This window comes from Barbatula barbatula, assembly GCF_947034865.1.
Source record: "Barbatula barbatula genome assembly, chromosome: 3".
NCBI lineage: Eukaryota > Metazoa > Chordata > Actinopteri > Cypriniformes > Nemacheilidae > Barbatula > Barbatula barbatula.
Window position 1 is genome coordinate 20593123 of NC_136764.1, and position 72089 is coordinate 20665211.

Here is a 72089-nt window from a genome sequence, read left to right on the forward strand (position 1 = left end):
AAACAATAGAACACCTTGACTTTCCATAGTAGGAATAAAAATGACTATGTAAAGTCAATGAATTTTCAAGTGAACTACTCCTTTAATGCCACTGATACTGGTAGCTACTCAGTGTATTCAGTAGGTTGCTTCAGAGGCATAAAGTATACGACAATAAAACAATGCATTACTATAAAGGAAATTTACTTTTAATACTTGAGTACTTTTAAAAGCAGATACTTCTGTATTTTTACTTAAGTAACAATATGTCTTTACAACTTTTACTTGTAGTGGAGTCATATTTGACCAGTAGTATCTATACTTTCGCTCAAGTAAGGAAGTTGTGTACTTCGTCCGCCTCTGCTGTGCTCTTGTGGAGCAGGTTTAAAAGGCTGAGTCTATACAAGCTTCAGGGCATCTTAAATGACTGAGAATCTTGCTCAAACATAATGTAGGTGGAGCAGTGTAAAGGATGTTTTTTAATGCAAGTGTAAATTTTTTCCAGGATCTTTTGAGTAATCTGAAGTACACATTCATTTGTCGGCTGTAGGATTCTCAGAATTCCATTGTCAGTTATTAGGCATAGTTCGTGTTTTACAAGTCATCTACAAGATATAACTAAATATCTATTATATTGGTATATCTTTTACATAATGTTTGTAATAGTAAAAAGGGAGTTGGGGTTATCAGTCATATTCTCCTAATGTTTCTGTAGTTCAATTGCGAAAAGCATTGCGCTATCAACTCAAAAGTCATGGGTTCTATCCCAGGGAACATACATACTGACAAAAGACATTAATGCACTGTAAGGCGCTTTTGATAAAAACGTCTGGCAAACGCATGTAAATATTCTCAGGGGGCTAAGCTCCCTAACCCCTCCAACCCTAGCAGCGCTACTGGTTATTTCCTAGCAATTATTGATTCTTGAATTTAAGTTGAATTTAAGATGACTAATACAAAATATTCTTCTTTCATAACGTTTTTTCAAGCAACAGGTAGTGGGTAGGAAATTCTTGCATTTCAATTGGGTAAAAATTTCTTTGGTAACTGAAGGTATGATTTAAAAACATAAAAAAATAATCACATACCACTGTCCAAGGATGATATTGCTTTATTTTAAGGAAATATGGCTGAGAGACTATCCTAGCTTAATTACCTTGTCTACTAAATGTAGCTTTGTGTATAAGCGTATTGCTGCCTCTTAAATTTCTCAAAATTCGTCATTCATGTCATTTCAAACCTGTATGACTTTTTTTCTTATCTTTAACACAAAAGAAAAGTCTCAAAATCTTTTACGGTTTTATGTTCGTACAATTCAAGTCAACGGGGTTCAGTGTTTGGTTACCAGCGCTCTTCAAAATATCTTATTTTGTAGAAGAAAGAATGTCATGTAGGGTTGGTAAAATATAAACATAATGAATAACTGTGATGAATAAGAACCTTGGTAGGCTACCAGTATACACAAGTAATTAGAATATAAACTTGATAAGCATGTTATTTAGTTGGAAATCTATTTACAGTTGTTTATAGGGTGTGAAAATGATATCGCACGTTGCCCATCAGGCCCTCAAATGAGAGTTCAGTGGCAGTGCTGCATCATTCTGCAATATCTGAGTGTGGAAGTATAACTTACAACATTAGTTGGATCATTTGTCATTAGAATTCAAATGTTCTCCTTTTTCACTTGGTCACTCTTAACAGAGGGCAGTCAAGACTGCCATACTTCTACAAGAATACATTTTACAATATATTTTATTCAAATGAAAGTAAAAAATGAATGTTTGTACGTGGACGCTAGGTGGCGGTATTACTTCACAGGAACTACATAATTCTGAGGCCATTTCAAGTCTGTGCAGAATAATGCACTTAAATATAATCCATTCTACGTGACTGTTCAAGCTTCTGTTTATAAAGAATAACAAATGATGGAACCCTGAATTATGGATAAGAAGAGTTCATGTGATCAACAAATGTTGCTTCTGTAAAATATGTTGGTGGTCCAGTAGGGGGTGCCCATCCTGTAGGTTTTGTGAGTCAGTCCTAATGCACCACATTATGACATTTATCCATTTGAAGACACTATACTGTTTAAAAGTGACCATTAGTTGTTTTTCTGAGGTCCTCGGTGGTCATCATAAAAAATCCAAGGGTGCTTCTTGAACAAAGCAGACATTGGTGTCTTGACCAAATCTCCACATTGGCTTGAAAACAGTCATTGTAGACATCTAATAATCCCCATTTACAGTAACTGTCTGTACTGCTCTGTCTCCTGTCCACCACCATAGCTAGCTTAGTATGCAGTGAATAAAGATCTGGTGCACTGTGGAGGGTTCTGCACACTGGATGTCCATTGCGATAAGTAAAACATAATGAAATCATCATGGCCTGTTTTATATCAATAATGCTAATAGGTGATTCCTTTGAAATTCTTTGATTATTTCAACAAATATTTTGGTGTGATGAACAAACAACTCGCTACATGTGCTGATTTAACTGGGATAGTGTGGCATAAGGTTTGGCACAAGACAAGACATATTAGTATTAGTCTTTCACTTCATGAAAGGAACAGCCCAAGCTAAGCTTCAGTGCAATGCTAATTAGAGCTGGCTTTTTAACCCTGTGGCGACATATTGATGGACAGGGATGGGAATCTCAGAAATAAAAGTATGTTGTGAAAAATGTGTTTCCTGAAGTGAGAACGTATTGATTCAGGGGATGCACCGCTGAAGAAAGCCTGCAGGGTACCGACACAAACTTAATTAAAGCAGAACACAGATTTGTGCAAACATGTTGTTCCATTGAGCTTTGCGGCAGATTTATTCATTTATTTACCACGAGTAATTGTTTGTCGTTCTTCACGACTGTTTCACTACAGCTGAGTTATCAGAGAAAAAGGATGATGTCTTTATAACCATCAATATCAAGTATAGTGCATATAGTGCATTCACATACATTGGAAGAGAGATGAATGTTCTATTACACTTTTAAAAAAAAATTATTAATGTAAAAATATAACGAATATCAATCATTAATCATTGTTAAATCAGCATGCAAAGTCTTTAGTCCCATTTGAAATTTTCATCTAAAATTCATCAGGATCCTAGATGCTTGGGTTCAGCAATTTTACTTTAATGGCAATAAATATGTCCTCTTTGCAAGTAAAATTGAATAACTTTTCATATAAACTTCAGAGCCTGGAAAAATATTCATTTTTGAATAAAAATTTCTGACAGCACGTCTGCATAGAAAATAATGATTTGGTGTTTTAATTACAGATACAGTATCTATCAATCATCACATAGACTTACCTTTTGGAGCAGCACTGTACCAATACTGTACTTTTATTGTTTTTCATAGTATGTATAGATGGCAACAACATAAACAAATGTCATGTGGCCCAAACTTAACTTTCTCGTAGATTATTTTTATTTAAAATGCATATAAACTAAAATATGACTATAAATTAAATATGATATCAATTGTTGTATTATGTAGGCCGATAAACAAACACAGACTGAAAGTTAACTCCGGGTCAGGTGTGTGCGTCCGATGAAATTGTGTTTATCGTTTCATTTTTATCAAAGAACATAGACAATACATAAAAATACATAAAGATAAAAAGCTGTATTATATTAAATGAAGCTTTTATTTTGCTGCTGGAAGTTCATTATTATTGCAAACCATTATAAATACCTTCTTCTGTCTCTTGGTATTACTATATATATTATATATTTGGTCATTTTGGACAGTGGGAGAATTTATTGATTATGTATGGCTGGATACATTGATTTGAATATTGACAACTGAATCAGTGAGAGTTTTCATGTGAACTTTATAGAGACTAATTGTTTCTGCTTGAGCAGATCTCCTCCCTCTATAGGAGATTTTGTATATTATATAACCAAAACATATACACTTATATTTACTGACAATACAAAGACTTAATCAATCAATGCTTCTACTGCGCTATAAAGTCAAACTGTATTTTTATTGCATATTGTCTACTGATGGCTTTTGGGTGTCTTTTTTCCACTTTCGTTTATTTCAGAAATGCTTTTAGAGTATTGTGTGTTGCCATAAAGTTTTCTTTAAAATACTGTTCTTAAAGTACATCATGGTGCTGTGCTAACACTTACGGTTACTGTATGCTACATTTGTATAACTAAAAAGTGCATTACTAAACAGCCAATATAAAGGGATACCCTACATCCCATTTTACAGAATAGTTTAATAAACATAAAAAATGGTAAATAGATGGTAAACAGATGGATTATGTTTTCTGTCTTCCTAAATTAATAGAAGAAAAAGGAGTTAACCTGAGCTTTCATTCAAGCGCATGAATTCTTGATTTAAAAAGTATTACAAATATTTAAAATTGCACAGCCACACTTTTTAATGCATTTTAAATCTTTCAAGAATGTGCTCTACTTCAATTCAATTCAATTCAATTCAATTCAATTTTATTTATATAGCACGTTTCACAATGTGCATTGTTCCAAAGCAGCTTTACGGGGAAAATAAGAAAAAAACAAAAAACACAAGAGATATAACACATTGCATGGTGTTAATATAACAAGTTAAATTATTCTAGTAAATATTATCTAATGTCAGCAGTCTCCCGGTGGTTTATTTAGCATATTTGCATTAAGTGAAAGACTTGGCTGAGAAGATGTGTCTTTAATCTAGATTTAAATTTAGCGAGTGTGTCTGATCCTCGAATAGCGTCGGGAAGGCAATTCCAGAATTACTTCACATCTCCAGCACTTCAGCTTCAATATCTGTGTGATATGAAAGTGAGGACACTCTAGTAATAGTGGAGGTGCATCACACAGACACTCTGTCTTTGTAAATAATACTTGTGTCATTATTAATGCCAAAGGTTATTGTCATGCTTCACCGCTGGTTTAAATTAACTGCCTCTCTGCCGAGACTTATCTGAAAAGACGAAGAGTGACCAAGTCACACGTTTTCTTTGTGACATTTGGGCCATCTGCTCCCTTGATAGACCATCACCTCCTGGACACTGTTGACATTGCTCTGTTCAGTATCATTTTCAAAGATGGAATTTCACCTGTTTGAGTTTGACAGTAAATTACAAGTACACAGTTTCATGGATTTGCACGGACACCGTGCAAGCTTTATTCACCGTGCAACGCAAATTGGGTAATTTGTGAAGGCATTTTCAGCTATATGAATATTATGAAAAATTATAGATACAAAATGTTCTTGTAATAAGTTGTTTAAAGTCCATTGACAACACTTTACAATAAGGTTTTTGCACAATATATCGACATGTTCAAAGTATCACAAATGTACATATAACAATATAATTATCGCAATAACTCTGTTTTGTTATTATCAAAGTTTCAAAGCGATATTTTACAGGCAAAAAACGTTCCCCATGCTTTACTCACCCTCAAGGCATCCTGACTGAATATGACTTTCTTCTTGAAGAATAATGCTGTCGGAGTCATAATACCACGTATAATTTTTCTTCCAAGCGGTAGAAGTGGAGTGAATGGGAGGCAATTCTTTGAAGCTCCAAAAAGTGCACCCAACGATTAAAGAATTGCTCGACACGGCTCCGTGGTTTTAACACAGGTCTTCTGAACCGAATCAATGCGTTTGTTTAAGAGAAATATATATATATAGAGAGAGTGCTTTTAACGTTACGTCTAGCTTCTGTGATTCCTCTGGTGCATGTGAACCAGAGGCTTGTTTTTCCAGCAAATGACGGTGACGAGGAGATGCTATCCTATTGGAACAAAAACGAAAAAAGCCACGTCACCACAGGCCTGCGTAATTTGTCATTTTCTAGTTTGTAGTTTAAGAGGTACACAAAAAATACATTTTAGACTGAAGTTGTGCCTTCTGAGGGTACCGCTGTAGTGTGCCCTGGAGTGATTTTTTTCTGACAGCGTTCACTGACTGTGTCTTTGGACCAACCCCCCCACATCCTCCTAACCTGGTTTCATCTTGTCTGTGTAGGCTGCAATAAGTGAAATTGTCCATAGCCAACCCAGCGTGTAAATTAGCTCTATCCCCTTGTGTCTGACATAATCGCAATGTCTGGTTAGAAAAGCAAAACATGTTACAGGACTGGTGTATTTTGAGTTGAACTACATGTAATCTGTCTTGAAGTCTAAAATCTACAAAAGGGAGGCTGAAATTACCTGCATGAAATATGTATAAGATACTTTCATATTTTCTGGCTTGTTTTCAAAGGTAAAAAATAACCACTCCAGTCAGGTGGAAGTCAATGTTTTATGAGACTAGCCCGAATGACCTGGCTTCCCTGGTATGTTGTATAACAAGCATATGGCAAGATGAATTCAAACCAAAAAAAAAGAAAGTGAGCGAGCTCTGCCATGATACTTTTCTATTTTAACCCTGATAAAAACCTTGGTTATATCCAACACAATTTATCTCAATCTAAGGGCAGTCACCTTCAACACATTGTCAATTTCTCATGACATGTCTTGCTATTTTATGTGTAATTTTGAGGCCAGATTAAAGCCATTGTTTTGGAGAAATACGGTCAAAACAACAATAGAACGGTTGATGACGTGGTTTCTTCTATGAAAAGTTGCCAAGCCAACATACTGTAGATTTATTAAGTGATATACTACATCCTCAATATCATGAACATGATATTAATATCATGAGCATTGCCGCTGGAAATTAATTCTTGATAGGAACGATAAAGGTCACAGAGTGTTAGTTTTAAACGATGAAAGAATGAGCAAACTGAACTGTGAATTATTCAAATGTAGAGTAAAACCTTTAAATGCTGGATGAAATCATTTACATATTTACATTATGAGTTACGTTGTTTTTTTATACATACTCATCATTACTGTTAACCTCAAACAGATGTCCTCATGAGTGTTGTGGGTCATAAACCTTCTTGTAACTCTTAACAGTTTTAAACCTAAAGCACTGTATAGTAAATGTGACAAAGACCTAGAAAAGGTCTTTAAGTATTACCACCGAATGCCATAACAGCGTTATTGCCCCATGCATAAACACTCACCAAAGTTTTCTCTCTGAATGAGAAGTGTGATTGAGTTGGTATTCCTCAATGCGGATGTTTGCATCTGTCTTTGTGTAAACTAGTTAAATGTGACTGTGGCTGTAGAATTGCGAGAGTGAATGTAAAAAGGTTGTGTTCATTTTACAAGGTTCAAATAGCCATGTACACTCTAAAAAGATTTTGAGTTATTTTAACCCAGAATTGGGTGAAAAATGGTCCAAACCATTTGTTGGGTTTAAATAAGCCAGATACCGTTTGGTTTGTCCATTTTTGACACAACAAGGTGTTGAGATAACTGACTGACCTTTTTTTTAAATGACAAATGCAGTATTCATAGGCCTATAGTTTCCAATGTTGTGTATACATTGCAAAGATATGCCTTATTCAACATTCAAAAGGTTAGACCCTACCTCACAGAGCATCCGGCTCAACTCCTTGTCCAGGCCCTGGTGATCTCAAGGTTGGACTACTGCAATGCTCTCCTTGCTGATCTTCCTGCAAAGGCTATCAAACCACTTCAGCTGTTTCAGAACGCAGCAGCACGCTTTGTCTTCCAACAGCCCAAAAGGGCTCATGTGACACCCTTTTCATCTCTCTCCACTGGCTACCGGTTGAAGCCTGTATCAGATTCAAGTCACTGATGCTTGCTTACAGGATTATCACTGGATAAGGATATCGCGTGTTGCTCCCTGAATTCTTTGTAAGTCGCTTTGGATAAAAGCATCTGCTAAATGACTTCATGTAAATATAAATGTGTAAATTCTTATTTTAGAAATAAGAAATTGATAGAAGTTGGGACATTAACCCATCCTTATCTGTCATTGGGGGGGTCTTCTGGGTCTCCTCCTGTCTTCACTGTGTGATGGCGTGATGTGGTCTTCACTGCATGTAACTAATAGTAGTGTGGCCCACAGCACAGGGCAGCAAGAGTCACGTGACGAAAGTGAAACATATGCTGGAATCACGATGATGGCACTACATCGTCATGTCTATCAGCCATTGGCGATGGATGAATTTAAAACAATGGCTGTATTACTTAAATGCTTGAATAAATCAGGAAAAAAACTCTCTTATTATTTATTACGTACATATACTTGGCATGGGCCGGTATGATATTTTGAAATATGATAACCTTACAAATACCACGATCTCACGGTATTGCAAATACAACACTAAAATATGTTATTTTCAAATGTCTACATATATAAACAACAACTTTACAACTTGACGCAATACATTTTATTTTTAAGCAACATATAGAACATGTAACTGTTTTTGTTATGTATATTAAACGTAAACATCCAAAATGTAATTGAACAAATTAACTCATTTTGTGTAATCTCAAATCCAGTCTGACACTTACCATGAACCCAGATAATCTCCATTTTTGATTTTCTAAAAAACATTTTCTCAGCATAAAAGAGAAGAACCAGATAAATGACACTGGCTCCTGTGATCAAAACAATTTGCTCTTTAAATTGCTTTTAGATTGACATGCAGAGGCAACCTGTCTGTGATGTGAGCAAAATATTTCCAGTATTAGCATCTGAAAAACACTGTAGTTGCCAGCCACCAGCAACCGGGCATTTGAGAAATATAAGAGTTAGATTCAAATACTCAGCAGCAACCTGATGAGATGTCACATCCCAGCATACATATTTATGGGCAGCCTGGGAATACTGGGACGTTTTGCACAAGAGTTGTGTTCTGTGTGACTTAATGGAGCTCTCGTCATATCTAATTCCATTTTCTAACATCTTTTTTCAGCTTCTGGGGATTTTGACTGTTCGTTGTGGGTCCTGGTAAGAAATGCTGAAGGTTCTGTTGCTAACTATATGAGCTTTTCCTCCCAGTATGATAGTTCAAAATCATAGTTCTGCTCATTACCACCTGACATGAACTTTTAAAGGTTGTTCACACTGTTCATGATGACTACAACGATTTACCAATCTAAATTTAAGAGAATAGCGGCATTCACACCTCAACTATATTGATAAGAATGCAGAGGAACGGTTATGTTGTGATCACTTTCAGAGCCATTTTGTTCCAGCTGATGAACTGTATTGTTTTTCTATTGCTGATGTCTACTTTCAAGATGTTCAGAATGATACTTATACCAAAGTAGAAATAAAATTTTTCTTTAAAAGAAGACAAATCTTTCTATTTCTTGTGACTATACATTTCCCTTTATACTATTGTCCCTTTTTTGTGCAAAAGCAGGTCATCCACATCAGTATTTGTGACTGTAACACTTCAGCATGTGAACTTACAAAAAACTTAAAAATAACCTATTGTGAGTTGTTATGACGGAGAGAACAAGAAAACTATACAGATTCCACGTTTCACGTTTGTGATGATTCTGTCTCTCTGACTGCATAAGCGCATGCCTTGGCTTCTGGAAATCATTCTGCATTTGCTCTGCCACTCTACCAAATCTACTGTGTAGTGACATTCGATTCTAAACCAGAGTTAATGCCTAATGGAAAGTTTTGAATCTAAACCTCATGCTTTTTATGAATCTAAACCTCATGCCGATCCCTCCAGCAGGTAGACAGATAGCCAAAGCATTTGCCCATGAAGCAAATAGGCTAAATGTATCTGACACTGGATGCAATTAAATCTTTCAGTTCTCTGGATGTGTTTTCTGATCGATCTGATGAATTAAATGAAAAGTATCATAAAAAAACGTCTTTGAAATACATTATCCCTGCTCTCCCAGAGAGGCTTCAGGTATAGTGCTCCTAATTTTAAACAGTTGTGTCTTCTAAAATGATGGAAAATGTAGCTTTAGCCATTTATTTTTAAGGATATGAACTACTGTATATAAAACAATAACTGAATTTCTATGGTTTAGGAGTTATATAACAGCATCCACATTGAAACGAAATAGTGAATTTGTTTAATAGCTTAGCAGAGATTCTGCTCTGTATGAAAGGCAGGTGAATACACACTTTTGAGATCAAATTCTGAAAGGGCTACTATATATATATATATAGTAGCCCTATATATATATATTGCTGTAAACGAAATGTAGAACGCTTGCAAATGGAGCTTTCGTGATCTATGCAAGACCTCACGGGCATGCGAAAGGTTTGAATGTACATCACAATATTATGATCCCATTTAAAATGCAAAGTAGATCTCGTTCGGCCATTTGCCGTGACTGACAAATCGTATCTTTTACAAATTCATTTGTATGAATATTTTAAGCACGGCAGCAGATGATGATTGGTACAGCTTTAATGTAGTGCAATTGCATTCGGTTTGAAAGCAGCTGCTCTTTGAAATGTGGGGGTAGCATGAGAGGAGTTCCTGACCTTGGTGGATGTGCTTTGTGTCCATCAGTATTCCATTATGTTTGCGCTCCTATTTTTATGGTGATTGGACCACATCAATCACATTTAAAATTCTAACAGTTTTCCCACCACTGTGAGAACAAATGAAATGTCAGAGGAATCTAGCGATCTTCTGCGCAATGCATTGGAGGTAATGTGATATATATGTTTTTTTTTATCTTTTTGGTGTGATGCTGTAATGGTTCGACACCCTTTATGTGCTCTTACTGCCTTTGCATGTCGAATGTGAATACTTCATTCTGTGTATGCCTTCCAGGTATCTTGTCTAAAATAGTCGTTATAGAAAGATTTTATGAGAGGTGTAATAAAATGCATGTAATTGCATAATGAAATTCATTCATTAAATTGCGATTGCAATTGAGAAATACAATGGAAGACAGAACATTTTGTGTTTGTTTATCAATAAATGTTGACAGATCCTTAAGGAAACTTTACTTGTAAACTTTCCAAATCTTTTCGCAGTGGAAATGAGTTTCCATTTACTCCTTTTAATTTAATTTGCTGTCTAGAAGAAAAAAGACACAATCAGAATATTAAAACTACATCATCTTTGATATTTCTTCTGGGGGGGTGGGTTATTATAATGATAAAGCAAATGTTATCTTTTGAATCATCTATGTAATGCACAAATGCAATACCCATCATAGGTTTTATGAAATTGGCATATTTGCAAATGTGACCAAGAGATGTTGATGGATGACATGACCCAATACGATGACATTTCACAATTTACATGCTATAAGGACTTCAAAAAAGGCTTTTTCCGATGTGGATACAATATCAAAGGGGGGTTCAACTGTAATAAGGTCACTGTGTGATTTGTTCATTGATCAGTGCCAGTTTGAGTCTCATATGCCGGTTGAGATGTTGCTCCAAAGGGCAATTATCATTCCTGCAGTGAAGGCTTGAAATCAGCTTTGTGTTCCTGCTCGTTCTGTTTTCAGCTTCATTGTTTAGCGTAGGAGGAAACATCTGCAGTGCTCCAATGACTGGTATGTGTCTTTCTGTCTTATACACCTCCAAGTGCAGATTGCCTAGATCAGGGGTATCAAAGTGCAGAGTTTAACTCCCATTTTGCTTCAACACACCTGACTGAAATTTTCCTTTCATCTGTTCTAGCCTGTTCATTTGTGTTTCATTAGGATGGGAGCTATATTCTGCGGGAAGGTGGCCCTCCAGGACTTCAAATTGATACTTTTGACCTATATCTTGGGCAACGGGGTAAGAGACAGGTGGATATGCAGTGAGAAGATGGGCTACGACTCATACATGACAGGTGAGCTCATGCTTAGCAGCAGGCATTTCCCATCACTGAATGGCTCACAGATCTGCACAAGACTCCTTGAATACAAATGGCTTTTGCATCCTCTTGTGTCACAGTAACCACTTTCTCAACCCACAAATGTTTCCATTACCAGTTATCATTAGGCGTCTGTTATTTCACTATATACTGTCAATTGGGGATTCTTCTGAACTTTTTTAGGAAGCCCCCTTGACCTTCTTAGGGCAAATCTGACTTATTTTGTTTATAAGGGAGCAGCTGCAGCAACTACAAGTACTAACGCTACTAATGTAACTACTATTTTTCATTCATTTCTAAAAGCTCAGTTACTTTTAAAACAGTGTCACATTTCCAATAGATAAAAATAGTTTCTGCGGAAGAAACAATGTCATACAGCTTTTTTTATTTTGGGGGTGAACTATCACTTTAACTACTTCTGAGTAGCTTGTCAAACCACAGTTTTAGATTAGCATCAACAACATGCTATTTTTGATCCTACTCATGCCTTAATACTTCACTCTTCTTTTTATTAGAATCCCCTACAAACATTTAAGGTCTACATAACCTCTGGTATGACCTGAAGAGGGTTTTCCTATCAGGTTTTTCCCTTCCTATTAAAATAGGATAGGAAAAAGGAATTTTTTAATTTTCCAAGATGTAATCTCTTCATCTGACACTCTAGTGTGGCCTGGATCATTACCTACAGTATAGCAGGGAATCAGGTCATTATAATTGGGCCTCCGTGCAACCATCCAGCTGCAATATTTACCCAACTGAATGAGCTGACATCCACTTTGATGACACTATCAGACCAACCATAGTGTAACGATGTCTGCAGCAACCGTAACAGTACTTTTCCACAGCAATACATTTAATTTGGCTATTGAATCACAGCACTAAACGAAAGCATCTCTCAGACCCTCATTCGTTGTTCTGCTGCCCATTTATCTTATTCAGTAGCCGAGATGCCACAAAAAAATGCACAATAAACCCATTTTCAGACCACATGTTGCACAACGTAAGGTTAGTTCAAAATGAAAGATCATTTGATGTGTTAACCACAGGAACAAAATGGTGACGAGAGGGCCAATTTTAATTGCATACTCGCCGCAACGTTCTCCACGGTATGCGGTGTGTTCTTATTTTGTAGCCAGCCAGAGGCAATTATCTATGCTTAGCCGCATGCTTACCATTTTCCCTCTTGGCGTGTGCAGTTCCCATGTTTGCTTTGAACGTTCTTTGACTGTTGCACAACACTTCACATAAATACATTGGCAAAAGATGAGTTCAACACGCTGATGATGCGCGGTAAGTTGTTATGCGCTGTTTCAATTCTTGCATGGCTCGTTGTGATGCATGATGCATCAGCTAAATGCATCGGCTGAAAGAGACTGTTTGTCTTCACTGTTTCTCTGGTCAGCCCGGCGTGCTGTGTGTGTTAGAATCATTGTACCATCATCAACCTGACACCTCAGTGCCGCAGGATACGCCACCGGAATTTAACAACCGCCCACTGTGACTGAATTCTAATAAACCTGTTTTAGATTTGTTTTTTGCAGGTGCCTCATAATTATGTTCAGTGTGTGTGTATAGCTTTGTTTCACTTCTTTAGTATTCATGCTAAGTGTGTGTATAGCTTTGTTTCACTATTCAGTGTTTTTGTAGCTCAACCGGTACATCACTGCGCTAACAATCATTAAGTTGTGCGTTTGATTTGATTCAATGCATATATACTGCAAAAGTTTAGATGTATCATAGACTGTAAGTTTAAAATGTATTTTTTCTGAAGTTAGGAGAGAAAGAAGGAAGGAATGATGAAAGAAAAACAGGCCATGCTTGGTTACTCAACATTTACACCTTCTCCAGCTCTCACTTTTCCTAGAGGCATCATGTTGGGAGAAGGAAAGCATTCACTCAACTGCATCCACCTGGGTATCTGTCACAAGGCTAAGCTGCAAGCAAAGAATAAAAACCTGTGGGGCATTTCGGTCTAGCAATATTGTTTCTGAAACAATTAATGGATTTTAAATCCAGTGCATTTTTTATTATTTTCAAGCACCCCATTTTTAAAAAGGACATTTTTTCAGGCCTCTATTTAGCTTTGTGTCACAAATAGCCAAGCCTCACTGTCCTGCACCATAAACTGTTTAAAGTCTCCGCAATACTCAGCTTTATTGTTTTTCTTGACTGCTGCAGGGGTTTCATATGTTTTGATGAAAGATTATGTCATGATGCTTTGCCTCAAAGTGGTCAGCTTTCTATTCTTAGTATAAATCAAGTCACATCCCAGCAGCCTGACTCACCGGGTCTCCAGTCTACATCCATACATCTATAACCTCTATAGCCTACGTACAACGTCTAGCAATCCATTAGGGAACCTTTTGAAAGCTGAGCTCTTGCTGTGCAGGTTCATTTCACATCTTTATAATGTATTATATTGGTTTCACCTCGAAGTGGAAAGAGAAGTACTTTCACCCATTTCCAAGCACCTCATCACAGTGAATGTCAGATGTCGAACCCATTAATATTTCCGTGCGCTGACTGAACTATAAAAATAGCTTATTCTGACAACTGATGCCTGTGACACACAATTATATGCTCTGACTTATTCCCCGCCTCATAAACACATTTAAGAAATCGTTCAAATATTACAGTTTCCTCTCAGGTGCTTGTCATGTAAAATAGTATCGAATGGAGCTGAAGGGATTTCGGCCTGCCATCTAATCCCATAAACCAAGTGTACGGACAGAAATGAGGTCAGGTGAAATCTCTTCCTCTACAAAGACTACTTTATCTCATATGAGTGGGGAGAACATACCGGATTCTAGCGAATCAGGTTGTGAGACTTAGGAGGTCCCTTACCTCACTAGTTGTGTGTCTAATGAATTGATGCAGCTTGAATGTAAAGCGACGAGGCCCGAAACAAATGAAAGAGCTCTTGACGTAAAGATAAGTAAAAAGAGTTCTCACGTGCATTTCAATGATGGTTCCTCAGTGGTCAAATTATCACATTGGTTGCAGACTTTACCAGTCTGCATGCACAGCTGATGGGGTCTGAAGGTGGTCTCCACCCCTCTTCCTGTGGCTCTCAGATAGCATGCTTGGACTCTTAGCCTGTTCCTCTCTCAAAGGAGCTGAATAACAGCCCGTTCAGTATGTATCTCTGCTCGCCGGAGAAATGAACCAACGTTGTCAGCTACCATCTGATGCATTGAGCACAGGGGAAATATTGAAATGACTGTGTTTTTCCCTCTGCTGTTTGATAAATTACTTGTGGTTTTTCATCACCAATGCAATGGATTGTCTTTCAAATGCCCTCATACAGATGATATCCCAACCCATCTGTCATAACGTCATGCTGAAACCCCCGATGCGAGTGCAGCAAAGCATTTCTGACATTGAAGCCTTTGCTTTACAATAAAGTGTTTAATAATGTGCATTAATAAGTAAATGGATGAAGATGGCAGCCAGAGACTTGTTATTGTGACACAGACACCCCCAAACTTTGCTATAATATATCTGTGTGTGTGCGTGTATTTGAACAAGGTATTTCACATAATAGGTTATCGAGGTTATCACATAAAATCCATCCATCCATCCATTTTCTACCGCTTATCCGGGGCCGGGTCGAGGGGGCAGCAGTCTAAGCAGAGATGCCCAGACATCCCTCACCCTAGACACTTCCTCCAGCTCTTCTGGGGGGACACCGAGGCGTTCCCAGGCCAGCCGGGAGACATAGTCCCACCAGCGTGTCCTAGGTCTTCCCCGGGGTCTCCTCCCGGTCGGACGGGCCCGGAACACCTTCCGGGGAAGGCGTCCAGTAGGCATCCGTAACAGATGCCCAAGCCACCTCAGCTGACCCCTCTCGATGTGGAGGAGCAGCGGCTCTACTCCGAGCTCCTCCCGGGTGACCGAGCTTCTCACCCTATCTCTAAGGGATCGCCCAGCCACCCTGCGGAGGAAGCTCATTTCAGCCGCCTGTATCCGGGATCTTGTCCTTTCGGTCATGACCCAAAGCTCATGACCATAGGTGAGAGTAGGAACGTAGATTGACCGGTAAATTGAGAGCTTCGCCTTGCGGCTCAGCTCTTTTTTCACCACGACAGACCGGTACAACGACCGCATTACTGCAGAAGCTGCACCGATCCGTCTGTCAATCTCCCGTTCCATCCTTCCCTCACTCGTGAACAAGACCCCGAGATACTTAAACTCCTCCACTTGAGGAAGGAACTCTCCACCAACCTGAAGTGGGCAAGCCACCCTTTTCCGACTGAGGACCATGGTCTGGGATTTGGAGGTACTGATTTTCATTCCAGCCGCTTCACACTCTGCTGTAAACCGTCCCAGTGCATGCTGAAGGTCCTGGTTTGAAGGGGCCAACACGACAACATCATCCGCAAATAGCAGAGACGAGATCGTGTGGCCCCTGGCTGTGCCTAAAAAATTCTGTCCATAAAAATTACAAACAGAACCGGCGACAAAGGGCAGCCCTGCTGGCAGTAAGTCGGACTTGTTCCCAGTGCATCACATAAAAAATCACATAAAAAAGTTTTTCTAAATACATGTACAAATTATGTTGTATTGCTTGAAATTGAATATGAACTTGTTTTCTTTGCAGCATGAGATGTCTGAAAAAAACAGAGCATTATTTCTGTTATATTGGCCTGTTTCTCCATTTTTCATTTTCTGCAAATAAATGCAAATATATACAATACTTTTATTTGAAAAAAATACTTGTTCAGTGAAGAAACAAACGTGAGCATTTTATCTAAATACTTATAAAGTTATTTCAGCAAAACGGAAAATTATTTAGAAAGTGTCTCTTAATTTGTACCATGAGAGAGAGAGAGAGAGAGAGAGAGAGAGAGAGAAAGAGACAGAGAGGAAGTTCTTTTTTTATATATTTTCCGGATTCTGCAAGGTACATGTAAACTTTTTGACCATTACTGTACATGTCTATTAATGTTGTTTCAGCTTCCAGATCGCAAAAAGCATTGCACGCTGTTTGAACTTTATTTTTATATTTAGCACTTAACATTTGAGATCTAATGACCAAAGAAGGTTAGGGGATTACAGGCAGTGTCCAGTAAGATTGACTCCCACCTGGACGGCTTTATGAACTCACCTTGATGTATTGAACTCTAGCTTTTAGGACCTTTGCAGCGTTCCACCCCCTCCATTGGACTCCCCCAACTCCATAAATGAGTCTTTCCGTTATAGCCCACCATGTGCTCTGTGGATTATCTCCTAGTCTAACTCAGAATGGAAGCTTGCCATGCCATCTGCTCTGAGGATGATCAGATTTGGGGATTGATGCCAATATCCGACCACCAGTAAATTAAGGTAAAGCCTTTTTAATGAGAAAACCCTGAAACACAAATACCCCACTCCGTATCACCCTTGTGCCTTAACTTGTTTCACTTACACCATTAGTGGTGCTTTACATATGGCCGTAAGTAAATGTAAGGCATGGCCAGGATCAGAGACTTGTTTAATGGTCCAATTCAAAGATAATAGGACCTTATTTTAGTGCTTACTGTGTTGTAGGGAGATGTATTTAGAGCCTGTGCGTGAATGCATGTCCTTTGATTGTGCCGGACCTCAGCCTAAAACTGTCCAGAATCAGTACACTTTTTCTCCATTAGATATAGATTGCATTGAAACTCATTTAGCTGTTGATATACAGTACTGATGACTAATCAGTCTACCTCAAGCACTTCTTATTAAGCCTGTCTGCTCAGGCTGAATGCTGCTTTGGTGCATTGAAATTGTCTTGAAGCATGGTGGTTGTTTCTAAAATCCGAAGTGATGTGAGTTGCTTCAGATGGACCAGTGATTTCAGAATCGCTGCTGGGGAATTGGATGAATGTGCAATACAAAGTGACATGTTGAAAAGATGTGCATATTCACACTGAAATTTGTAATCCATGCCTATCCTGTTCTGGTTGTGCTTTTGGGTGAGTGTTTCCACTAACAACAAGTATGAGAAGTGTTGGTGTATTAGTTTCTATTGAAATGCAAAGTAACCCTTGTATGCTGTTTTTGTTACTCAGCCAATGTTGATGGGTCTTGTGGACCTACAGCAGTATAACTAACAGAGTTCTCCTTCACAACTCCTTCGTGGTTGAACATTCTTCCTGACCCGGTCAACCACATCTCTCACAACCTTCAAAAACGACTTAAAACACTTCGGTTTCGACTTCGGTCAATGACAAATGAAAAAAATGACTAAATGTAAATGCAAACTACAGCCACAAAAATGTTCATTAAAATACAGATATTTTCTTCCCAGTTATAAACATAAGATAGACATCATACAGTCTAACCAAAAATTATTCAGATACCAGATTTAATTTTTGATATATTGGTTTTATCTAACTGTGTACAATGTAACAGCTGACAGCTATTCAACCTAATCACTTACCTTTCTATAAAGTTATCTGACATTATCGAGATGAATTTGATCAAGACAGTTTAGTATATTTTACAACATTTTCTAAACTATAGCGAATAAACTGGTCATGTGAGAAATGTTGAAGGTGTCTGAATAAATTCGGCTTTGACTGTATATGGGAATATTTGTTTTTAGTACAATCACATTTATGACAAAATCCATGATGTGTATAAAAACATCTTGTTTCAGCATCTCGAAAAAATATTATCTGAGGTTGGAAAAAAAACACATTTTTTTTTACATTGAAAATGTTTTCCACATGCCCGAACCCCACAGAAGGGTTAAATTCATAACGATGCTATTTATCATTCCTAAAAGGCATCAGCTGTACCTCTAGAGTATTGACCACACTGCCAAAATACACCATTTAAAGTAAAATAAATAAAAACGTTGATTACCTATTATATAATGTCGGAATGTATTATATTAACACGAAAACATTTTTATTGGTTATCGAGCCAAGTAACACAAAACTACGATGAGACACAAAACCACTCCCCCCCTCTTAAGACTTGAACAGATACAGGTCTCTTTTAAATTAGGTCAATCCACAACCAGGGGATTCATGCATCAAAGTGATTATTGTTCAACAGATGGTGTTTCCATTAAAATAATGCTAACACGGAAGGAAAGGTGAATTAACGACATCATTTTATTGCTTTGCCGAATAACACTTAAGACTTCGAAAAGTAATCTCATTCAAGGCGAGGTGAAAATATCTGCATGTGACATGAATCTCTCGACTCCTCATTGGAAAGCTCGGCATCCCTTGAGGGTAACAATGCAAAGCCGGCTACGTGGACTATGTTTAGCACTGGTGGGACCCGCATTAATCCCGCAATTTAAGAGGAGAGCCAATCTCTGGGAGGGAGGGATGGATGTAAGGCAAGTTCCGAGGGAGCGCGTATACATTAGCCTGCAGCTCCCGACATCATAGAGCCTGATTGAAGCCCCTCTCTCTCTCTCTCTCTGCTCTGTCCCCTTGACACTGCAGGGGTGAATACTGAATTCGGCTGAGCGCTCGGCTCTCCCCCTCATTCTGTTTTCACAGAGCTCTGCACAATGCTCCGACGAGAGAGGGAGAGATAGGGAGAGAGAGGGCGAGCGCATCAGAGTGATTGAAGAGAAGAGAGTTTATAGCGATAGCGGCTGGAGGTCTGGATTAGCCAACGACGCTTTAACTCTCCGGAGACTGTGGGACGTTTGGGTGGTACGTGGCGATTTTTATTTATTGGCAGCAGCGAACGCACATCTGCAATTTGAAGAACCGCAACCCATTAAGTGAAATCGATCGGCGAACTAAAGTGAATATAGTTGAGAAAAGTGACGAAGCTTAAGACAAGTAAGCATTGTTTTACTATTGTTAAAGTGAAGCAACGTGTATTTTTGTTCAGTTATATAACACGAGCGAGACTTGCAAATCGGCACATGGTAAAAATGAGTTTTTCCTTATCGTACCTTTTAAGTTCCTTTCGTTTTGGATGACAAAATATTGCCATAAACCCTATCAACTATTTTACGTGTTATAAGTTAAGAAAAACTGCTTCTTATGGTATGTTCAAATAGAAAATACAATTACGGTGTAGTAAAAATGCATTATTACCTTCTGCAGTTGGTGGATCATCCTTTTTGTGTCTTTAACCCAAATGTCAGTCAAAAAACACTTTTCCTATTAGTTTATGTTGAAATGCATGAAGATCGTAGTCAAACAAATGCCGCAGGCGCTGTTGGAGACATGCAGTGTGTGTGTGTGAGTGTTATTGATGTCTACTGTAACTCTGAAGTATGTGATGGGATGCGTGCGGTCGGTAAGCACCACTGCAGACACTAGGGGTCACTCCTTAATGCACCGGTGATAGGTAAAATATTTATCCCATGCGAGCATCGATGCATAAGAAATGCACTGTAAAAGGGTCAGAATGAATTTCTTCAAGTGATTACATGAATTTGACTACATACTTTATTTAAAAAGTATCATCTTAACAAATGTGCAAAAAGATGGTAGTTCAAATGTGTTTTTTGGTTCTAAATAACACCGACTGTTTATTTCATAGCATGCAACATATTTCAAATATATTGGCAGTGAAACTCACATTCCCTCTGGTACACAGACTAACAAAGCAGGCTGCCACCACATAACCTTGTTGTCAGGTACCAAACAGAGAAGTTCACCAAACAAATAATGACACTGCAAATAGCGAGGAGGAGAAAGCTATGCGTCCTCTGAATAACTAAGCTGAGGGAAAGCTTCAGTCATTCTCAATAAAAATGTTCTGTCTGGGCATAAGTACTTTTCTTTTTTATCAGAATGATAGGTGATTCTGTATGTACAATAATTTATAAAATGTATAATGTTTTTGAATTTTGGTTGCGCGTACAGGTGTAGCCTCTATAGTAAAACCCCAAATCTGCTCCCCACAAGGGAAATTAATAAAAAAAACATATAAAATTGATGCTTATTTGACGATGTTAAAATGCAGAAAGGTTTCTTTGAATGTTAGGTTTAGGGGTGTGGGTAGTGATAGCTGATAGGGAGAACACAAATCAGTATAAGAGAAATAGCATTCTATGACAAGTCCCCACAAAGACACCAAAGTAAACACGTTGGTGTGTATGTAAATAGGTTGTTGTGTGTATTAAACACTGCCCATTTGTAATGGACGCATTCGTAATTTGCAAAGGAATTGATTCCTTATTCATTCCCATCCAAATTAACACACAATAAAATTTGACCGCCAGACTCAGGAGGACAGAGCTACACAATTAAACACATCTCTTTATTTTCCACAGCCTTCATTATTGTGGTGACTAAATATGGAATAACAAAGACAGACAGATGGAGAAAATAGGGATTCAAGATTTGCAAAGAAAATGTAAACCACAAGCACTTCCTGTTTCAGTTTTAAACACTATACAAACGTTAGAACAATAATACAACCAACAGAACATTTAGAAGTTAATCAAAAAAGGTCATAGGTTTGAACCCAGGGGATTGAAACAAATGTATAGTACAATACAGTGTAAGTCGCGTTGAATAAAAACGTCTGCCAAATGCATAAATGTGAAAGTAAATTTTATATATGATTTTAATAAATAAATAAACTGAAACAGGAAGTTTAGATGTGTAACATTTCCAGCTGAACCACTATACCGGTCTGGATTCAAAATTCAATATTGGCCATTAAACTGAAAATATGATAAATCGCACTACTGTCCTAAACACAATAGAAAAAGAAATCATCATGACGCCCTGCAGGGTGTATATGGAGCAAATAGCTGTGAAAAGCCATGGATGTCCAAATATCCTTCACACAAGCCATTATTTTGATAATGGCTTGTGTGAATAGATTTTTTATGTATGTTCTTATTGTTTTTTGGAACATATCTCCTTTATTTAATATAAGCAACATATTTTTTTCATTTTGGAGTAGTGTGTTAAAATAATGATGTAAGATCTTGAATTAGTGATTTTTTGTTCAGGTCTAATATTCACACTTTCATACTGGACTGGAGGGCAGTTTACTAGACACAGAGAATACTACAATCCCTAAAACACTGTATGAAATGTTTTAAAGTAATGAGATACTTTCTCTAAATAATGAGACAAAATCATAATAATCTGTGTTCCAAAATCTATAGTTTTCACAACATGAACAGTATATATACTTGTGTTTTAATAGAAAACCCTACAGGATGTGCCCATTCAAAATAGTTTACATCACATTTTAATGTGAATTCCTTCTTGAGAATTATATAGGCCTACACATTTTTGGTTATCGTAAGAAATGAAAAAGATGCTTTCATCTACTACAAAAAAGCAAAGCTAGGTAATCAAAGAAATCATATTATCCAAATATTGCAGCTCCTAGAAAATATTTCCGTGTGTGGGTGCTGAAAATGTTTCCGCCTTGGGGAGAAAAACATATGCTTTTTTGAGTAGGAAATGATTTTAGAATGAAACATGAGCAGCAGTTAAAAGCATTTTAACTAGTAAGATTTATTAGGTCATCTTCACAAATGATTACTCTCTGGAATACTAAATTCTGGTTGGCCATCCTGTCATCCAGTGGTTTGCCTTTCATCATTAGTTAGGAATATTTACAATCCTTGATGATGATAATTGGTTGATCGCCACGAGTTCCAAATCTGTATAAATGTCTTTGTTCCTAAAAACACAGAAATGTATTTGGAAGAATGCTTGTAACCAAACAGTTCTTGGCCGTCATTGACTACCATAGAAGAGAAAATACAATAGTCAGAAGTGCCCCAGAACGGTTGTCTATCCTACATTCTTCAAAGTATATTTTTGTGTGTTTGACAGAACAAAGATATTTATAAAGAAATTTGCCCTACTATGGTAGTCAATAGTGGCCAAGAACTTCCAAATATAATGTTCAGTAGAAATATATTCAGATTTGCAACAAGAATTTGTTTTGGGGTGAACTTTTCATTTATCCCTCTATTGGACACCAACATTAATAGGAAATTATAATCCCTCAAATGATACAATACTTTAGATAAAGATACTTGTCTTTAATAAATTGCTTCCCACTGCCATAGACAGTTTGACAACCCTCCCAAGAGTGAAGTCCAGAGTTCCATGTTCATTAAATACTGTAAATAAATGTTTTCTCTGAGAATACAGTTACCCCAAGGCCGGTTATGCATGTCCTGTAGAAACTTATCCACTTTAAATGCTCAGGTGTCAGGCCAGGGAGACTAGATAAAAACATAACATAAAAAACAAGTAGACGTGAACAAGATGGTGTAGTGAACAAGTCTTGCATGTGGTCGTCAATGTGAATTACAGAAATGGAAATGAAGTTATCAGCAAAGATACCTTCAGAAGGATAAAGGAATCTCTCAATACATTTTCCAGTTAATACGACACATATAAAGCACCAGTGGGCGTAGATTGCATCTTTAATTTGATACCAATGAAAGTGAGGCTGTGAGGGACAGTTGCAAGGTTGAAGGGTGCTAGAAAAATGGTGCTGGTTGGAAGCATGGGTTAATTAAATGTTTGACTTTTTATTATATCATTAAAGGATCAGCATTAAATCTCCCTCTCTTGCACATGCTTACACATCATTGTAATTAATAACGTCATGTAAAGTGTCTTGAACAGAAGACATTTGACAACTGTTAACATGAATGTGCTGTGGAGGTCGAGCACCAGCGAGCCCAAATACAAGACTGTATAATGGAAATAAGTCCCACAGACCAAAACCTGTGACCTGACATGTTTATAAACCAACAAGTCCAATTGGTTTATAATGAGCAGACATAGCGACACTGACTAGGTCATGCCCGCACCTAGAATTTGACATTTTCGTGCTGATTTTAGGACAAAATCCATGGATTTTTATATCATAAATTGTGTTTAATGGAATAAAACCGTGTATCTGGGGATGATGAGAATTTTGGAAATTACAGGTGTTTCATTTCGGCAGAAATTTGCAATGTATTTGCATTGACAGTTTACTTTTTTAATTCGCGAAGACATGTTTTTAGTGTTTTTCAAGCCAAACTGTTGATGCACCAAAATACAAAAGACATTGAATGGACTGCACTTTTGTCCCTCAAAGCATAATTTGCCTTTGTATTCAATTAAATATGCCTTAATCTACCTAGACTAATGTCCAATGCACCTCAGTTATAAGGTCATTGTTCCTCCATCAAATTCATTTTTAGCATGTGAGCAAAGGGAGTGTTCTTCATGTTACATATGGGCAGCCATTTTCCATCTACAAATAAACGAAATAATCTGAAATAATATTTCCAGGCAAAGTGTTCATTGCCTGGAAAGACCATCTGCTTCAGTATAGAAGTCTTCACGGGTCCACTTAGATCCGAAAACCCAAGGTCGGGCCCAAGACCCGAGCGGGTTCGGGTCTAAAAGATTCACGGGAGCTTCGGACACGGCTCGGGTATATTATTAGGTTCTTCGGGTCTCGGGAAATATAAAGTCAAAATGTTTTTTGCTGAATTGACCCGAGGAAGACCCCAACTATCCTGTACAATAACAGTGCGTCGCTCGTGTGTGTGCGTGTAGTTACCAACTCACCTCTTGCGAAAAAAACAGATCTGTGAAGGGGATTAATCAGGAAACTGGATTAAGCTGTGTCTTTATGCTGTTTTGCGTAGGCTATTTAGCCTGAGTTTGCGCAATTTGCCAGAGCAAAACAAGAGGATCAACGTTTCCATTGCCGTATCAATTTCATTTCCATTAATACCGTTTACATTTAGGTCTAGTCGAGTTTGAAAAAAAATATACGATGGGTCGGGTCGGACTCGGGTCTAGCGTTATCGGGTCTGTCTCGGGATCGGGGCTTTCAAATTTTTTTTTTTAAATTGGCATGTCGGGTTCGGGTAAAAGTGATTCGGGTCATTTCGGGTCGGGTAAAGATCTTTGGACCCGAGAAGACCTCTACTTCAGTGTTTAAGCCTATACAGAGTATTGCTCTGTAGTGTAATCCCTATGTCTAAAATTGACAGACTTACAAAGGGATGAGCTTTGTGGAGCTAACTTGACTTGTAATTGGTTTTCTTTTTAATCACATTGGGACTCTCACGTCTATATTTTTGAATGAAGTTTCAAGAATTAATAACATGATCTTCCGCATTTGCATTTCTCTGGCTGTGTTTCTCTCGCACCATTTGTTTGGCCCCTTTGCGAATTTACCTATTTATTGTTAGTTTTTTTCAGGCCGGGTAAACCAATATTCAGAGTCGGGGCCTGGGCACACAATGTGATTTTTGGTGGGGGGTGTCAGGGTTTAAATTGGGCCGGTCCCGAGGCTGAGGCACGGCACAAGCTGACGGTCTCGCTCTGCTCCGTGTCAGTGTCCGGCTCTTCTGGTGTTACAAAGTGGCACTCCGTCGAGCCCCATATTGTTCTCAAGTTTAAGATTTAAACAGTTTTATTTGTCAGTGTATACAATTACATTGATAATCGCGGAAAAAACTGATCTATATGCTACGAAATCATGCTATAAAAGCGGAACATTCCGACATTAACCAAGTGTGCAAAGAAATCCATCTCTGCGTGCGTCAATTGCGCACTGCCTATTCGTTGAATACGTTTTTAACTAAAACACAGAGAAAAAATCAAGTTAAATCCTGCCCATCGTCCATCAGGAGTGGACTTTGAATTTACGCGTCAGGTGTGCAATACCTGCGAGTTTTTCACCCTGTGCTTTTCATCCGGTGCGCATCTTTGTCGCATGTTTAACTATTCTAAATGTCAATTTCGAAGACAGCATTGTATACTTCGCATGGCAATTAATTGAACTGATCTAAAGCATGCTGTATGATCGACACTGAAACGGAAAGGCTAATTTAAATGCTTATTTATATCACTGGGGGAAAGCATTCAAGTATTTGTATTGGGTTTTGACCAAACAATTTGGAAAAACACAGATCATAGGCTACATACAATACAGTGGAAGTTAATAAATGTAGATTATTAATTTAGACATGTGTGTCAAAAGCCGGCTTTGAAGACATAGTGAAGGAAAAAGCAGGGGACTGCGCAGGGACTGTTCCACAGTTGAGCTTTGTGTCAAATCATCGTAAGATTATAACACTAAAGAGTGAGCTCTTACTTTCTGCTGCCAACTTTGAATTAGGTTCACTGAAACGCGCTTCCAGAACATGATCCAAAGCACTAATAGGCAGCCTTTCTCCATCTACTATCACTATGCGTAGAAATATTTCACCCTCCGCGTAATAGTGAACAATGGCTATGCGACCAGAAACGTTGCTGGTGGACGCAGGCAGCCATGTGTTTTTGAACAACACATCTAAGTACTGCCCTGTTGTCTGTCAAGTCTGTATTTCTTTAACAGTTCTTTCTGTATCTGCTCTTTAAGCTTCTTTAATTCATATTCACCAAATTCATATTCCGAGTGTTTATAAAATGATTTTGTTTATCATCATTTCAAAGAGGGCACGGTGATGGAAATGGCCGGACTATGCGCCGCCACTTCCAGTAATAAATTATGTGTTCACACCATAAAGAAAGTGGAATGAAGCAAAGCCTACAGTAAAAAATGCATTCCTGGCTTTATTTTTCAACTAAAAAGCATTATACGCTGCCTCTCACAAAATGACACATAAACTATAAAACCTATATAGACTAATGTTAATTATAATAAAAATAAATGCAGGTAATAAAGATGTTTAGGCTATGCCATTGCAACAGGTGTTTGAAATGACATCACTGCTGTTGGGAGGGGCCCAATCTCGTGCCTAGCAGGGGGCCTCACAGATTTGCAGTATCCCACTGCTTAACTGATGGCATGTTGCACGATAGATAAGCAAGGAACGCACATACTAGTATACTGTAAGTCACTTCCCATAAAGTAAATTGGTTATGGGTCTTATCCGGTTCAATTTGGCCAGTTGTTATGGCCCACATACCACCAAGGACCGCTTCCCTCGAATGGCCCTTAAGCTGATTGCCTAAAGAAAACCAGAACAATGCCTAAAGCAGACAAAAACACACCCACAACTTCATTCATGTCCCTGGAATCAACCCTAACTGTCCCATAACACTGCCTGTATCCCCACGTGTAACCCAATAAAGAGCCAAAGTGCCACCTAGAACTCAACCATAACTTGCCCAATATATAATAATATATTGAATAGTTGGAAAAAACACAGAAACCAAGCAAATCCAAGTATAGTGTTTCATTGATGCTGACAATATAATCTAGCCAAACACAGCAAAAGTAACACAATAACACTTACATTTAGACAACACCAAAAATCAATAAAACAAATCCACACAACACATGAGCAACATGAAACTACAATTGAAACTACGCAACTAAACATATGAAACAATTCATAAAAGCAGCACATAAATAGTAACATGATACAAGAAACACAGCGACAATAAACTAAGCACTAAATTAAAATGTTTTAAAGATAAAGGATAACATTAAAACAATGTAAAAGATTCTATGAGAAATCATCTGTATCTAATACTGATATTAGGCAAATTATACCACATACAAGACCAATTAGAAACATATCATGTTCAAATTGTTAAAGATTCAGTTGATACTGCATAAAAGTGCAATGACACATTTTAAAGAATGAAATAATATACAATCTTACTTTATTTTCCATTTTGGGGGCTTCGGGGAGTCTGGCTTTGACTGGAGATGAGTCTGCTGTTCCACAAGATGCAACTGCTGTCGTGTTCTATTTTCAAATAACTCTGTCAAAAACATAATTTCCAAAATCAAAACACATACACAGCTTTCAAATTAAACGTATTAAACAAACATCACTCTTTCCCAGATTGCATGCCCAACATCCACTTATTTAGTGGATGTTTCTGCAAACAAAACTCAAACTATGAAAAATCCACTATGAATATTTCACCAAAGCGTCCTTCTAACGAAAGTTTCTCTTAAACGAAGGCTTTTTGTCTCATTTGTCCTTGACACACAATAACACAGCTTTATAAATATCCAGCAGTCAAGAGACAAAAGTAAGTTCTGATGAAAACAGAACGTCCTATCTTGGTCTCTTTGCAGTCTAATAATCTTATTGACTCATAAAGGCACTTTTGCTAGAATTACTATATTGCAGCTCATTGAACAAAACAATGACAAAACAATTATATTATATTATTGTTGGAAGTTTTTGTTGCTTTTAACTTTTTGGCTAACCCAAACCGACCCAAATCTTCACCGAACTATGTTGTTTTTATGGCAAGCCTAACTCAAACCAGGATGTAGCCAAATTAATGCTTATCGCCAAAAACGAGGCTAATTCTGTTTGACATAAGACTATGAAAAAAAACAATGCCAGAAATAGGCCAGAGGGGCCAAATTTAAACCAGAATTTGGACAGAATCTGTTGCTATCTGGGTTTGCATATAAGAGTCTGCCAAATGCATAACTGTAAATCATCTTTTGCTTTAAATCATGTCAAGTCTGTGATCGGTTTAGTTATATAGTAAAAAAAGCCATTGAGTATTTAAGAAGTCATAACTATTATAGCTTTGTACATTTACCGTATATGTGTGTGTTACCTGTTCCTCTTCTTCGACAACCTTTCTGTTTTCCTTGTCCTCAGCCTCCGCTTACAGCACTCTTTTATTGTCCAACAGGACATGGCAGCGCAAGTTCAGCGACTCTGCTGGGTGATGCATGCTAGAAAGTATCGTATTTATTCTGCAACATCTCCATCCAGCTGTAGACCCGGAGATAAAAAAGTTGACTCATATCATGTCATGTCACGTCAGCCAAAATACACCAAAACACACCAGTTCAACAGAGTCAAGATCAACAAGAAAAACATAAAAAGTATAAAATAATGAGGGCATAGTTTTAAAGTGTGATAACCTTTGGGCACATTGACTGCTCTTTCTGGGTACACTGCAGTTGAAATCTTTTAGCTTGTTAAGTGTCAAGACAAATGTTAGGGTTTCCCCATAGAGAATATTGTTGCAGAAACACAATGTCCTGCCAAACATAATGTCACTACCACAGTACAGCCCATAACAGGTCTCCAGAGATTTGGACTGCGATCATGTGCTCTCTGTGGTGAGCCAGCAATTACTGTTGCAGTAGTCCTGTTTGTGGTCCTGTCCTCTTTATCTAAATTGATTTAAAATTTTGCTGCATAAAACCACTTTGAAGTCTAGAACGCTTAATTCCTCATATTTGCACTTACAACCAGTTGTGAATTTTGGCAAATGCATTAAAGATGGAGTAACTCACACAGTTTCTGCCAAACTCATATTAATCTTGAGTACCTATACAGCAGTATTGCATACGTTGTATCTTCAAAGACTATTTAGTTTTCTCTAATTTATAAAAGAGAAAAACAGCTGTACGATTATTTCCGGACAAAGACGAGCTGCTGGAGGCAGGCAGGGGGATGGAACTACAGCACGAGCACACAATACATCATCACATTATCCTTTCGTTGTTTACATTATGCACATACGCGCTGATTGCCACAGACATATGACTTAGTTTGACTTACCGCATCGTTGAGTAAACGCGTTGTTATATTTTTGGAAAGGTGCACATCAGGCGACACAGAGCTACGCATAGACTACGATGTAGGTTATACACACAGCCATAAAATACGGTCAACAGTGTAAAGAAGTCGGAATGCATGCAATGGAATGTTAACCGATCATTAAAATGTTTTCATAAATTAAAGCAGGGGTCCTGTGGGGTCCCTATGATGATCCTAAACCATTTTTGGTGTAAAGAAATGTGTCAAACTAAATGTTAACTTTAACCACATTAACTCACAAACGTGTTCTGCATTTTGCAACTATTTGGCTATGTCAATTCATAAAGTGAATATATCTATTGAAAATGTATATGGAATGGTTTTGGCAGGCAGTGGGTTTCATAATTTTGCTGACCAACAACACTCCAAAGGTTTCCATTGTAAATCTTTGAAATGGAGTGTGACTTAATTGAAAGCCATAAGGGCACATGAGTCTGTCCGGCTTGTTTTTTTGTTACGTAAACCTATATCACTCAACACCAGCAGTGTCAGTCTCCATCAGTTCTGTTGTTGTAGACATGGAGAGTGTAATCTTGTTGAATTTCTGTTACAGAGTCTCTTTAAGAGATTTCCATCTAGCAGGAAACTGGCTATCAACCGCCAACAAGCCAGACAATTGTTCAACGAAGATTAAAAAATATCTGAAAATATTTCTCCTCATAACGCGTTTGTACAACTCAGGCTGCTGGCAGATAATCTTCAATTAATGATATAAACATTGCTGTTAGCACACGATCAATAACCAGGAACAATAATGATTTAATAGTTCATCCCAAAATTTGCAAATATATATATATAAATATGCAAATTATTGAGGTAGTTCTCTAGTTTCAAAGTTACTAATATTCAATATAATTTCTAAAGTGGACTATGTTAAAATAAGGTCTAACCGATCACTTGTTTTAAAGTGGCACTGGAAATTCTGTCCTTCATAAAATGTGTCCTTCATATTTTTTTTATTAATGAATCAAGATTAATCAAGAAAAAAGGAGAACGCATTTGTGATATGATATGCATTTTAACGTTTTCCTCCATCATTTACCAGGATTAAAATGCAAAAAGGCCTAAGACACCTGCTTTAAAAGCACTTGCTTTTTTAGTACTGTGTTTTAATAGCCTCCTGACATACTGTATGTAATGTGCTCTTATTTCATTCCTGTAATACTTTGTGTGATATAAGATTCACTTTTACCTAATGTTAAAGGTTTTATTCAGACAGTGATTAAGAAATAAGTTTGGTAAGTTTGTGAGCCTTACCATCTGGACTGGTTTACTTCTTGTGACCATTTGTGTTTTAAGGCCAAATTGGGAAAACACACTTTTAAAACATGAAAACATGCTTTTTTCCAACCCCACAGTTCTAAATGAGCCAATTTGTTCATATATCCTGTATTTGCAAAGCCTTCAAGCGAGATTATTTAATAGTCTTGACAAAAATGCACACTCACTAATACTCGTGATATCCAGACCTTAAACATCCTTTAATCTCATTGATTTAACCGACGTTACTTAATTTCTCTTGCAGACGGTTAACAAAAATTTCAAGAACTGCCCTGATGTTCCATGGATATTAGTTCCTCCGTGCAGACAAGGGATTCTATTGGATTCATCATACCCCTGGTGTCTCTATAAAAGTGACTTGTGTCCAGCAAAGGATCTTGCACCTACAGCTTGTTCCAATGCTCATGGGGAACTGCCTGCTGCTCTTCCTCTGGTGTCTCTTAGACAAAAGCTTTGTGTCTCCCTTGAACTCTTCAACCCAGAGCAGAATGGGCAAAGAGCACAACAGGAATCTCATGGCACATAGGAAACATGGAACGATGGGAGCTCACAGAGTCAAGAGAGGATGGGTGTGGAATCAGTTCTTCGTCCTGGAGGAATACATGGGATCTGATCCACAGTATGTTGGGAAGGTAAGATGTTATAGATTCTCAAAGCCAATGCTTTAAATCAAAGCTATTGATATTTTGGGGCTTGTGAAAAGGAATGTGGAGGAGTTCAAATGCTTTTGCTTGCTCTTTGTATGAGTCCTTTCTGCTACTATTTAGTATTTTTCTTCTCTTCTTTTTTCATGGTCACCTTTAGAATGATTAAAAGCAGAATATTTGATATGACTGTGACATGTAACATGTTTCAAGCAGAGAGATAAGAAATGGTTAAAACTAGAGATACATCGATACTATTGTAAATTACACCACCGATACCGATTATTCATAGTAATATCTGCTAATGCTTGCTTCACTGATTCGGAAGATTACATTCATATTTCTATCTTACTAACTATTTGAATGTTGTTCTTTCTTTTAATCACTATTAATATTGAAAATCAAACTGGTGATGTTTCTTAACATTTTCGACAGAGCTCAAAGTTTTTTTCTGCATTTTCCTGCACTCTTTTGATTCACTGTTTTTATCGACGGATATTATTGGCCAATATATTCGTACATCTTTAGTTAAAACCTATATAGCGTTATAAGTCGAGCAAACACAATGTCATAGAAGTCCACATTTTTTTAGATTGACCAGAGCAATATTTACAAAACTATATGGAATTTACTCATGGCATTTGCTGTTATCGAATATTACAACAATTGCCAAACCTTTTATTGTAGCGTATTATCCTGGTATTACATTAAATCAGTATTGTTGTTACTAATGGAATTTTTGTTACTTATGAACACCCACTGATATTTGAAAATATTGAACTAAATTATACAATTATTTCACAAATAAAATATGATATATAAATAAGTATTCTACTGCTACTGTGTAAGCGAGTGCTTTCAAAGAAATGTAAACAATTATGCTAATGTTATATATTATATAAATTGGCCACAATTACAATAATGAGCAAATTATTTATCACTGTAAACAGTAATCTTGAATACCGTCAAAGTGCGCAATGCCTATTTTAATTTCAATTAACGATTGGCTTTTTTTACTGGAAGGCGGGACTTCCTTTACTAGAACGGTCATATTGAGCGTTGCATTCCCTCCCCATAATGGCAGTGGCACATCTTGTTAATAGTTGATACTGGACATATTTAATGAGGACACTAAAATGCATTTGTTTATTGCACATGTTGGTTTATTGAACACGTTGGAATTCACCAAAATTCGAACATTGACATTATAAACCTGACTGCTACAATCTGAAACCACTTTTTATTAGTATTCAAAAGGGATACGTCTAAAAGAACGCCATGTGTCCCTGACTGAAAATCCAGTTTCAAGGTCCTTTACAAAGAAAGTTGGAATTGAGCACCTCCAGCTTAAATGGGATCAGAGTTAAATTGGATAGTCTGCAGTCAATGCCAGTGCAATCAGTGTGGCCCAACCGAGTGCTGTCTGAGCAGATGTAAACTGGGAGTCAGGGGCTTGTCTCGCCCATGTTCTCAAGCACCTGCCACCTCTACTTCTGTAGAGCCGCCGCATTATAAAACAACTCAGTCTCCTTTGCCAAAGATAAGGCAAGTTGACATGATGGAGCCTTGCCTTTTACCTCTGATTTATCTAACATCAGCAGCAGGAGAGAATGAAGCTTTAATGACAAACAAGCGTGTAAGCCTGTCGCTTTAAATAGGGTTTGTTGGCTCTAGGCTGTTTTAACACAGGTCACTGGAGGAAGATGTCTCACAGGCTACTGATGAAATACATGGGTGATGCTTTCGTCCACATCACATGGGCATGCTGCTGTTTAAAGAGTCCTTCTTAACAGTTTTAAAGGAATAGCTCAACTTCAAAATGAAAATTCTCTCATTATTTACACGCGCTCTTGTCATTTCTAAACCGTATAACTTTCCATCTAATGCAGAACACAAAAGAAGATATTTTGAAAGATGTCGGTAACTGGAAACCATGGGTCCTCATTGACTTGCATGGGTTTTGTGTCCATACAATTGAAGTCAATGGGAACCAACGGTTTGTGTTTACCAACATTTAAAAAAAATCTTCTTTTGTGTTTTTCAGAACAAAGAAAATCACACAAGCGTAAAATGACAACAAGTTGAGTAAATGATTACAGACTTGATGTTTTATTTACTCGAAACTATTCCCAGATCTGACTTGTTGCTAAAGATGAACATGTACGTTTATAAGACAGTATGTACAGTATAACATACAGTATGTGACTACTACTCAATCAAAGCTTAGTATGCATGGAAAACGTTATCTCGATCGAAAGATTTAGAAGCAATTGACCAGATATACTTAGACTTTATGTAGGTTTCTAAGCAGAAACTGTGTTCTGCACATTTATGTTCTGCAAAACGTGTTTTCAGATCAATACACCTTATTCCTGTTGTATTTATTTATTGATTCGTTGAGGGAGACTGTGATCAGAGGCGGCACCACGGGAAATTATAACTCATTCCATCATCTTCTGTTTGAGCCACCATCACAATTAAAGTGTCCTCAGACATCACATATTACATCAAAGGGTTGAGTGAGCATGCAAGTGAAACAGTAATGGAAGACAAAGTTCCCTCTGATTTGCGGTTACGATGTGTCATTTAGGTCTATGGATATACTGTAAGAAGGTTGAGACTGCTGATGTTCTGTTTAACCTTCTTGTTCTTGCTCAGTTAAAGCCATTTATTTGGAAAACACGTCTTAGCTTACTTTGCTAACTCTGGTGAAGCAATGTGATGGGCTTGTCTGCTGGTTGTGGTTAGATTTAAGACGTTTCAGAGGTTGTCACGAGGAACTGTTTAATTGGATTCTAATTGGAAGGTCTTGCTGAATTATTTGGGAAATAAATTACAATTAAACAGCCGATTATGCCAAAAATGAGAAACAAGTTGATTCCAAATTGTCTTAGATTAAACTTTTGTTTTCGTTATTTACTGTTTCAGTGAAAAAATGTAACACTGAAAAATTTTCAATTTTTCCACAAGTTTTCTTTTGTCCTTTTTCCCTGTGAAGCAAGGCACTTTCCTTGTTTGACCTTTGCAGTGAGGATATATTACCCCACTGTCACACTTTCTTTCCACGTATGACCTTTTCACTGGAAAATAACTCTTCTTGAAACCACTTGCTTTTTTCTTGCTATGGTATTGTCAACCCTCTTTACCTCTGAACTCATTGTGTGTTACAGTTGTGAAACCGAGCGCTGCTATATGGACATTAAAATTGGTATTTTTCAGAAAACTCTTCTGGTTTGAGGTCTATTTTTAATTTATTGGCCTCATTTACATTCAGATCAGAACAGTGGTATAAAAGCTGGACATAGATTCTCTTTTTTTACAGTAGCTCATGGATTATCTACTATCTTAAAGTGTGCCCCTGTGGATAATAAAGTCTAACAGTCTTTGATTTGATGGCCTGTTATAACCAACTAATGTAATTTTTTATTAGCTACCCGTGAACTTGGCAGGATTTTGCATTACAGTTTTGCCTCACTGTTTTGATTATCGCACATCCTCTCACAATACACCAGAGATGTTGTATTGCAGTATATTAATTCCAGAACTTTTAACTTGATCCTTTCCTTTCAGAAAGAGCATCAAACTCAATGTCACAGGATCTTAAAAATAGTGCCGTGTCCCCTACAGTTCCATGCAGATGGAAGATATCGGTTTAAAAATATTACACACTGATAACTGAGTTTTATAAAATCTCCATTATACAAATCCATTAGATATATAGCTGTTGAACCTCCATGGTGTTTATAAATCAGTGAATTTGTCAAGTCTACAAACAGAAAATAAATACCACATCAATCCTCTTTGGACATCCTCAAACTGTATCGGTAATGACATGTCACCCACACCATAGCCAACACGTGATCACGTGATCTGATGATGACATGTGATTGGTTTGGACATGGTAAATCTGATTTACTGTATATTTGAAATGGATTTAAATAAAATGTCCATGTCCCTTTGGAAATGCTAGATTTGCGTTTTGTAACTGATTACTTCCTGCAACACACCCTGGACTTATGGTTTCTGATTTCATATTTGCATATGTTTGCATGTTTACAACTGAATTATAGGAATGAGTAATGGATGAATAGCAAATTCTCATCGCGGCTTTTCATTTTGCCACATTTCAGCTTCACTCAGACTTGGATAAGGGAGATAATATGGTCAAATACACGCTCTCAGGTGAAGGAGTTGGCTCTATTTTCACTGTTGAGCCAAGCACAGGAGACATTCACGCCTTAAGGAGCCTGGACAGAGAGGAGAAACCTTCGTACACGCTGAGAGCGCAGGCTGTTGACGTTCTCACCGGCAGACCCTTGGAACCCCAGTCTGAGTTTATTATCAAAGTTCAGGACATCAACGACAATGAGCCAAGATTCCTGGAGGGCCCGTACACAGCCAGTGTTCCAGAGATGTCACCTGTCGGTGAGTTCACCTCTCACTATGTCCCAGATGGCAGGCAGTTTTTAGAGGCATTGTGAATGAGCTGTATGTATTCTGTGTTGTTCGCCAAGTTAACGTATTGAGTAAATACTGTAGCTCATAACTACATGTTCAATATCAGTGACATCACATTAGACATCAGTCTTTTGCTTATAGTAATTAAACAGGAAGTATGTCATTTTTTATATTGAAATACTTTCTCAAATCCAAGAGTAATGTACACTCCACTTTCTGTGGAGTTCTCAAAACGTTTCTCTGTTTGTTTTTGCATGACACAAAAATACATAACAAATACTGTTTAAAATTTTAGAGTCACTTAAATTTGAGAAAACGAGTATACTTGTCAAAACTACAAATTACCACAAATGTAACCTTGGAATTTTTTCCAAACAAATGAAAATGCAAAATAAATCATTGTGTTGAATTTTAGCATTTTCTTTGGCTAGAATCGGCAAAAATGTCCTTCAAACATCGTTTCAACCAGGTTCTCAAGGTTATATATATATATATATCATATATCCTGACTGTCCTACTGAAAACTCAAATTCAGGAAATGGAAAATACGCTGTATTTTTTAAATGATTAAATATACTGTATTGTCAAACTTGACAAGCACTTTTAATATTTTTTCTTGATATTTGCAAAACCAGTGACAAACATAACGGGTGACTAACAATAATGATTTACTGTATGGCAAAAAATAAAGATCAAGAAAAATGGAAAAACAAGGTTTCAGGACAGCAAATGGTAGGATTTTACTGTCTGCCTTTTCTTATTTTTCTTTATTTATTTCTAAATTCATTCCACATCATGCATTTAAAAACATTTTAAATGAGATTTTAAATCAGTACAATTATATTTTGTAGCAAACATTAAAACATTTGAGATTTTTAAGATTATGAGACACATTCTGGTCGAGTGACTCTAAACAATTAAACAATATTGTGCATTCAACACATGAACACATAAAAAACGTCACTGAATCACTGTATGGATGAAATCCAATACCATCTGTAGACATACTGTTATCTCTTTAGTTTACTTTAACAGAATGGCCTGATAGCAAATCCCAAAAACTTAATCTCACACCAAATGCTGTCAACATTGTCTCAACCCAATCTGCTATTCCTACAATTTTATCCTTAGGAAACCTCAACGTCTCTTTTTTTCCATTCCATTAGCCGGACTAAACCATGCCTTGGGTCGCTTTCTCACCCTTAGTGTGGTTCATTTGGTCCGTACCAATGGAGAAAATGTATACATTGTAGCATTTTTCAGCGTTGTTGGTTCCTTTTCACACCATACTGATTGCTTTGGTCCGAACCAGTTGAAACGGACAAAAATGCAGACACAACATTCACCACATCAACATCCGGTTTCGTCCCAAGTATAGGGGGAGTTTCTTTACCTTCACCCGGCACTGTTCCACAGATCTATTAAACCCCCATTCCCTGAGTTGTTTGCTAAACAATGATAATATTGCACTGTTCTTGTGAGTTTTCAAAAGTTGGGTTGTAATCTGGTCATCAGACCAAATTTCTATGAGGCTCTGCACCCCTGACAGCTCATAGTTTGTCGGTGAGCTGCCATGCTAGTGCAAACTGTCAACACTTGCCCTCATTTCATAATGCACAGCGCAGCTGACCACGGCAGCTGGTTTAGTCCAAAAACATGCTGTACTTTTAGCATCTGGGTCTATTCGAGGTCGGATCACGTTCTCACCAAAAACGGCACACACACCTTTGCAAGAAGGCAGAAAATGCTTAGCTGAGGTAAAGAGCAATAAGCAACATATAACGAGAGCAAATGTATGCTAAGTACATTTAATACATTTATGCAATATGTGCATTTGGTTTGTGTCTCTCTAGCTTTCAGATTCTATATTTATTTAAAATGGTAGTGGTGCCATTCTTTGTAACAATTTCATCTCTGCATTTGACAGACAAATTTATCCAAAGCAATTTACAGTGCATTAACGGTACATTTACTTCTTCCTAAATCGGCATGTGTTTTCCCTGGCAATCGAACCCATGGCCTTTTCATCACTAACTCTCTTCTCTAAGACAAACTTGAAAGTGTCGACAGCTCTGTATGCATCTTCATTTGTTGCATGTGGCATCCTAGTGTTATTTGTGTTTGGTGTTTGCGAGCAGGCACATATGTGACGCAGATAACCGCCTCTGATGCTGATGATCCCACATATGGAAACAGTGCACGGATCGTGTACAGTATCCTGCATGGACAGCCCTACTTCTCAGTTGATGCCAAAACGGGTGAGACAGCACATTGTTATAAATCAAGTGATAGCGTTCTTTATTTGTACAGTATGTGCTGTTTGAGGACAGATTGAACTGCAAACGTTGAATCTGCGATCTTTCCTTTGAAATCTTGCAGAGAGCACATTGCATCAATCCCTTAAACGCCATATTGAAGTGCTTTCCAGTGTTTCATCTTTATGCTGGATCATGATGCTTTTTCCCATCATTGGGTTAAGGTGTAAACAGATTACTTCTGCAATGATTGCTAGAATATACACAAAATATCTCTTTCGAGCCATATTTGTTTTTGTGAGGGGCAAAGAATGCTGAATTTTGTAAATTACTATCACTTGTGCTGTTCCGCATTTGTGAGATAAGCTTTTGTTGACTAAACGTAAACTTAATAATGAGCCTGATTTTTATTTAAGGGAAGCGTGTTAGTACTGTATCTTGAATTTAAGACTGACAATACAGTGTTATTTAAGCTCATTTAGCACCTGGTTGAACTGGATTGTTTTGTTAATTTGCCCCCGATCTTTTGCATTCTGCAAAGTTCAGCATGGCTTTCCGTGCAAAGCATATTCATTCAGCTGCTTTGCCTTTGGCATTCTATTCACCTTAAGCCATGCTGTCGTCCACTGATCAAAACGTGGCTCCTCTGAGAGGGACTCTATTAGGATTGATTAGCCTTTAGAAGGCTGTCAAAGGTCTGACTTTTTAAAAGAGTTCTCAGAAGCTGTGCAACACAGAATAATGAAGGCCTGTTGAATTCTTCATCTACCTGTAGGTTCTTTATGTCCATCAGACGTTTACTGAATTCTAGAAGGTCCAAACTACATCATTTGCCATTTATATATATATATATTGTCCATCTAGTTATTAACTCTTTCATGTATTTTTTAGCTCTTACAATTTTTAGATTTTCACTACATAGAATTCACAATTACGATATTGTCACACAACCCAGTATCACACCGAACTGTATAATAGACACGCCGGTGTTCTGACAAATTGTGCTATCCTGTCCAATTTTTCTAACACTGTGATTTATCTTAAAAGGAATATATTTTTGATATTTTTGTTTAAAGTGGTTAGATACAAAGTATTTGCATTACTTTAAGCTTTTGAAAGTAATGACCTCATATTTTGTTTGATAATTGTAGGGCTTCTTTCGTCCTAAAAATCACATACAAATGATACAAATGTTTGCAAAACACCATTCCCTTAAAGCGTACTGTATCAGTGAGTCATATCTCAGTCCTGAAATCTATATATTATATTTTTAGTTTAATGTCGTTAATTTTCTTTATTGGTCACACCACATTTTAAGTGTTTTTTTTCATTGAACCACGTTTTTACACATACATCTTTATTATAAACTTAACAGCCCGGTTTACGGTCTTAACCCATTTTCAACACTGATTTGTGTACTTGCTCAATATCTGAAAGAAGAGTCTTTTATAACCCTTAGAAATACTTTCATTGTAAAGTATAAAAAAAAATGAAGCACCTGACGAAACATTTACAGTTATACTGATCTGATCGGATTTCTCTCACTTGTTTTGGCTTAGGGGTCATAAGAGTTGCCTTACCCAACATGGATAGGGAGGTTAAGGAAATGTACCAGGTGGTCATACAGGCCAAAGACATGGGCGGTCAGCTTGGAGGCTTAGCTGGGACCACCACCATCAACATCACTCTCCGGGATGTCAACGACAACCCACCTCGATTTTCTAAAAGTGAGTCCATAAACAGATGTATCCCGAAGTCATGGAATCATTATCGAGTGCACCGAGGCTCACGTAGTCAGCGTTTCTATATCAGCCGCCGTTTATCCCCGGGGTTTACCTTAATGTGAATTTAATCTGGTTCTATATTTGCTGTGCTCTGTGGAAACCTTAAACATAAGGCCATCATTTGGATTGTTAAATTCAGTTAATGGCAGGCATTGATAGCAAAGAAGAGCTTTGTTCGAAACTCGGGGAAAAAACATTATGCATGACCCAGCATGACAAAGTATCTCAGATTTACCACTGGCCACAAACAAGATCTCCGGGGCTCCTGCTGCGTGCAACGAATTAGTGTCGGATTCCTAAATGTGATTAGGATATCTGGACTTCTCCTCAGAGCTTCTGAAGAGATTAGAGGAGGATTTGTTGTTAACTACTTCTCGTAGTGATATCGAAATGCAGGGTCGTATGAGAACGTTATGGTGTATTTGTGGCTTAATGCTCATTATACTTAAAGGCATAGTTCAGTCATTATTTATTCACCGTCATGTTGTTCAAAACCTGTATATGAAACACAAAAGAAGATATTTTGAGAAATGTCCCAATGGTTTTGTGTCCATACAATGGAAGGCCAATGTTGTTTGGTTACCAACATTCTTCACAATATCTTTTGTGTTTTGAAAAAGAAAGAAATGAATACAGGTTTGTAATGAAGAGATGATTAATAATTAGATGAAAGAGTTTATTTTTACATGAACTACCCCTTTAAGAAAAATTGCAGCCACAGTTAAGCCCTTACTGTAAATTGATTTATACTGTATAAGCAACCCAGTGGTTTTAAAAGTTTGTACGTTTGTTAAAGCACTTAAACACCACAATGGTGCTTATCTCACACACGCGACACTTGGGGCGCTTTCCCGGACAGGCTGAATTTAAATGTTAGATGTGTCTTGATCGAAAACTACTTGCACTGACATATCTTAAAATATATAAGTGCGATTTGTTTTGTCTCTAAATGCACACAGTAATGTTTTTGATAAAGTATGTTTTTAAAAACATACTTAAATATCCTATTTTTACCAAGGCCTAGTCCTGGTTTAACCTAATCCCTGCAATGTTTAGGTCTTCGGGGTTGTACTGTAAAATACAGATTGCATTTTATTGTTCGGCTTGCTTGAGCCCATTACTTTTATTGTAAGTGACCTGCCGTATCCTCGTTTTTTTTGTATTCTTTCCTGTGGTGATCCAAATGTTTTGAGCTTAACCCGGGTTGAACCCACAACATTCCTAAGCTTATTTTTTGATAATGACTAACAAAGATGTTTGCGAATCCTCCCAGGTATCTTTCACCTGCGGGTCCCTGAATCTTCACCGGTGGGCTCATCGGTGGGGAGGCTCAGAGCTCATGATCTGGACTCCGGGAAGAATGCTGATGTGGAGTACAGCATTTTTCCTGCTGATGGAGGATCGCTGTTCGATATTTACAGCAATGAACACACTCAGGAGGGAACAGTGATACTGAAAAAGGTAGGGTCAGAGTTCCTGTTGTCGTTTTCAGCCTTGGTGTTTCGACTGTTTTTATATCCAGAATGCATTCATTATTCATGCAGTAGCAATGCCTTATTGGAACCACTTTATATTAAAGCACAAAATTGAACAGAAACTGAAAACAATTTTTCATTTACTTTACGCTAATGCCATTACAGACCTGTATGAATATAAATTAAAAGAATTTAAACATAGTCCATAGGATTTATGTGCCTTAATCTTGTTCCTCATTAAAATACTTTCTCTTCCACCGTGCCTCTCAAGTTTTATTTGTGCATTAAATATCGAGCTTGTTGTGATTGTTGTTATTATTCCAACCTCAGATCCGGTAACATTTTGCATCCTTGATGTAAAACTTGCACACATTCGAATGAGATTCTAAAACGACACTTTCGATTTTCTGTGAATAATAACCTGAATTTTAATCTGATCCTCGCACATAGCAGTCATATCGGATGGGCCGCTTTTATGCTGTGTCTACATTTGTGCTGCTTGTATGTTGACAAGCTTGACAAACCTCTGATCATAAATCACTTTTGCTGTTATCGCCACCCTTTTGAATGCATGTTTGATAAATATCTTTTGTGTTGCACAAAGTCATGACATGAGGGTGAACAAATGATGATGGAATAAGCATTTTGGGAGCAGTGTTTCTTATGCACTGATATCCATTGATGCATATTAATGAATGAGCAATACAACTTAAAGTGATAGCTCTCCCAAAAAGGAAAATTCTATCATCAGTAAAAAGGTACCGCCGTTGTTCGGTTACTAGCATTCTTCAAAATATCTTCTTCTGTGTTCTGCAGAAGAAAGACAGTCATACGGGTTTGAAATGACAAGAGGATGCGTAAATGATGGGTGATTTATCTCTTTTGGATTGGATTTTGCAGTTTCTAGAATCTTTTTAGCAGAATGTAACAGGATAAGGAATGATACATTTCAATAAAATGGTAATAATAATAATAAATATGTGCTGTATAAACAGTAGAGAGAGTTTGTTCCACATTCAGCGTGATTGTTTTCACTCCACAACTGAATTCTTTGCCAGCATTTGGATGCAATATTGAAATATATAGCTGCCCTATCTAAGGCCGGGTGACACGGCAGATGCAAATCAGAATGTTATTTGCAAAGCTTTCACAGAGCTGTGAATTCGCGGATGATAGCAATAACCCACAGTGCTCCTTCATTCACAAGCTCGTGTGTGTTTACCCTCAGGTGACTCATATCTTATTATTGGATGACCATCCATAGCGTTGTGAATGAATAATGTATTAAGCCACAAAAGTGCTTACGCTTATCCCACACTATGGTTCGCAACATCTGCTCTCGGACTTTATCAATTCATTATGTGGCTTGTGGTAGTCCGTAGAACATTGCTTTTCCATTCCTGTTTTGCCAACATTCTTGGGATAAAAAAGAAACGTATAACGCTGCCATCTCTAAAGGGATTTTAAAAATACATTATGAGATCAACAATATTTGGATTTAGAGGGCATGAATAAATGAATGTTATGGTCACCGTAATGTCTACCTCATGATGTGAAGTGATGAGTAGAAATTCTCTTGGACACCCGGCCAGTCGCAGATGAGCTGGTCATGGTATAAGCCCTAAGCTAAAACAAACGCTTGTGGAGTGTTCTCATCCTCTGGGGGTGGAGAGGTTACTCCTTCATTACTCAAAGCTGGTGTAGTCTGTAGAGATGTAATGACAGTCTGCCGCTGTCCACTGCTGCTGTACTTTGTTTCTGCTGCAGATGGAGGGTAGAGGCATCCGCAGAATGTCAACATATTTTAGAGGGCTGTGCCGTGTTTTATAATGTAACGGTTCATCCGCAGTAGATCACAAGAGCCACGGTGATCATTTTTCTCCCCGTCCTTCACTCCCTCTTTGCACCTTTTCCCCCCCAAGCTGAGTCTGTGCAGGGCAATGTGACAAAGTCCTTACATTGCAAAATGGGTGTGCCATATCTGGTGACCCAAAAAAACGTCTGCAAATGGATGTGTGGCATCCTCACCGTGGGGCACGGATGAGTGTCAATGACAATGACCTCTCTTTCCTTCGTCCTCAATAACAGAATTCCCTCTGTTTTAACTTCCCTTTGTCGAGTAGCTCCATCACTTCCCTGCTGTGCTTCACTGGGACTTCTCTGAAATGCTGAGATTGAACATTTGGGCTCTCGTGACTTTTGTGGTTCAGCACTGGTTCGAGCGGTAAGAGGATGAACTCGGTTAATTGGAGAAGATAATTGTCTCTGTGTCAACTCCAGGACATAAGGTGGATTTTACTCTTGCAACATATGGGATTATTTTAAGTAATAGGCAGCTACACCCAGGAAGGTTTTTATTCATTTAATTTACTGGGTAATTGCTACTTGATGGTATTATTTGGCTCAAAGAATGAAATTATATTAGCGTGGCAGGCCGAAAATAAGTTAAAAATAGGTTTAAATGCTTTTACATTTCTTGAAGTAAGCGGATATTCAAAGTTTCAAACCTGGAATGTTTTTTTACTTCTTACAAACTTGAAACAAAAGTGCAGTTAAAGATTCATGAATAAATGTCAATTAGTAGGGGAATGAATTAAAGTTTGGCTATGTGCAGCGTATTGAGTAACAAAACAACAACGGGCCTGCATGTGATTTACACTCTCTTTTGAGTGGAGTGGATCCAAGCAGGAGAACTGAGGCTTTGTGTTAATTCTCAATGGAACAGTCTCAGAAGACACTAGGCCTACATAAACACTGCCATCTAAAGGTTTTCAGTGTGACTTTGTTGCAAGATGAAGTTCAAAGGACATAGAGAACTGACAGGTTTAGACTACAATAGAATTCAGCAAATGTATAGTTTTGCAGTAAAAACATTCACACATCGTCAGACAAAAGGTACAAAAGGTCCTAATATGTACCCTTTAGGGACACCTATGTGTTCATATGGTACCAAAATGTACATTTGATGTACTACCGTATATCTTTAGGTGCAAAGGTTTACTTTTTGTAAGAGTACCATCCCCTTTTGTACCTTTTTTCTGACTGTGCATTTAAAATAAGGCTATTAAATTCCTAATTCAACCGAATTTTATTGTTGGATATAGCGAAAACGGCAAACAGATAGACTAAGCCTTTATGACATTATTTCTCAGGTCAGAATTTCTAAGCAAAGTTTTTTAAACCACATCAAGGTTAATGATGGCCAAAGGTTGCCGCAGGGGCCACTGCGTGCATCTGATGGTCCAGCTGGATATCTGTTCTGTCATGCCTGAGGATGTTATTGTTTCAGCACGGTCAGCACAATAATGAGCTCAGCCTGCAGACATCAATGCACATACATATCTAAACCTTATTCTGCAATGTTGACTGATGATGAGAACTCCTGCAGGAGCAGGAACAGTGAAAACAATACAAAAGAGTCGTGTTTTTGAAAGTGTCTGGGGTGCTTTAAGAAATATGACTGTACCTGAGCTGATCTGCAAACTTTAACAGATCGGATGAATTCCATATACAAAGCTCTTGTTTGTGGCTCATAAAAAAATGGTAAAAGTGTACGTTTTTTGTTATACGTATTAACCAAACACACTAAAGCAATAAAGAACAAATCGCAGGTGAGATATCTGCTTCTCCTTGACATCAATGATAATGAATGCAAAGTAGAAACTTTTGCTAAAGTCTCCTGTGTTTCAAGAGATACAGATATGTCCCAAATGTCTTCAATAGAGTTTCAAAAAAGATTTTAAAATGATAGTTCACCCAAAAACTCTAATTCTGATATCTTTTACTCGCCCTCATGTCATTTCAAACCTGTCTCACTCTGACTCTGAAGTCAATGGGTGCCGATTAACAACATTCTTTTGAAGAATGGCACCCGTTGACTTGCATTGGTTTTGTGTCCATTCAATAGAAGTGAACGGATGCCAGAACGGTTTGGTTACCAACTGTCTTACAAAATCTTCTTTCATGTTCTGCGGAAGAAAGAAAGTCATACAGGTTTGAAATGACAAGAGGATGAGTAAATGATGACAGAATTATCTTTTTTGGGTGAACTTTAACAATCACATAAGCAATGATACAAACTGGGCTCAGATATGTCTGCAGTCAAGTCAACATAAATCAAGATTTCAATATGAACTCCAACATTTAAAATTCCAAATTTGCAAATTTATACATTTCACCCATATATTGTTATTTTACGTTATGTATTATCAAGTATTTGCTTCGGTTTGTATTTCTCATTGGTAACTTTAAGAGAAACATCAGACCAAGTTGATGCTTAAACTAAACACAAATGCAAACTCTGAAAGAGCATTTTTTACATTTTACTTTACTTTCACGTCAAAACGAACCCCTCAAAGGCACTTATTTATTTAAAAAGATCTGTTATTGTTAGTGGTGTCAAAAAGGATGTTTGCTTCTAAAACACGTACTTTACTGAGCAAAATGAGATGTCCTGGAGTGTTTTTGTAATAAGCATAATAGGCTCACTTGACGTGACATTTTTACAAGCTTAGAGAAACCACAGTCTCACATACCCAACCGGGCAAACATTAGTGAATAAACAAGACAAGATTTATCACAACTACTGTATTTGTGTGTGTTCTGCAGTGGTTTGAGTAATTGAGGTCATTTGCTCTCTGTGTGTTCTGTGAGGCCTTTGCTTTGTCATCCCATTCCTAAGACATTCATTTAGTTAAATCGGATGTTTCCATTCATTTATGCTCCATGCGTTATTTATTCGAAAGTGAATAAATCTGTTAGACTTTCAAGTCACTTGTGAAGTTCTGAAGTCTGTCCTAGCTCACTGCGTCTCAGGTGTGACTGAATAAAAATCAGCCTTTTACAAGACTGAATGAGCCTAGTGATGCAAGAGCTACCGGCCAAAGACATTTCTCACTTGCTTTCTTTTCTACTGCCATGTGATTCCAGGGTAGACGGCTGTTACTTGTTCTCCTCACGTTTGATCTCGGCATGAGCCCTCTGTTGCGGAAGGATTTCGTTTAGATCATGACTGCGTTTTATGCCCTAAATAACATTTACTGCGTTTTCTAATTCTGTAACAGTATTGAGCCACACATCTCTGCATTAACTTCTTTTTTTGGGATTTAGAGGGCATCTTTGCCAATGGGCGGATACAAATAAAATAAAGACATGAATGAAATTACGATAAACCCTTTGAGATTGATTGGTTGATTGATGTAAAACTTGTTATTCATTTCACAGCGTCTCGATTACGAGACCAGGAAGGCGTACACCTTTAAAGTCGAGGCTTCAAACGCCGTTCTTGATCATCGCTTCCTACATTTGGGACCCTTTAAAGACACGGCCACAGTAAAAGTGAACGTTCTGGATGTGGAGGAGCCTCCTGTCTTCAGCTTACCTTCCTATAGCATGGAGATGTATGAGGACACGCCGGTAGGGATTATCGTAGGAGCGGTCACAGCTGAGGACCTGGATATTGGCAACAGTCCTATAAGGTATGCAGGCAGCACACTCACCTCTGTATTCCCACTTAAATGCATGGGAATATACAAAAGCCCTCTCAGGGAATTCTTTTCAGATCTGTTTTGTGAGAATAAGTCCAAATGTACGTAGACAACATAAACCAATAACAAACGTGTTCCCGTGGGTTCGGCTTCTAGCTCTCTGTGGCATCTGGGACATGGTTTGGCAATTTTGTTTTGCATTGCTTTGATTGAATCTACTCTGACAAACTTCCGTTGCAGTTTGCAAGTGGTGACTTTATTTAATGTGGCACGTTTGCTTTTTGCCGATTGGGGTTCGTTTAAGTGCCTTGAGTAATAATGTAATAATGTCGATTTTGAAAGCACGTGGGGCATGAAACAATATCTTACAGAAGAGAATGCCTTTGGTAAATATTTTACCACAATGAAAAGAATGGGTTTAATTAAGTGTTGCATTCGGTTAGGATGTATTTTTTTATTATTACTGTTTTATTTATAAAGTATGTGGAGACCATTCCAAATGTTCATTTAATCTGCATTTATAGATGTATTTGGTCATTCCAGTGTCCAACAAAATCAAACATCAGGAGTGACGAAGTCATCCACCAACAATGTGAAAGATATAAAAATCTTATAAATATGAAAAAGCAGTATTTGAGGTCTGAAGAATACTGGGCATCATTTCTGTTACTTTGACCTGTTTCTCCAGTTTTCATTTTCTGCAAGTAAATGCAAATAGAAACAATATCTTTTGTTTGAAGTTTGGGAGAAATATTGTTAGTTGTTATCAGAATAAAACAAAAATAATAATCTTACCTAAACACATACTGTACCTATAAATAGTACATTCAGAAATCATCATTTTTTCTATACATTTGTATATATACAAAAGCACAAGGAGTGAATTTCAATGGCGGGATTGAGGTCTAACTAAAAAGAGGATTTCAATCTTTTTTCCATGAAATGGCCACCAAAGCCTATGCACATTTCATACATAAATGTAGTATGATTTTCTTCACCTCTGGTTAAAAAATATAAAACGTGTCACCAACTAGAGTCTCCCAATTGTATTTTGGCCATTTCCACCTTACTATACACATTATGTGAAATACACACATACAGTAAATACACCAGACTACAAATTTCTTTTAACAAAATATTTAGTTAAAAGTGCCAGAGCAATCCGTTATTTAGACTATCTTAAGTTGAGCAGTATTAATTTAAAAACATAGGAATTTGAGTGATTTGACAGGAGAATCCATTCTGTGATGTCAACCTCCGTCTGTGAGTGTACACGAGAAGCTCAGTCACATTGAGTAGAAGAATCACTTTGAGCCTCTCACTGAGGCTTTACTTTACTAGAGTACCTCGGGCGAGCGGATGAGGATACAACCGGGACGACTGGAGTATAACCCAGATAATGGTCTGCTGCTATTCTTCTTGGCTTCAATGATCCACAGGACTGTTTCACTCATGCTATAGCTGTGCTAAAGAGACAGGGGTCTCTGCAGGTCTCAACAGTGGGCCGAAAGTTAGCAGACACGATGAAAGGTTATTTTTCAGTTGTCAAAATGTTTCCAGTTACACATACAATGAATCTTTAGCCTTGTTCATACAGAAAGTGATAGATAGCAAGGAATAGTCCACCCATCCAACCCATTAAACATTTTTCCATAAAACACAACAGAAGATCTGAAAGGATTTCCAAAGCTCTGGCCAGTTGTGTAGGTCACGAGTCATGTCACCTGGTGACCTCTGAAAGTACTGTAAAATTGCTGTCAGGGTGAACGGGGAAAATGTTTCAGCAAGTGTCTATATAGTCAATTTTTCTTTTGAATTCCTGTTGTGATATTTGCATTTTGGTAAAATGCTGTAAAGGACATTGTCTGAACTACAGAAGCAACAAATGGGGCATGCTACACATTGCATTGATCTTCAGTTAAGGTGCATCTGCATCATTGCAAATTTACAAAGTATAAAAAACTTATACGCATGCGACCCATTTCAAATGCAATAGTGCACATTGTTTGAAACAAGTGTTTTTAACTTATAACAGGATCTGCTGTTTTCCTGTAGCTCAATTGCATTGTGTTGCGCAAAGAACCTGGGTTCAATATCAAAAAACACAAATAGAAATAAATAAAATAAATAAATAAATAAGACACCGTTCACTGGTTAAATGCAATGCACTTTCAGGGAAAACACTTGAGACTGCTTTAACTAGAGAGGAAGTTCATTAAGACTAAACACAAGATTCAGCTGGGTCAGCACCGGATGACATTTGGATTGAATTATTGACCGAATAGTGCTGAACCAGAGTCAAGAATCAAAGACTGAACCCGTTTGGCTGGATCTGTCCTGAACGTGACTCACCCTTTCACCAGAAACCACCTATAAAGTAAATAGCGACCCAGCTGTCAAGCTTGATTTTCAAGGCAAGAGTTTCATTTTCTCAGTCTTTATATGTTCAGAATAGTTGGAATATACTGTAGCACTAAAGTCATATGGAATATTTGTATTATACAATGTTGTGTTTATATGAAAGAAATGTGGATGAACTTCTTTGATATTACATACATTCATATTTCAATAAATTATATAATTTTAACATATAATATTAACATTTGACATTACAACAGATAAGGGCTTTTCCCGGGTTACCTTTATTCTAAAGCCCACTTTTAACCCTGGGTAAACAAACGTTTCACACTTGTACTTTTGAAGCAGGGTTATCCCCGCATTCTGGGTTACATTGCGGTGCCAAGTGTGTGCAGTGTGAAATGAAGCGGGTGTAGAATAATACGACCAAACGCTTAGAAAAGAACACCCAAGCTACTGACACCCAATCAAAAACTGGACAGCGCTTACCTCATTTCACAAGCTTTGCACAGTCACAGAAACTCTGTGTAAACAAACCTTTGAGTAAGTTACATCTTAGGAGGATTAAAACGGGCGTCGGAAAAACAAGGTTTCCGGTCATTTAAAGGGACCACGCACTATTTTATTCAGTAAGTTTGACGCTGCGGTATTTATCCAAACATTCGCAAATATGCAAATATGAATGTTAACCCTTGTTAGTGATGTACAGTGTAAAACTCAAGTTATGAATACCCAGGGTTATTTCTGAAACCTTGGTAAATTATAAGCAGTGTGAAACATGATACAGATAACCCAGGATTCTGTTTACCCGGGTTTAGAATAACCACGGGTTAACCATTTCAAGTGTGAATAGCCCTATATAGTTCTGGCTCTAGATGATTACTGATCAATAACAAAAACGCTTATGACTAACTATCCACACTAAGAACATTTCACGTCTATTATTTCTCACAGAAATGATTACAGAATGATCATATGTATCACAGAACCCATAGCTGATGGTTAGTTTTGTCTAGCAAAATTGTGTTTCATTACTGATCTGTCACAATTACACGACCGTAGAACAGCCTCTATCGCTCTTGCTTGAAACACTCAAAACCCAGTATGGAGCTTTAGCAAACCTCTTTCTTTGGTGTATTGATCTGTAGGTATTCTATTGAGTGGAGAACGCATTCTGAAAACCACTTTGACATTGATCCAATTGAAGGTACTCTATCCGTCAATGAAGCTCTGGACAGAGAAAGAAAAGCTGTACACAACGTCACTGTTGTAGCAACAAAAGTTAGTAAGTATGATTTCAAAGTTTCATTCACATACAGATACAGCGTGACATGCGTGGCGTGCATAGAATTACCCTCCATAAATCCGAATTATTCGTCACTGTTTTTGTTTGTCACTGCGTTTGGCAAATATCTCTCACAAATAAAAAGTATTAAAGTACTGACTTTTTTCTATTTCTAGAAAAGCTTCTCATTGAGAAATATGATGTTTCAGAATGACAGTGACGATACGCGTATTATGGGAAAACCAGGCTGAAGCTTATGAGATTATGAGAATTATTTTCAGCTATCAATTTCACTACGATTTCAATGTTTGTCTTGGTTTACTTAGTCAATTTTCAAAAAAATCAATGTTATATTTTCAGAGAATGTATTTACATTATGCAGGATGATTTTATGTAGAAAACAGTTGATCACAAAAAAGACTTGCTGGGTAAAACATACCCAGGAACTCATCACCATCTAGTGGACATTAACGGAAATACAGCAGTGCATTCACAAAATTGAAAAAACATTGTCAAACAATCCCTAATGATGCCAACAGCAACCTTTTTTCAGCTTTGAATTTGATAGACATTTCACAAGCTTTTTGTGTTGACGTCGCTATAATCGATTCCACAAAATGATATCATGATTATTAATTTTAGATTATATTGCATACAACACCACTGACCGCGAATCACGGACAGCATCCCGTTTGATCTTTCAGACAACCCCCTGCTGTCCAGCAAAGTTACCGTCACAATGAAGGTGTTGGATGTCAATGAGTTTCCTCCAGAGCTTGCCTTTCAATACGAGACGTTTGTTTGTGAAAACGCAAAAGTAGGCCAGGTAAGTGTGCATGTGAGCTTCTGGGCCTGTTGGTGGATTTGGAATGAATGTTGTTCATTTAAGAGTGAGCTTCACCTTGATCTTCTTCCTTCATGCTTTAAAAACCACCCTAATAGAAAACAAAAGAAGAATTATGAAAACTTTGTTGTTTTTGCTCTTTTTGGTCACTGTAGCGATACAAAAATGACATCCTTTAGTGTTAATGTATTTGTGCTAACTTATAGTACATTTTTAAATCTCCTAAGCGGATGAAGCAATGATTTTTTTTAAAACTGTCAACAATTTGTCCCTGCTCTGTGTTTCATGCTGTCATTCACTCAGCAGACACGCTTTAGTCATCAGAACTCTATAGAGCTGACGGCGCTCCACATTATTCAATCATAAAGGCAGCAAGCAACCTCAAATGATTCCTCTGAGGCCCGATGAGTCGAGCGTGTCCGCTCTGTCAGTCTTACAGACTGTTGCTGTCTTCTGAACATTATAAATGCTTTCATGAAATCTCTTCGCGGTCGTGTTTTTTCAGGCTGTTTATTCAGATCACAGTCTTGTCATTATCATCTCTCTAGGTGATTCAGATCATCGGCGCCACAGACAGAGATGTGCCCGCCGTAGAACACAGGTTCTACTTTAAATCCCCTTCGCACGTCAGGAACAGAAACTTCACAATCAGGGACTATGGAAGTAAGTTGGAAAGCACAAGACTCAACACTTAGCAGCATGTATTTACAGTAAATACGCCAATATTGTATTATGGTGTTAAATTACCCTGAGTAAGGTATTTTTATTATGTCCTATTTATAGGGAGAGTTTAAGCTTCCATCCACAGCATACTGTCAAATGTTCGTGATTTGTTTGAACAAATAAGAAGTTTGCTATTAGTATACCTCCAATAAGCTAAACATAAGAAAAGTATCACTTCACTTCTCAGAAATATAGTAAAATATATTAACTTATGTATTTTTGATGTATACTCACAGGAGAGTTTTTTTGTCAAAGCTATCAAAGCTGAAGAGTATAATGAAGTATTCAAAGGACAGTTTTCTTGTAGTTTAACGGAGTAGCCTATTAAATACTTTCATCTAGTTTTATACTGTATTTCAGACTGACTTGTTCAAGTTGATAGAGTATAGTGTCAATATAATACAATATATACTATACATAGCACATCAATACTAAACAATAATGCTACGCTAAGTACAGTGTTAAGTTCACATAAAGAAAACAAAAGTATACTTTGAGTATGAAAACTATTTAATTGTTCATTTACAGAATGTATACTTTCAAGAGTGTACTTTCATAAACTCAAATTGAACTAAACCATCAGTATACCTATATGTGAACTTGCAGTGTTGCAAACAAAATATGCAGTTTTAAACTAGTTGTGTATTTAAAGTGTACTTTTATTAATTCAAAGTATTGTAGTGGTAATACTAAAAACTAAGGGTACTGTACACAAGTAAAAAGTGGGGCAACTTAGTACTTAGTATATTGAAATACTTCAAGTACATTGATGTCAGCATACTTATAAAGTATACTTAAAATATACTTGAACTGTACTTAAGAATATTTAATGAAATGAAACTAAAGTATACTTATTTTGTAACGGAACATACTGTAAATGAATCACTAGTAATCCTCGACACCCTCCAGTATGTTTGCTGCCATGTGACAGTACAGTGTTTTTATTATTTTAAGCATAGATTATCAATACATAACAAATAGTTTGAGACATATTTACTTACTGTATGCTTACTCTTGCTCTGTACATTGCTTACTATTGGCATTAGTTTAATTCACACTTATTTATATAGAGCTTTTTAGTAATGCATATTGTTTCAAAACTGTAAAAACGGTTTTAGGTTAAACTGCAACGGTAGATGGGGTGCTAAGAATGTGTAGGGAAAAAAAACCCATTATTTTTGCAATGAAGATCGATGACACTTGAACTCCACAGCAACAGCTGTGTCAATACACATCTCCTGTGCCCCACTTTATAAGAACATTACAGTTGCTACTGTGAGGACATGATCGGTCTGTAATAACTAAATAGTGCTGTGGCGTGGATAGCGTTCGCGCTCCAGAGTTGCACATCTCTGCCTGATGCATTTGTACAGATGCCTACAGCCTAACTGCCTCGCTCCCAAACTCGGTCCCTTGCATTCTCAGCACATGAATATCATCAACCGTGATTCACAGAGACAGGGTCACTCAGGGCTACGCAGCCATACAGGCACAAGGTGTGCTTTAATGGCTGCTACCTTGTCAAGAGAAATCCCCTGTTTTGCTCAGGCGTAACAAACCTCAGATGACGGGGTCATTCGACCTTCCAGACGAGGACATGCGCATTTTGACACATCGACGGATGCTAAGCAAAGGCCACAGCGAGAGACCACCAGGCGCCTGCCGCCATGTTTTCAAGCTTTATTTAAAAGCTTTTGCAATTCCCTTTGGATCAGAAGAAACACTTGGCTGGACAAGTGTTTTTACAGCGGAGGAATCAAAATGGGTGGTCCTGGTTGGCTTAGATGGGAAAGGATGATTTTATTAAATATATAGTATAAAACTGCAAATTATAGTCAAAAGAGGAAATGCTCTGGTGTACATAAAACACGTTCTTAAAACCTCCAGTGTTTTGCAACCTAGCTTTGTTTGGAATCCAGCTGTGAATCTCATCTCAAAAAGGCGTGCCATGCTTTTCCCCAGAGTAACTCAACTTGTTTTATCCCCACTTCTCTTCATAATTCTGGAATAAAGCCACATAAATAGCTTTTGAATGCATAATAGTCAGGAACGGAGAAATACAGGAATGCTAAGTTATGATCTATGACAACCTGTGTGTGATTATCAGTAATGCCCCTTGCATGAAGTACAATAATAAACAGCCTCCACTGTTTCTGCAAATATCACAGATGAATTTGTGGTCTCATTTCAGATAACACAGCTGGACTGGTAACCAGACGAGGGGGGTTTCGGAGAATGCAACAGAACGCGTACCTGGTGTCGGTTGTGGTGGAGGACGGTGGCTACCCGATCCGAAGCAGCACGGGCACGGTGCTGGTGCGGGTGTGTACCTGCGACACAGACGGCTCGATGCTTTCCTGCAGTGCGGAAGCAGTCTTCTTTCCCATGGGACTCAGTACTGGAGCAGTGATGGCCATACTGCTGTGCATTGTCATTCTGCTGGGTGAGCGAGATGCTGTGTGCCACACATACTGCGCCTTTATAGCCAGACATAGGGTGCAATTCATGTGGACTTTAACAAAGATGACAAGAAAAATGAGACAAATGAGGGTGGAGCTGCTATTAACTTCATATTTGTTGGTTATTTAATTGATTTGTTTAATGTTTATTTAATGTTTTAACCTGATAAATAGATCTGTTTATTAGTTAACTGCATTTAAATGCAAATTATAGAATGATGGGGTAAAACAAATACCGCAAGCCAAATTTATAACAGGACAGGACAAGAGGGCATCATGTTGTCCTAGTGATATAATGTACTAAAAAAGATATATGTGGTTTACAGAAAATAGCATCAATGGTTGGTTGGGTATGTCAAAAACTGCCTGCCAACATTTAATAATACTCGAGAAAATCAACTCAGGCAGAAAAAGGAGGATTTTTAAACTGCAGCCACCTGGGGGCGCTAAAGCAAAAATAATGATCAGAACAAATATTCAGGTTTTTCCCTTATATTCTTAAAGACTGGAATATAAAACCACGAGAAAATGTTTCCCTAATAACAGATGCAGGTTTATGTAGTACATTTTTAGGTCTAATCTTTAGTTCTTGTAGCTGTGCCTCTCTCTCTCTCTTTCTTTGAGTGGAGCGGAGCAAGCAAGCTCCACTGCCTCTGAGGATGGAGATGAAAGCTCTGAAAAACTACCTCCCTTCGTCTCGCACGAGCGAGGCACCAGGATGGTGACAGGCAGCATGTCAGAACTGCATTACGGCTGCCCTCGGGCTGCCGTCCTCTTTAGTTCCAGTTTGAAAACCCACGTCAGGAGAAAAAAGGAAATCAGCTAATGGCACTAAAACACACGACTGACCCTTTTCAAAAGCCTCCTATTGTTTAAGGGTTGCGTATGCATTTGCTGTACGTCAATGTGCATTTTACCGCAAGCCTTGTTATTGAAAGCACTTCTTTTCTGTTGTCTTGCAGTCATGGTGATGCTCTATATAGGTGTAAGAAGACACAAAAAGAAGGACACCCTGATGTCGTCCAAAGAGGACGTACGGGACAATGTGATCCACTATGATGACGAGGGCGGTGGTGAAGAAGATACTCAAGCCTTTGACATCGGGACGCTGTGCAATCCCAAAGGCATTGGCGAGTCTGCGCAGTCGCGAAAAACAAGATTGGATGATCAGCGCGGCGTGCCCGTTTCAAAAGAAGAGGGTGAGGACATCAGAGCCTACATCCATCATTGTCTCCATGAGGACCAAATCAGTAACTCAGAACCTCCTTATGACTCTCTTGTAACATATGCCTATGAGGGAGAGGGCTCGGTGGCCGAATCCCTCAGTTCCATCGAGTCCTGGGTGCTGGATTCAAAAGAGGATTACAGAAGCTGGGGTCCGCGTTTCAAAACACTGGCCGGGATATTCAAAGAGCATGAGTCTAAAGCCACAGAGAACTCAGAAACTAGACCATACACTGAAGAGAGACTCGGTTGATGTTTTTTTAAGAATGCTGTGTGAAAAACTGTGTTTATTTATTTCGGGCATGTCGCTTAAAGTTATACTTCACTCAAACAAACAAAAACAATTCTGTCATCTTTTATTCACCTTCATGTCATTCAGATATTTTGAGAAATTTCTCAGTGGTTTTGTGTCTAAGTAACGGAAGTCAATGGGGGCCAGTGTTGTCTGGTTACCAACGTTCTTTAAAATTTCTCTCGTGTTCTGCAGAAGAAAGAACTTACAAGTTTGGAATGACATGTGGGTGAGTAAATGATTTTTGGGTGAACTGTCCCTTTAAGTGGAGAAGAATTCTGTGGCTAGGGAAGGACACTTTGACAAGGTTGGCTATGTGCCTTTCCTATACCTCATGCATACTTTACACTCTTCTGTTCATTATTTGGAAGAAAATGTTAAACAGATCTGTGCATTTTAAAGTTGGTTTTATAAATCTCCAAGTAAATGAACCAAAAATCCTTTTTCCAGGATTCTGAGATGCCCCTTTGATATGAAAAGTGCCTCATGAACTGATTTTTTTCTATTTCAACTGTTGACTTGTCGTATGATTTGATCCCAGTGAAGTCTGGAGCAAAACTGTAAGCTGTTGGCTACAAAAGTGGACCAGAAAGCGATATATTGATAAACGTTTCATTATAAAAAAAATTACATCTAGCAAACCCTCTTTCCAGACATTTTAACTAGCATTTAGCAGCGATACGGTGAGGATGATGAACGTTCTATCAGTTTTACGCCCTTACCTAATGCACCAGCCCAGGCTTCTTCCATACCGATGGAGTCCTTGTATCTCCAGCCTTGTATTGCGGTTCTCTTACAGTACACTCGACATTCAAAGGCTCTGTGTCCCTGTTGTCTTCCTTGCTTACAGTTTTGCTAACACTCTGACTTCCCCCTTCAGCAATTCATCAGAGCTTTGGTTTATACTACAGAATGTTTTTATTCATGGGATTCTGTGTTGGCCTGCCGATTCAGACCAATGTTCATTTCTACCCATTTTGTAACAGAGTTTCCTTGACGGCATTTGTCCACACCTAAAAAAAGAGAATGGGAAAAATCTCTTGGTTTGCTTGTGATTATGTTGTATGAAGTTGTGTATAAGAATCTGAAAAGGGGGCTTTGGACAATAAAGTTATGTTTGTGATAAATGCTCTTCTTACATAGATTGTACAACCTCCAACTTAGATTGTCATTTTATTATTTTTTGCCTTGGCTGTATATATGAGCTCTCACGATTTCTGGCTCTTTTCTCTTTACAAACTTTAACCGGTTTGATCACGTATGGCTATTCTTCCTAATCATGTTCACTTTTTCCATTTCTTCCCTTTTTATCACCAGCCTATTTTTGTGCTCTCACAATCGAAAGGACATCTTGTTCTACTAGTGTTGAAAAATATGGCTTTACCTTCAGTGTTAGAACCCAAAAATGCACGTAGAAATGTCAAGCGGGCTCTAAATGTCAAGTTCCAAGTCTTTTTGTAATGAGACAGATATGTGCGAACTTTAATTGTGTTGGACACGTTATCTTAATTCAACAGAGCTGGCATGAGTTTAGCCTTTGAGAGTTCTTCTTCTAGGAACGCCATGAGTAGATGTCCTGTATGTCACAATATCAGAGTTTCACTACTCAATTTTTGTGGGCAAACTGCACGGTTATCACAGTTATTAATATCACAGTTATTGTCAATACCAATATATTATGACTATACCAGAATAAGCTAAATCCGAGGACTAAGAAAGCTTCTTTATGCCCTTGTTGAATACTTAAACAATTAAAGTCCATCTGTTAAACAGAAGTAAACAACTATTTCAGGTTTAGTTCCAGGTTCAGCTTAGTCTTTTTTGATAATGCTAAACTATAGTCGAGGTTGGTTAAGTAATAACTAGGTCATGTTGATAAAAATGAGAGACATTTTACTTCCATCACGTGGGTGTTTTTGAGATTATTTTCTCCTTCCCTTCTTCATAACAAGGCCTCCAATTCCCTTTCCTGCACTACACGTGCATTGTTTTCGCAATATGAATTCTAATGGAAACGATAGTCTCTCCAGAATCACCCTCGCAATTCATTGCTCTAAATATGTCACTAAAAAGTTTCTTTGCCAACCATCCAGAGGTATAAGCCAATCTTACCCACCCGCTGATCTGAAAGCGTTCTCGTCATTCTGACAAACAGCGATGCCTGTGTGAAAACATTTTTAAATATAACGCTAATAATAAACAGCATCTTTATTTGGTCTAACAATAGGCTATCATAAAAGGATGACGAGCACTTTCCCAAATATCACACCAAAAGCTGCGTATGAGATTTTTGACACGTTTAATGTCGCTGGTAATGTAGAAGCAGTGTATGCAGAAGCTGTAGGACATTTTAATGCAATATAAATGATTTAAGATGACACCATCGCATGTGTGAATGGCACATAATTATAACACGTCAGGGTATTTTGACAACTGTGGGCATGGTGGAAGGGTGTTGATTGAGCCCTCATACCACTGCCACCTTCTTCCATACTGTATATCCATAAAAGAGTACCTGTGAATAACACATCAGGTGAAGCAGCCATCAAAATCTCAAACATATTCTTAAAATGTAAGTTCTAAACAATTTGCCATCCGGTTTATTTCGAAAGATTCAGTTTGAGGAGGAATATATTATTAAGTTGCTGGCATTTATATTCGGTAAATGTTTCAAAATAAAACCTTAAATGAAATATGAAGAAGTAATCTGTCTTAACCTAACAAAACATGGCTGTCTGGTAGTTTTGAAAGCAGATCTCTTTAGTGTATTTTGTTTAAAGACCAGTGTGTCATTTGTTGGAGGATCTATTGACAGAAATGCAATATAAAAACTGTCTTCAGAGGTGTATTAAGTCCTTTCATAATGAAGTGATATGTTTTTCATAAGCCTTGAATGAGCTTTTTTCATATAGATACCCCACAGGTCCGCTTACATGGAATTCACTGTGTTGTTTCTACAGCCCTAAATTGACGTAAATGCTTTATCTCCTTCGGCAAAAGAGCGTAAACGTGAGGACATGTTTGTCCTGTGTCAGCCACCGCAGTGCTTCAAAAGGGAGGGGTGAGCGGAGGAGTGAGCCGTTGGTTGCAGTTCGCAACCTCAACACTAGATGCTTCTATATTTCACTGACTGGTCCTTTAAATCCCCGAGAAAAGACCCAGAAATGTCACAAATGTTTCCATTAGAGTTTTAGATTAGATCTCAAAAATGTCACAAATATTTGCCACGTCTGCTATTAAAACTTAATGTAATTGGAGATTTCAATATGAATTCAACATGAAATCCAGATTATTATACATTTTACAGCTAGACAACTGTTTTAACAATTGGCTTAATTTTTCCTGAGAAGTTTTGGGAGACACTTATATAATATAAGTTAACACTTAAGTTAAGAATAAGTTAACACTTAAATGAAACAACACTGAGAACTCCACTAAAATCCTGAGCTATGAAAGAGCAACCTCGTGTAATATTTTCCTATGAGAGACGCTTGTATATTTTTATACAAAATAATACAAAAATAACCACACAATAAATTGTAGATAGCTTTATAAGTGTATGCACCCTTGTCAGGAAGTGCAAAGCTTTTCTCTCTCCTGCTGAGCAAGTGTTATTTCGTCTGATAAAAAGCACCAATGAGAGCGAGCAGATAGGCGGCTTTATTTAGAGGCTCTGTTCTTTACTGAAATTAATATTGATTCTTGTATCATAGCGCAACAGTTTCATTTAAGTGATGGAAGGGTAATACTCCATCTCCACCTAGTTGATGCCAAGCACTATGTGATTTATCCTCTCTTAGCCCCTGTTAGGGTATTGGCATTAAAAATGAATTTCTTAGTAATTGAACGAGCACAGTTTTATCTTCATGTGCACGATATGTTGACCAGGAAGGTACACAGTAGCATCATAATATCGTTCTTTTGGAAATGTTAATGCTTGTATTGCTTGACACTTGTATTGCTTACATGTGGGAAACAAGTGCAAGTCAAAGTTTGCAACAATGTGTTGCATTTTCCCCCAGAGGGCATCACCACACCTAAAAAATAAAAAGCCATGTCCATGCAGCTGTCCCACACTGTTTGTCATTTTTCATTTTTGTAATAGTGGGATGGTAAATATACCAATGGATCATAGCTATGCCAAAATTAGGTTATTTGGCTCTAACAGGGAGAATATGGTTTTGGGAACTGATCACAGCATGAAATTATTCCGGCTCAATTGACTCGGCTCTTCTCATAAAGGGGCAGTACATTTGAACAGATGCCAGTTTCTGCTTAAACAGAATGGTAAAAAAGGAAGGAAGTGTTGTATCTCCAAAGTAGTCCAGTAGTCTGTCACTGACATCACAATATGCATATTGCAAAGTATGCAGTTCTGTATTCTCTGTATATAAAGAATCTTCTACCGATTAGATTGCTCATACAAAAATAATCACAAGACATGTTCCTTAAAGACAGTGTTTTTACATTTAGAATATGTCAGCATATTTGCTCCACGCATTGAAAGCGATATTCCTGCTGCTCACGTGAATACAAACTCACACTTTGCGTTTGATTATGAGACAGCATTAGCATACTAAAGGATCTAGCACATTTCTGCTAGCACACGAGAAGAGAGAATGTATTGCTTAATAATGGCAAAGCTCCGTGTCGTCCGTCCACTTCCCCCGGGAGTCTTTTTCATTTCTCTGCAAGCTTTTTAATCACCCTCTTCTCAAATCAAGTTCCTTTCCGTCACTCTCATTGGTTGCATTCCTCATCTCTGCTTGAGCCCTGTGTCAAAGCGCCGCCCTCCTCACTCACTAGATTTATGGACCGTTCAGATGAAGCCAGCCCCACAAAGCTCTGGTGGCCATGACAACAGATAGAGTTTTATTTGTCGCAATGGTTGAGGTCAAGGTTCTTATTCCCGTGCTGGAAAAGTCAGTGACTGTCATGGTCAATATTCCCTATAGGTCCAGTATAAACAGATAATGGCAGTTGTAAATGGAGACGTCGCTATACGTCCATCTCGGTGGCTTAACGTCTCGTGTCAACCAGCCCGTCTCGAGCATGACTGACCCAAACAACCATCCCCTTCATTCGATCTCTATTTAGCTTCTTTTGTACCTCTGAAATATCAGGTTTCCCTCAGTTTTTATTTGCTGTCATAACATTTGCTTCCAGACGTCAGACTACTCTTGAAATCATAACAAGACACTCTGTCACTGTTAAGGATCTTATATACCATTGAGAGAAACTTAGTTGAGTCAACAAACCAATTAAAATCCTTTTGCCATCGTAGCGTGACAGTTCTTATCTGCCACTCTGCCTCTTTACACAATAGCGTCCTTGGAAAAGCCATCTTACTCCCCTGACTTACACCAGTGCTTGCCAATCTATCTTGAATTTGACGTGTGAGTTGTCCACTGGAAGTCAAAGTCCGTTTCTTATCGTCATCATTACACTATTTCCTCACAGAATACTGTCACTCACCTTGGTCTTAACCTGTATCTCCTTACACTTTGGATTGCCATTAGCGCTGGAGAAATGCACATTCATCTTCATTTACAAGCCGTTAAAAGGCAGAATAATCACACTTCTGCAATTATGTGTGCCCCTTCCATACATTTTGCCATTTAAAGTGAGTGTTAAAAAAATGAAGATATACAAAGACATCATTCGTTCGTCTGTCTGTTCGTTCATCAATCGGTCTATATACCATATCTGTCTATCCATCTGTCTCTCTGTCTGCCTGCCCATCTTTCTATCTTCCATATGTATCTATATGTATGTCTGCATCCATCTGTCTGTCTGCCCATCCATCCATCTGTCTGTCTAACTACCATTTGTATCTATCTGTCTGTCTACCCGTCTCTCTGTCTATTTATCCGTCTTTCTGTCCATCTGTTGTATCCTTCCTTCTGTCCGTCCATCCGTCTGTCTGTCTAACTACCATTTGTATCTATCTGTCTGTCTGCCCGTCTCTCTGTCTATTCATCTGTTGTATCCTTCCGTCTATATGTCTGTCTGTCTACCATAAGTATCTATCTGTCTGTCTGTATGTCTGTCCGGACATCCATCTGTCTGTCTGCCCGTCCATCTCTCTATTTACCCATCTTTCTGTTCATCTGTTGTATCCTTCCATCCGTCCGTCTGTCTGTCTGTCTGATTGTCCGGACATCCATCCGTCTGTCTGCTCGCCCGTCCCTCTGTGTATTTATCCGATTTTCTGTCCATCTGTTGTATCCTTCCGTCCGTCTATCTGTCTACCATATGTATTTATCTGTCTGTCTGTCTGTCCATCAGTTTATTTATCCATCTTTCTGTCCATCTGTTGTATTCTTCAACAGAATTGTTGAAGAATACCGTCTGTCTATCCGTCTGTCTGTCTGTCTACCATATGAAACTGTCTATCTGTCTGTCTGTCCGCCCGCATGTTAATCTCTGTCCATCTGCCTGTCTGTCTGTCTATATACCAAATCTTTCTGTCTATGAATATTTTTCTTTCCATCTCATCATCCATCTGTATCTGTCTATCTACTCTATAAATCTGTCTGTCTGTCTATCGTATGTACTGTATGTATGTATGTATCTGTCTGTCCGTATCTATCCGTCTATCTACTATGTAGGACAGGAACATACAGTGGATCAGATGGCTCTCTCACACACACAGATTTAATCCACATTCTGCGCACACAGAAGAGCAGGGCTTTCTCCACGCCGCTGCTCTGGAGTCTGAAATGGCTCATTCCCTGAGGCAGCCCCTGCAGACCAGCTCATGCTGACTGCTTTTGAATAGTACATGCTACAATTGTATTTGCAATTTTCATGATACAGCACGACACATCAGGATTCCTCCATCAGGTGTGAAGAATAATCCAAGCAGGATGATAGGATCCACCATAAGATTACTTTATAATTAAACAATATCTATTTCCCCAGAGCAGCTCTCATTTGACCCGATGGGTAACTAGAGTTCAGTCTGCAGTAGACAGTCTGTTGTTTGACTGGCCGTGATATGGTCACATATTGTGAGAATTGCTTGTTACCAGCCTTACACTCCCAGGTATTTCTGAAAGGGCAGGTTGTGTTGATTCGGGCTCCACACTTACCAGTGAAAACACCATCTGGATTACCTGACAAACCCCTCAACCTTTCCTCAAGGTTTCAGAATTGTTGGTGTTAATTTATTTTGACCCCAAAGTTTTCGCACCAGTGTTTCATGGAAGTGCTTCTGAAAAACAGATGCACTGGTGATTAGTGTCACGCTGTCCTTGGACACAATGTATCACATCAAGCAATCATCTGATTTTACCTCATTACAAGTCTGGGTCAAAACCTTTGCTCTCACATGCCTAAATCAGGTCAAGGGGTATGTAGAAGCAGTTAAGATTACAAAATAGGAACATTTCTTTGAAAATGTGGACTATGTAATTGATTATTTTGTATTATATTTTGGTTTATGAAAGTACAGCCTCATTTAAAGTAAACAACTATTTTTATACTTTTATACTGCATGAGCCTATATATGCTACTTGTAAGTTTTATTTAAGTGGACTTCAATACTGTGATACCAGTACTTTCAACTAAAGTTCTGTTGTCCCTTATATTTGTTTAAAGGGGTGGTGCAACGGTGTGTCATGCATTCTGACTTCTTTACAATGTTAAACGTGTTGTTTTCTCATGCTTCACATGGTCGACTTGTCAAAAAACGAGTTTGACGTATAACGTAGTATTTCTGTGTTTCAAAGTTTTTTTCCAATATGAAAAATCTATTACGTAACAGCTTTTCTTAGTCCCTTATTGGACAATTCTCCTGGAAAAGCACACAGCACGCCCACACATCAACCAAGGAGAGCGAGAGAAGGACAATGCGCAAAAGTCACTTTCACTTGTGTGCAGGAGAGAGAGAGAGTTCAGCTGTGTTGTTTGTTCGCTGCATTTGGGTGATGAATGTTATATAAACGGTGGATATAACCAGTGGTGGACGAAGTACACAAACCATGTACTTGAGTAAAAGTAGAGATACCCAAGGTAAAATATTACTCAAGTAAAAGTAGAAGTGCTGCCTTTAAACTTTCACTTGAGTAAAAGTACAAAAGTATTTGCCTTCAAATGTACTCAAGTATCCAAGTACTATGATTTGTTTTTATGGCTATAATGTCCTATTATCATTTTTGTCACAGGACTCTTGCCTAACTCAGTCTACGTGAAGACTCTAATGTCACTCTTGGCACACCAATCTGTTAATAAAATGACATGAATTAGTCAGACAGACACTGATGTCTATTAAAATGTTCATAAGCCCAAAGCCTTGAAGCCAAACAATTTCCTTTAGAACTAAATTAAATAACAGGACTTGAGAGCAATTTTGGTTTAACATTTATTTGTAACAGTAATCCAAGTTTTTATTTGAACTTAAGCTTGCAATGGAACAAAAGGATCGTAAAAACAAATATGTACTAATCTAAGTGGATTCACTAAACCGTATTACAGCACATTCTCGCTAAAGTAATTACACATTTCTCCAACTTGAATTCTTGAAATCAGACTGTTGATTATGTAAGTATCAAGCCCATCTTCATTCCTGATAAATGAGACCGGTGTATTCCTCCTCTCTCATTCTTTTCACTCAGAGAAGGCACTTAAAAATGAAAGACTCGTTCTTCTTTTCAACAATTTCAGAACAATCGCGTAAGGCGATGGGTGTTGTGGCAAGTTAGATTCGGTAGTTTCTTCCATGATTTAACTTATAAAGACATTGGCAGTCAAAATGTGATGCTGTTGCACTGAATCTGATGTGATGTTGAATCGTATGTTCGCGCTAAGTAGATAACATTACCAAGGTGACAACAGGGGCAAAACAAGTTCAAAACAAAGCGCGCGATGTACTGTGATTGGTGCTTGTTTTACCAGTTAAGTTTTTACAGACTTATAAAAAGAAAGGAACAAGTGATTTTGAAAATGTAGTAGAGTAAAAAGTAAGATATTTGACTTTGAAATGTAGTGGAGTTAAAGTAAAAGTCTCCCAAAATGGAAATACTTGAGAAAAGTACAGATACACAAAAAAACTACTTAAGTACAGTAACGAATTACATTTACTTTGTTACTGTCCACCACTGGATATAACGCTGGATTTGGAGATTGTTTGAAACTGATACAGTATATGGAGCGGCGGTCTCAGCGCTAAAAGATGTCGGACATGAACCGCACGCGGTGAGTGAAACTGATGTCTGTGTTTTCTTGGCAATGTGTGCACAAGTGCTTTAGTTCCGCCCCCTCTCCCCCACACGCGTCATATGTTTTTGGAAATAATCTTAAAAGCTGTATCTGTCTTCTATATATGTGATCAATAATACTTGGATATTTGAAGGGTGCGATACTATTCTGTAAGTACTCAAGATTAACATGAGATATACAGAAACTGCGTGAGTGATGGCCGCTTTAACACAAACCAACACAAAATGACTCATATAAGTACTTTAAGTACTGTATACTATACTGTTATAAGTATTGTATACTGACAAATATTACTTTCCTCTTTAGATGTTACACATGTTTTAAGTATTTGAAGTAAATTCCTATTATCACTTTGTACAAAGAAGATTGAGTTAGTTCACGGCGCCAAAGCTGACATACAGTACATCAATTATATTGTTGAAAAGTAGACTGAACATATATTTGTAGTTTAAAACAAGTATGAATAAACCACTTTTTTAAGGGTTATTATAGAGAAGCAGCATGAGCTATGGAGGATTTGATTGTCAGCTGAAAAGGAGACTTCCCATGGCAATGCTTTAAACAGCAAGGTAGATGATGATGAATTGAAAAACACAGGAGGTCTTTTGAGTGTTTCTTTTTTTGCAATGGCGAGACATGGAGAGCTACTTCTTGCTTGAAGGAAGAAATCCACAAAAGGATTAGTATGTATGTAACATTAATGATTCATAATTTATAATCTCCCATGGTTAAAAAGGTGACGTTGATATGTGGGTGCATGGTAACAGCAATGCCTGAGAGAATTTACCCATTGAATAAATTATCAAACATACAAATAAATAAAGAAATAGATGGAAACAAATAAAGGGAAGTTCCTCCTGCTGAGCATGTCTGGCACATTGAAACTCATTTTCTGCAATCTGCAGTAAATTCTCCCCTGATAATGACAACACACCAAAGGACTTGAATGATCAAACAAACAGTTATTTAATGTAATATGCTCATTTGCATCTTTTTTTCTGTAAAAATAAGTGAATTCAATGCTACTGACACAGGCTTCACAGTGTACTGTATGTACATGTATGTTTTTGTCAATTGCAGAATGTAACGTGCTCAGCATGACCTTTCATTTCCAATATGATGGAAGAATTAGTCTTATTTCAACCGTCATATCCCCTTCACCCGGACTGTCTAATACACACATTTTCATTAAAAATGCAAAATTACGCGTTTTCCAAAATAACACATGGACTCCATTGATTCTTGCTGGCAATGTATAACGTACACCATGCAGTATTTAGTAGGAACTCAATACAGTTCATCCAAACCATGGCATTGTGAGCAGTGATTTTAATATGCAGGTTTCCATAAGATAACCTGCTCCGGTAAAAGCTTTTATCAGGCTACTGACATTACGGAGTCTTTATCTATCGCGATTGAGCATTTAAAAAGCTACTGTTAGTTTCTTATGAGAAAAGCATTTCAATGAAGTAGAAGCTGAAGAAGTGCACCCTTCATTATGTTGGTAATAGGATTCAACAATCTGAACATGGTCAACCATTAAAAAACCTGTCAGATGGCTATTAAGTCCTAAATCTAGAAAATATTTGACATCAAAACAAACAAGGTAAAGCACGTCTTTCTGACCAATTTCTAAAGCAATCTTTTTAGGTGTGGAAGGTCCAGTCACTGTGTAATTATGACAATTGTTTATGAAAAATGATCAATCAAATAAAATTTGTGGTTTGGGCTAAAATTAATAGAAAAAAACATTGTTCATATCATTCTATTACTGTCTCTTTTCTTTATTTTTTTAGACAACCAAAGCTCACATTTGACCCTTGTGCGGGCAATAAAAGTAAATGGTGATCAGAGACCATCGTGTACCGTAACAGCACTAACTTATTGCCTGAAAAATGGCATTACCTGTATATTTACAACAGGTAAAGGTTCTGGGGTGAACTATCCCTTTAAGAATATTGATAGTATGCAAATGTCTTACATCTACAGTCAACTGTTGTTTTACAGAGTTATGCTAATGGAAAAATAGAGCACATATAAAACGAGAACGAGGGAAGTCTGTGTGTGTGTTTGGGGAGGGGGGTTGTGTGGTAGTGTGAGCAAGAATGCGAGAGAGAGTGAGAGATAGAAAAGTCATAACATTGAATGGATCATACTACTAAAGAGGAACTAGAGCATAGCGGAGTGCAGAAGGCTGTGCTCCCTTTCTGGCACTTTATTCTTTATCAGCCTGCTCATCATTTACTGTCATGGGTGGACACAGTTCTCCAGTGAACTGTAAGTTTGAAATACACAAGTGAGGGCACAACCTTTCATTGGCAGAGGAAGACCAGAGAGGAAATTCACTAAGTATCTGTGTGCCTGAAGCTACACGTCTCTTTCTTCTGTTATCCCCCTCCTTAATGCTTTGGGACTTCTTACAAAGAACAACACTGAAGATAATATGGGTGTTATTTATCTCTTTAAGAGAACACCAGCGTCTGTTGGAACTGGTATTTTTGTGTTATTTTGACATCGTTTTTCTACACGTGCTTGGTATGTTTTGTCTTGGGACAGGAAGGGTTTCACTAAAGCTTTGTAATCACAGCAGAGTTGTTTAATTACTTTCCTGTCATTTCCATTAGAGATTTTCCTGATGCTTTAAACCAGAGGGATTGAAGTAAAGATTGGAGCCCGGCTCTTGACAGCCTACTGCAACTATGAGTCATGGGTTCGGGCTGGACTCTCAAAGTAATGCCATCGCACAAATGTTTAGATAAGACACTTTCAGAAATTGGTGCATGTGAGCAAGTCTGGAGTATTGGTTTTGTGGTTAGCATAGCAAGCAAACAAACGTGCACATAACATAAAAAGATCACTGTAAAATGATATATTTCAACCTATCTAATCCCAAAACTTCTACTCCACCCAAAAGGAATTTGATTCTGTCATGAATTACGGCCCCCGAGTTGTCCCAAAACTGTATACATTTCATTGTTCTGTTGAACACAAAGAAAGATATTTGGAAAAAAACTGACAGTTTTGGGACATGAAAAATGACAATGGTAGTCAAAAGTGCCTCGGAACGGTTTGCTTTCCTACATTCTTTTAAACACATTATTTTGAGTCTCAACAGAACAATGAAATCTATAAAGCAATTTCTCATACTATGGTAGTCAATGGAGGCCATGAATTGATCGGTTATAAGCATTCTTCCAAATATCTTTCCCCTCTGTTCATCAAAGATAGAGAAAGTACATTTTTGGGTGGAGTATCCCTTTAAGGCCAGCCATGTTTGTTTAGCATTAATAATAGTATTCCATGTTTTTTTCTAATGAATTTAGAAGCTATTTTGTTATTCATTTTAAAACAATTGATACTGTGGGTACTGAACAGATTCACAAAGCAGTTTCATCTTACGAATGAGACACTCGAGCTTACTTGTTCGACAGTGAGGACTTTTCAAGACAAACTTTCTCAGAGAAAAATTATGAATATATTTACAAATCTAATTCAAATGGGGCATTTCAACACAATTTCATTGCTAATCATAAATATTTTATGAGATGGCTATGATTTATATGATGTATTTGTCTAGTGAAGTACAGTATCAGTACTGTTCAGTATTTTATTTGCTTGTTTTATAATAATATTTTTGCATGTTTCACATCACCTTAGGATGAGATGTTAAACCGAGGTCCTGACCCTCTGTGGTCATTAAAAATCCCAGAGTGGGGTGTACCCCGGCATCCTATATACATCATGGCCACCCAATCGTCCCCATATGTACCAATTGGCTAAGTCTCCTGGCACAATATGGCTGCCCCTCTTCAATGTAAAGTGCTTTGAGTGCCCAGAAAAGCGCATTATAAATATAATGAATTACTATTATTATAAACAGTTCATATAAATTAGCCACCTTGTAATATTTATATATATATTAATATCCTCAGAAGTGACATAAGGTCATCTAACAGCAATGTGAAAGACTGACAGCATGACAAGACACATACAAACTGTCAGGTTATCACATCAACATTTTTTTTTACTTTTCCTAAATACAAATATTACTGTTGTATTGCTTAAAAGTGAATAATAATATAAGTTTTCTTTGTAGTATCTTAAAAAAATACAGAGCAATCACAGGTTCAATGCAGTTGTTAATTAATCCAGTTGGTTTCGTTTTTCTGCTAGCATCCATCATTAGATACATTTTCCTTCTGAGCCATCTGTCAAACAAACGCTTTGTATGGTGCACGACTGTGTTTCTTCCTGAGTGTGAACGTACGTGCCACATGTGCGTATGCATATCACGGCCCAATACTTGTGAGCATTCACAAACACTCACGATACAATGCAAGGCTTGATGCCAATATGGCTTCTGTTGCTCAGGTGTGAAGTGAATTTATGTTGATGATTGGGGAGTTGGGTGCCCGCCAAACAATATGGCACCGTGCAGCTGTGTTCAATTTAGAGGCATCGTCTTTGAAAGAGTGAGTACCCAAAGCAGCCCCAGACTGAACTCCTGCCTCACATGACACAGTCTGCTCTCATCTTCATTCTGTGGAGCACACAGTTTGTGTCCAGCCACACTATTGCTCAATTTATCAGCTGAGCCACAGAAATAACATTCTATCAAATTTACAGAGAGTCTGAGTTCTGTCATACAGATTAAAAACTCGGAAATATTTTGATTGAGAGAAATCATACTGAAAACAGCCAAACGAACAGTATGCATGGAGGTGACTGCTGGTGGGATAACTTGTCGCCCAGTATGACCAGCTGACATGTGTCTGAGAAACCAGACTAGACTGTTTGCTTTAAAGAGACTATAAAGGAATAGTTCACCCAAAAACAAAGATTCTTGAATGTTTTGTCATTCTAAACGTGTATTGTTTGGTTTCTTCTGTGGAACACAACAGAAGATATGTTGAGAAATGTCTCAGTGTTTTGTGTCGATGAGAATTCAACGAGGCCCGATGTTGTTAGCTCACAAGCGTTCTTCAAAATATCCTCTTTTGTGTTCTGGAGAAGAAAGAAAGTCATACTGTTTGAAATGAAACCATGAAAGAGTTATCATTTTTGAGTGAACTATCGCTTTAGTCCGGCAAACCAGACCAGGCTTTTTTTTGGTCAACTGCCAACCACAAACAATTGAACAACCAATTTTCTTGAGGAGTTTGACCATTATTTCAATTTTTTTGTCAAAAGAATAGAGATTGTCTTTTAAACGACAAAAGATTTCTGATAATGCATTGTGTGGTTTATCATCCGGAGCCAGAGAGATGTGTGTTTCTGGCAAGGTAGGCCCTACTATATGGATGCGCAGTCATTTGTATATGACTTTTAACATAGCGTCAGGTTAAATGCTTCTGATTTATCAGTCTCATAGAAAGACCAACGATCTCATATCACCCATCATTCATTACCCTTGTTGTCTCATTACATTTGGAGTTTGTGTCACTATGAGGCATTATGCTATGAGGAAATGGGAAGGTATTAAACAGGGCATTGTCAGCGCTCTCCATCTACCCCGTATGAATGATATGAATAGTGCTTTGGGCATCCAAGTGGAGCATATTTTTAATAAGCGTACAATGGGATTTTCTGTTTTCACCACAATGCCGTCTTGAAGCAATCTGGCATGAAGTGCTTCTATATGCAAAATCCCTAGCACAAAAGTGGAGAGGTGTCATCTACAAACATGCTCTTCAAAGAAATCTCATCACATCTGTTATTGGCTAAAAATTCAGAAGATTCGGTTGTCAATAAGGTTGTCTTTCAACTGGTGAGTTGCAGAATGCTTGTGGCCATATTACAGAACATGTAGTTAATGTGTGTACATTGACCAAGAGTGAAAGTGAGTCAGTAATTGGAAGCAAGCGAAATTGACTTTAGCTCTGGAGCGGTAAAAGAAGAGACATATAGTAATTCCTATAATATACAGTTAGTGATGCTTTGCTCCAAGATGCTTGTCACTGATATTGTGATTTATACGGTAATACCTCAGCCAATGCAATACTATAAGTGCAAACGTTTCCCTTGGAAACAGACATATTTCTTAATTTGTGTTTCATTTGTTTTTGTCAATGTCTACAGTGCATTCTAATGATGCAGAAAATAAATCATTGTCAGATCAAAAATCATGAAGATCAAGCGTGTGCGACCTTTACAGAGCCTGGGTTCCCCCAGACAGATGATGATAGATATTATCTGTACAACAACATCTAGTAGAAATATTTACAAAACACCATTATATAATGTTTAAGAAAATGTTGTCAGAAAAATAACATGAAAATGTAATGTATATAAAAAAGTAGCTCAATAGATCAAGTGGAGAGATTGCTGTTCTAAACAGTTTTCTACACTCCTGTCCTCTTTTACGTTCAACAGAACAAAAAATACGCAGTAATGTTTGGTGGTGGCAGCGAATGATGTTCCAGATCTGAAAATGGCTAACATTCTTCCAAATATCTTTCTTTGTGTTCATTAGAGCAAAGTTATTACACAGGTTTGAAACAACTTCAGGGTAAATAATGTCAGAACTGTCCCTTCAAGCTTAACGTTAAGTTTTGCCTAAATGTATGCAAATATCTAATATTTACTCCACAGAAATGTCTCAATCTCAAACTATTCAATGCCATCCAAGACTTCGCTGTACCAATAAGACCCTACTTAACATGCAGGTATGGGGGAAAGAACCTTGTGGTCCACGGAAATGAGGTAGTGCTGATAAATGGCTGTGATTAGCGACTCTGAGCATGTGGTTTTATGGCCTAGCGGCTTCTCTGTTATCACTTAAACCTGAGGCAAGATGCTTCATCATGGACCTAGAGCATATGACAGGTTTCGCATATAACAAAACAAGTTTCCAGCATCCGGTGCAATAAAACTCAAAATTATCTGGCCAAATAAGAGGGGCTCACCTATAGGCCCTCTAAAAAAAGATGATTGTTTTCAAGGAGAATGGAAATGAGCTGACATGTTATTGTTCTATAGGGGGCAATAAATTAAAAAAAGCGAGTGCTTTTTGTGCATATTTTATAACCTGTGAAAAAACATAATCAAATATTGCAATACTACTTTAGTTTGTGCTGCTTACTAAATCAGAGGTCACGGTTATGGTCGTTTTAAACAAATAACCTCATTATAGATTGTTCCAATAAC

The 72089-nt window shown here is 37.8% G+C and overlaps 1 protein-coding gene across 2 annotated transcripts; it reads left to right on the top strand.

Moving 5' to 3' along the window:
• Nucleotides 1-18976: 18976 nt before the first annotated feature.
• cdh12a (cadherin 12a) lies at nt 18977-56845 on the top strand. 2 transcript variants are annotated; one of them, XM_079453865.1, is made up of 12 exons: nt 18977-19417; nt 30679-31066; nt 35209-35503; nt 37675-37794; nt 39351-39518; nt 40849-41036; nt 46274-46527; nt 50043-50179; nt 50884-51005; nt 51572-51686; nt 53938-54189; nt 55168-56845. In XM_079453865.1, exons 2-12 carry the CDS (start codon nt 30833-30835, stop codon nt 55680-55682), a joined length of 2400 nt encoding a protein of 799 aa, XP_079309991.1. In that variant the 5' UTR covers nt 18977-19417; nt 30679-30832; the 3' UTR covers nt 55683-56845. The 2 variants fall into 2 exon arrangements, with proteins under 2 accessions (XP_079309991.1, XP_079309992.1); XM_079453866.1 differs by having other exon boundaries at nt 19092-19314.
• The last annotated feature ends 15244 nt before the right edge of the window (nt 56846-72089 follow it).

Coding starts and splice junctions, on each gene's coding strand:
- cdh12a (XM_079453865.1), top strand. CDS start 30,833: ATGCTCATGGGGAACTGCCTGCTGCTCTTCCTCTGGTGTCTCTTAGAC. Junction 37,795..39,350: donor CTCAGTTGATGCCAAAACGG/GTGAGACAGCAC, acceptor GTTTTGGCTTAG/GGGTCATAAGAGTTGCCTTA. Junction 41,037..46,273: donor GAACAGTGATACTGAAAAAG/GTAGGGTCAGAG, acceptor TTCATTTCACAG/CGTCTCGATTACGAGACCAG.